Source organism: Ptychodera flava (assembly GCF_041260155.1).
Source record: "Ptychodera flava strain L36383 chromosome 3 unlocalized genomic scaffold, AS_Pfla_20210202 Scaffold_27__1_contigs__length_13241970_pilon, whole genome shotgun sequence".
NCBI classification, from domain to species: Eukaryota; Metazoa; Hemichordata; class Enteropneusta; family Ptychoderidae; genus Ptychodera; species Ptychodera flava.
Window position 1 is genome coordinate 9,486,458 of NW_027248281.1, and position 72,089 is coordinate 9,558,546.

A 72,089-nucleotide genomic window follows, 5' to 3' on the forward strand; every position below is an offset into this window, starting at 1 on the left:
ATACCAAACAGATTACAATTTCAATGGAAAACAAAAGGTTATCACACCCCATAGTCCTTTTACATACTAGAAACAAGGTAATCCCAGGAATCAGCAAAAGTTCCTCTTAAAATGGAAGATAATGACTCATTCAAAAAGTATTTGCAAGAAAAAGATTGTCCCCTAAGATACCAGAATGTACATGTTTAGTGAATCAACATTCCGGTGAAATTCCAAAATCAAATTTTTGCACACACATTCACTAGTAACCAGCTCAGTCTAATCAAGTGCATTAATATCAATAATTTAGCATCTATAAACACATAGATATAGCTAGTTTTGTATTAAATAAATCATGTTTTCCTCATAAAAAATAGTAAATCAACATTTTTGATATCATCCAAAAATTACATTTCTTGTTCACAGATTTATTTTACCTCCAAATTCCAAGTAAAAAAATTACATAAATTATTAAACATGGATAAATGTACATGTAATGAATGGGGAAAATTGTCAACATTTTGCCCAAGAGATTCCAATGTATTAGATTTAATATGTTTTGGTGAAGAACAGTATTGGCCACATCTTGTTTTCAAATAGTTGCGATAGTTGCACAAAAATGATACCCTGCCCAAAGGCATGCATGACGATTCAAAAATGCTCTCTTTTTTTAAAAAAATGACCCCAAAAAAGGCCTTAACCCCCTCTAATTTCTGTTCAGTCCCATGAAAAATAACCTAGAACACATGTTTGATACGCTGTATTGTTTATTTAACCTCTACTCACAATGACTGTGCATGAAGAATAATGATAAGATGATGAAGTGTTGCTTTTCTTATTTTCTTTTGAAACTGCAATCAGTTGAATATGTTAGTAAATTTTTGAATTCGATCCCACTTATCAAGGCTTATTCAAGCTCAAATTTATCCATGTACTATGGCTCAAGAAGAGAGTAGAGCCCCTTTTTACTAAAATTGTAAGAAACTATTTTCCTATAAACTTAAACTTATCCTATAATCCAGTGGGGACTGTCATCCGCGATGACTTCGAGATCAAACACGGACAGATTAACTCTTAATCCATATTATTACACCTCACTCATTCAGCGTGCACTGCCATTGGTTAAACACGACTCACGTGACATGTAAAAGAACGTGATGATGCCCTCTGCGAACGTGATGATGCCCTCTGCGAAAGTGATGATGCCCTCTGCATTTGATATTACATGGATGACGTCAGTTTACTTACTGCGCAACCTTTCTGCGCGTAACAAATTGTCGTTCGCTTGTAGGCCTACTTGCAGTCGGCAGCTATGGCTGCGAAACGTCATGCAGAGCTGTCACCGGCACAGTTAGACGATATTTTGATGCAATTAAACATCAAACGAACGAAATAGCAACACGGAATGCAATTTCTGTGTTCAGCGACTATGCAAGCAACAAATTTGGATACGCCACCGATGAGATCGGCAAACTTTCAGCGGCAACCTGAGACTTGGCACTGACAACATTTTACGCTGAGGTCCGGGCTCATGCAGAAAGGCGAACTGTACTCGAAGAAGTTTGTTCGGTGTAATAAAAATAATAACAGATGAGAGCGAGGGCAAGATCACAATTTTTGCCTGCCCTCGGGCTGGTGGTCATGATCGAAATATTGATGATGCCCTCGCCTACAGCTCGGGCATCATCAATATTTCGATCATGATCACCATCCCTTGGGCAGGCAATAAATCGTGATCTTGCCCTCGCTCTCATGTGTTATTATTTAACTATCACCCATACCCATTTAGTTCAGTCTTTGATTTGGGTGATTCCCCAGCGTGACATGCCCTCTTTTAGTTCAATATATGTATATGTTACAAGGCACTGTAGGTCAAAGCTGCATGATACAAAAATATTTCTTTCAGTACTCCATCCTAATTTGACAGTTGTAGTATTCTAACCTATAGGTCCTACTGTTTTAGTTCTCGACCAACGTACAAAGACTTGGTCTATTTGCTGAAGCACATAATTGATGATATGTTTTGCAAAATTAATATTGGAAGCAGGGCCATACTCCATGTGTCTAGGAGATACATAGATGTTACAGTCTCTCCTAACAAAAACAGGGATATTTAGTCAATAATATAGGCAATCAGTGAAAAACTTTTCGGTCTTCATATTTGTATATTTAGGCATAAACTTGTCAGTTTGATGTACAATATTAAATAGAAGACCAGTTTATTCAACAGGGGGCATTCAGTTATTACAGCTGGGAGTAAGCCGGGAAAATTTGGAGGGGGTTTCACCTTAAATTTGAAGATTGCAAAGAGGCCATGAATTTTTCAAACAGCATTGGGTCATTTAATTTTCTTAAGTATTTGTCCTGTTAAAAAGTAGTTTAAGTGTTCAAAATATTCTGGGAGATAAAGTGATTCGCTGCATTGGTAGCCATTTAACTGTAAATCTGAACAAAAGTATAATTATTTGTCACATAAACATCTTGCCTTGGCAACTCTGAGGCTTGTTTCATTGTAAATCTAGCTCACAGAGGGCAATGAACAATTTCTACTACTTATATATTAGAGATAGAGCAATTTTTGTCGGTGAAAATTTTTAACAGTGACCTGTGACCACTTGTACCATGAAAAGTGAAATAAGTTTAATTGAAATTCAAATATCATAAATGTTGTCCACATCTGAACCTTCAAACACCCTATTTGAATAAAGTACATTTGTACCAATTGTCAAGCACAGATTGTGTTTGTTAAGCATTGTAAAAAATTATTCATAGTTTTCTCATAGACTCCAATGTATAGTTAATCAACATTTCATTGAAATGCAGAAATCGAATTTCTCGCATACATATCAACTTTTAACCATTCTTGTCTAATGAAGTACTTTTAGATGAATTATCAAACGTATAAAAATACATTTAATCACAAATAAATAAAATGGATAATGTACAATTCTGGTGATTCATTCTGTGTATCATTATTTACAGAAATTGAAGGACGTAAACAGGGCTATCCAAGGACTAGCCTGAAGCTGAAGATATTTCGATAGTTGTGTGTGTGTTTCCTCTCAGGACAGCAAGCATTGCAGAAGTGGCAAGGGTGGTGCCTTTATCAGAAACTTTTGCCATTGGATAGAAAAAGAAGTGAAACTGCGTAATGGAAAAACACTTGCATCAAAGGAAATGCATATTGAGGCTACTTTGCATTGAGGGCCTGGCCTCAATCACACCAGAGCCTGAGGATGAGGATGATGTGCCATGAGCCGTTATACAGACACATGACAATATCAGCAGCGCTGACAACTCATTACGGGACAATGTTTAATGTATAAGCGTATGTTTTTGCATTTTCTTTATTCTGCTAAGAGCTCAGTTGTGTATTTTAGTTATGAAAAAAGATCACTCAACTTTTGAATTTTGTTGACAGATACAGGCTGTACTCATGAAAGTCCAGCTGGGAAAACTTTCTATATGTTATAACACCGACCGAGTCATAAAGATTTCTTAAGCTGACTACCCAAAGCTGTAAATGTGTGAATATGTGGACTGTACTCGACGGATTACTGGTTGAGTTATAAGACCAATAATTCTGTCTTAGTCTCTTCAGTAGCAATATTTGATATGTCATCAACAATGTGTTCAAAATGAGGTGTATTTTTGCAAACAAATTTTACAGATTGTGTACACCAACTGACTTACAGTTATTTTGGCAACACTGTAGCTTTATGTACATGTAATGAACTTGAATCTTACCCTAAATTTAGGTTGTAATCGAAATATTTTTATGGCAATTTTCGATGATATTGCAGAACTCATTGACATGTGTGATCTATAATAGATAAAGAGCAATGCAACATAAAACGTAGCTAGATGTGGAGCCTCATTTCTACTTACACATGCAAACACCCGGTATATCCAATTTGTTTTAAATCTTAGAGAACAATGAATTTGTTATTAGGGTTTCGAGACCATGGGTCCGAAACCCTCTAGTAATCGTTCCGTTTTTAGGGTTTCGAGACCATGGGTCCGAAACCCTCTAGTAATCGTTCCGTTTTTTATTATTAGGGTTTCGACACCATGGGTGCGAAACCCTCTTGTAATCGTTCTGTTTTTTATTAGGGTTTCGACACCATGGGTGCGAAACCCTATTGTAATCGTTCTGTTTTTTATTATTATTATTCTTCTTACGACGAGCTTTTGCAACTACCACGCGAACACCGTTGCACCTAGAGACTTCATATTTGGTACACAGGTACAACTCATCAAAAGTAATTTTTTTGTCACATGACCATAATCAGGGGTCACGTGACCTTTCGGCCATTTTGAAAATAAACTTTAAAATTGACTTCATTTGCATAAAAAATGATAAATCAAAATTCTGCTCAAGTCACTTTTTAGACCTTATAGCCTTGCTCCTTCATGCCAAATATCAAAGTCACAGGTCTTGCCAATTTTGAGAAGAAGATTTTTAAAGTATTATTTTTCTGATTTTTCTATGACCTTTGACCTCCCCTATACCTATGCAGCGAAGCTATGGCAATGGCTTATTCTGGCCTATGTTAAAGTCCGAGACAACCAGCGTCTGTTGGACAATGGCCAGTAGGGGACCTAATTGCACTCCAAGATTTTGGGAATTCCACTTGACCTTTGACCTTCGCATTTTCCTGCAACTCATTTATTATGTGCATTTCTAATTCTGAGCTACCCAATAGAGCTAGAGGTCTGATTTTTGGTATATAGGGATAACTTAGCAATACAATTTTTTTGACAAAATGTCATGTGACCTCGATGACCTTTGACCTCAAATATACATATATGGCCATAACTAAGTAACCACAAGTGCTACACCCTTCATATTTGGTATGATGGGAGACCTTATGACAACACATCCTGTACCTCATTAATTATGCGCATATCTAATTCTGAGCCAGCCAATAGAGCTAGAGGTCTGATTTTTGGTATATAGGGATAGCTTAACAATACAATTTTTTTGACAAAATGTCATGTGACCTCGATGACCTTTGACCTTAAATATGAGTATATGTCCCTAACTAAGTAACCACAAGTGCTACATCCGTAATATTTGGTATGATAGGAGACCATATGACACCACATCCTGTACTTCATTAATTATGTGCATAATCTAATCTTCTTTTGCTCTAATGCTGCCACTTGTGTCGAAACACGGTAATTGCTGCTTGCAGCTATATTTATTATTAGGGTTTCGAGACCACGGGTCCGAAACCCTCTAGTAATCGTTCCGTTTTTATTATTATTATTATTATTATTATTATTATTATTATTATTATTCTTTTTCTTCTTCTTCTTCTTCCGTCCTCTAAATGCAACTGCCACGCGAACACTGTTGCACCTAGAGACTTCAAATTTGGCACATAGGTAAAACTCCTCACAAGTAATTTTTTGATCACATGACCATAACAATGGGTCACGTGACCTGGCAGCCATATTGAAATTAAACTTTCAACTTGGCTTAATTTGCATAAAAATAAACCAATCGAAATTCTGTTAGATATTTTTGTAGACCATAGGGCTAGGCTTCTTCATGCCAAATTTCAAGGTCATAGGCCCTGCCAATTTGAGAAGAAGATTTTTAAAGTATTATTTTCACATTTTTCAGTGACCTTTGACCTCCCTATAGATTTACAAATGCCATTACAGGCTAGCCAATAGAGCTAGGAGTCTGGTTCTTTTTCGACATAGACGATCATTGGCTGTTAATGTTCACCGAAATATTTTGGGTCAGGTCACTTGACCTTGACCTCATTAATTATGCGCATATCTAATTCTAGGCTATCCAATAGGGCAAGAGATCCAAATTTTGGTACACAGGGACTACTATGGGATAGAAATCTATTGCAAATATGTCACGTGACCAGACCTCATTAATTATGTGCATATCTAATTCTAGGCTAACCAATAGGGCTAGAGATCCAAATTTTGGTAACACAGGGACTACTATGGGATAGAAATCTATTGCAAATATGTCAGGTGACCAGACCTCATTAATTATGTGCATATCTAATTCTAGGCTAACCAATAGGGCTAGAGATCCGAATTTTGGTACACAGGGACTACTATGGGATAGAAATCTATTGCAAATATGTCACGTGACCAGACCTCATTAATTATGCGCATATCTAATTCTAGGCTAACCAATAGGGCTAGAGATCTGAATTTTGGTACACAGGGACTACTATGGGATAGAAATCTATTGTCAATATGTCACGTGACCAGACCTCATTAATTATGCACATATCTAATTCTAGGCTAACCAATAGGACTAGAGATCCGAATTTTGGTACACAGATAGTAGTTTGGGATAGAAATCAATTGTCAATATGTCACATGACCAGACTCATTAATTATGTGCATATCTAATTCTGAGCTAACCAATAGGGCTAGAGATCAGAATTTTGGTACACAGGGACTACTACGGCATAGAAATCTACTGTCAGAATGTCACGTGACCAGACCTCATTAATTATGCACATATCTAATTCTAGGCTAACCAATGGGCTAGAAAACCGAATTTTGGTACACAGATAGTAGTATAGGATAGAAATCTATTGTCAATATGTCACGTGACCAGACCTCATTAATTATGCACATATCTAATTCTAGGCTAACCAATAGGGCTAGAGATCAGAATTTTGGTACACAGGGAGTACTATGGGATAGAAATCAATTGTCAATATGTCACATGACAAGACCTCATTAATTATGCACATGTCTAATTCTAGGCTAAGGTGATAGAGCTAGATGTCTGATTTTTGGTATAAAGGGATAACTATGATATTGAATTCTTTTAACAAAATGTCACATCACCTCGACTACTTTTGACCTTGATTTCACAAATACTACCATAGCCTCCCATCTTTTTGCATATGTATTTCTCTATTGCCCCTGTTGACCGAGATGTCTCGAAACCCGGTGATTGCTGCTTTGCAGCTATATTTAGGGTTTCGACACCATGGGTGCGAAACCCTCTTGTAATCGTTCTGTTTTTTATTATTATTATTATTATTCTTCTTCCGTCGCACTTCTGCAACTACCACGCAAACACCGTTGCACCTAGAGACTTCATATTTGGTACACAGGTACAACTCAGCAAAAGTAATTTTTTGGTCACATGACCATCACAAAAGGTCACGTGACCTTTCGGCCATTTTGAAAATAAACTTTAAAATTGACTTCATTTGCATAAAAATTAACCAATCAAAATTCTGTCCTATATTTTTGTAGACCATAGGATTGGGCTCCTTCATGCCAAATTTTAAGGTCATAGGCCCTGCCGATTTTGAGAAGAAGATTTTTAAAGTATTATTTTTCTGATTTTTCTATGACCTTTGACGTTCCTATACCTGTGCAGCTAAGCTATGGCAAAGGCTTTTTCTAGCCTATCTAAGGGTCCCAATAGGCAAGTGTGTCTTGAACAATGACCTTTTGGGAGACCACATTGAACACCGAAATTTTGGGGATGCCCCTTGACCTTTTGACCTTGGCATCATTTAGCACATTATTAAACATTCACGTATGCAATTCTGGAGTACCAGATACAGCAAGAGCTCTGAATTTAGCTATAAGGAGGCAAACAAAGTTTTTGAGGTCAAAGGTCATCCTGGTCACATGACATTTTGTCAACACACTTTGCTCCTATACTTCTCCCTGTGTACCAAAAATCAGATCCCTAGCTCTATCGGCTAGCCCGGAATTAGATATGCGCATAATTAATGAGCGAGGTGATGTGGTACCATATTGTCTTCCATCCCACCAAATATCAAGGCAGTAGCACTTGTGGTTACTGATTTACAAGCCTATTCGTGAAATCGAGGTCAAAGGTCATCCTGGCCACGTGACTTTTTGCCCAAGAACTTGGCTTCCACACGTCTCCCCATGTACCAAAAATCAGACCCCTAGCTCTATTGGCTTGCCCAGCATTGGCGTTAGCAGCCCCTGTGCAGTAATGCTGGCTGAACATATTCCCTATTCATAAGCTATAGGCTGGCCTCGTACGTAACTCAATGAGATGAACCCTCGCTGGCTTCACATTCTGCAAAAACTGATCTGATTTTGCAATGAATCTCATGTTGGCTCTAAAATCAACTAACAACCCATGCTCTATCTTTGTAAGCCACAAACTGAGTGCTGATCAGCTGCTATTCAAGCATAGAGACAGGCACTATTTTTTGAACCGGACTATCTTCGTGGGTAACGAATGACCTTTGACCTAGTAGCTCTACCTTTGACCTCAGCATCTCAACAGCATATCCCCGTGTATGTGTACCCTGGCCCATATGCCTACAGCTTTCCCCTATTGCTTTCATTGGGTTTTTCTTATTATTAGGGTTTCGACACCATGGGTGCGAAACCCTCTTGTAATCGTTCTGTTTTTTATTAGGGTTTCGACACCATTGGTGCGAAACCCTCTTGTAATCGTTCTGTTTTTTATTATTATTATTAGGGTTTCGACACCATGGGTGCGAAACCCTCTTGTAATCGTTCTGTTTTTTATTATTATTATTATTATTATTATTCTTCTTACGACGAGCTTTTGCAACTACCACGCAAACACCGTTGCACCTAGAGACTTCATATTTGGTACACAGGTACAACTCAGCAAAAGTAATTTTTTGGTCACATGACCATAACAAAAGGTCACGTGACCTTTCGGCCATTTTGAAAATAAACTTTAAAATTGACTTCATTTGCATAAAAATTAACCAATCAAAATTCTGTCCTATATTTTTGTAGACCATAGGATTGGGCTCCTTGATGCCAAATATCAAGGTCACAGGCCTGTCCGATTTTGAGAAGAAGATTTTTAAAGTATTATTTTCATATTTTTCAGTGACCTTTGACCTCCCTATAGATTTACAAATGCCCATTATAGGCTAGCCAATAGAGCTAGGAGTCTGGTTCTTTTTCGACATAGACGATCATTGGGTGTTAATGTTCACCGAAATATTTTGGGTCAAGTCACATGATTTTGACCTCATTAATTATGCGCATATCTAATTCTCGGCTAACAAATAGGGCTAGAGATCCGAATTTTGGTACACAGGGACTACTATGGGATAGAAATCTATTGCAAATATGTCACGTGACCAGACCTCATTAATTATGCGCATATCTAATTCTAGGCTAACCAATAGGGCTAGAGATCCGAATTTTGGTACACAGGGACTACTATGGGATAGAAATCTATTGCAAATATGTCATGTGACCAGACCTCATTAATTATGCGCATATCTAATTCTAGGCTAACCAATAGGGCTAGAGATCCGAATTTTGGTACACAGGGACTACTGTGGGATAGAAATATATTGCAAATATGTCACGTGACCAGACCTCATTAATTATGCGCATATCTAATTCTAGGCTAACCAATAGGGCTAGAGATCCGAATTTTGGTACACAGGGACTACTATGGGATAGAAATATATTGCAAATATGTCACGTGACCAGACCTCATTAATTATGCGCATATTTAATTCTGAGCCAGCCAATAGAGCTAGATGTCTGATTTTTTGTATATAGGGATAACTTAGCAATACAATTTTTTTGACAATATGTCATGTGACCTCGATGACCTTTGACCCTGAATATACATATATGGCCATAACTAAGTAACCACAAGTGCTACACCCTTCATATTTGGTATGATGGGAGACCTTATGACATCACATCCTGTACCTCATTAATTATGCGCATATCTAATTCTTAGCCAGCCAATAAAGCTAGAGGTCTGATTTTTGGTATATAGGGATAACTTAGCAATACAATTTTTTTGGCAAAATGTCATGTGACCTCGATGACCTTTGACCTCAAATATACATATATGTCCATAACTAAGTAACCCCAAGTGCTACACCCTTCATATTTGGTATGATGGGAGACCTTATGACACCACATCCTGTACCTCATTAATTATGCGCATATCTAATTCTGATCCAGCCAATAGAGCTACAGGTCTGATTTTTGGTATATAGGGATAACTTAGCAATACAATTTTTTTGACAAAATGTCATGTGACCTCGATGACCTTTGACCTCAAATATACGTATATGTCCATAACTTAGTAGCCACAAGTGCTACACCTTTCATATTTGGTATGATGGGAGACCTTATGACATCACATCGTGTACCTCATTAATTATGTGCATATCTAATTCTGACCCACTACATGGAGCTAGAGGTCTGATATTTGGTTCACTGACATAAGTATTTGATAGAAGTTTTATGCAAAACTACCAGGTTGAAAGGATGACTTTTAGTACCATTTAAACAAATGTGCCAATTATTCATTAGGTAGGTGCAGATTTAATTTTTCTTTTGATCTTATGCTGCCATTTGTGTCGAAACCCGGTCATCGCTGCTTGCAGCTATATTTATTATTATTATTCTTCTTCCGTCGCACTTCTGCGACTACCACGCAAACACCGTTGCACCTAGAGACTTCATATTTGGTACACAGGTACAACTCAGCAAAAGTAATTTTTTGGTCACATGACCATAACAAAAGGTCACGTGACCTTTCGGCCATTTTGAAAATAAAGTTTAAAATTGAGCTCATTTGCATAAAAATGTACCAATCGAAATTCTGTCCTAAATTTTTGTAGACAATAGGGTTAGGCTCCTTCATGCCAAATATCAAGGTCACAGGTGTTGCCAATTTTGAGAAGAAGATTTTTAAAGTATTATTTTTCATATTTTTCAGTGACCTTTGACCTCCCCTATAGATTTACAAATGCCCATTATAGGCTAGCCAATAGAGCTAGGAGTCTGGTTCTTTTTCGACATAGACGATCATTGGCTGTTAATGTTCACCGAAATATTTTGGGTCAGGTCATGTGACCTTGACCTCATTAATTATGCGCATATCTAATTCTAGGCTAACCAATAGGGCTAGAGATCCGAATTTTGGTACACAGGGACTACTATGGGATAGAAATCTATTGCAAATATGTCACGTGACCAGACCTCATTAATTATGCGCATATCTAATTCTAGGCTAACCAATAGGGCTAGAGATCCAAATTTTGGTACACAGGGACTACTATGGGATAGAAATCTATTGCAATTATGTCACGTGACCAGACCTCATTAATTATGCGCATATCTAATTCTAGGCTAACCAATAGGGCTAGAGATCCGAAATTTGGTACACAGGGACTACTATGGGATAGAAATATATTGCAAATATGTCACGTGACCAGACCTCATTAATTATACGCATATCTAATTCTAGGCTAACCAATTGGGCTAGAGATCCCAATTTTGGTACATAGGGACTACTATGGGATAGAAATTTATTGTAAATATGTCACGTGACCAGACCTCATTAGTTATGCGCATATCTAATTCTAGGCTAACCAATAGGGCTAGAGATCCAAATTTTGGTACACAGGGACTACTATGGGATAGAAATCTATTGCAAATATGTCACGTGACCAGACCTCATTAATTATGCGCATATCTAATTCTGAGCCAGCCAATAGAGCTAGAGGTCTGATTTTTGGTATATAGGGATAACTTAGCAACACAATTTTTTTGACAAAATGTCATGTGACCTCGATGACCTTTGACCTTGAATATACGTATATGTCCATAACTCAGTAACCACAAGTGCTACACCCTTCATATTTGGTATGATGGGAGACCTTATGACACCACATCCTGTACCTCATTAATTATGCGCATATCTAATTCTGAGTCAGCCAATAGAGCTAGATGTCTGATTTTTGGTATATAGGGATAACTTAGCAGTACAATTTTTTTGACAAAATGTCATGTGACCTCGATGACCTTTGACCTTATATATACATATATGGGCATAACTAAGTAACCCAGTGCTAGACTCTTCATATTTGGTATGATGGGAGACCTTATGACACCACATCCTGTACCTAGTTAATTATGCGCATATCTAATTCTGAGCCAGCCAATAGAGCTAGAGGTCTGATTTTTGGTATATAGGGATAGTTTAGCAATAAAATTTTTTGACAAAATGTCATGTGACCTCGATGACCTTTGACCTTAAATATACCTATATGTCCACAACTTGATAACCACAAGTGCTACAGACTTCATATGTGGTATGATGGGAGACCTAATGACACTGCATCCTGTACTTCATTAATTATGCGCCCAATCTAATTTTCTTTTGCTCTTAATGCTGCTACTTGTGTCGAAACCCGGTCATCGCTGCTTGCAGCTATATTTATTATTCTTCTTCTTCTTCTTCTTCTTCTTCTTCTTCTTCTTCCGCCTTGCTTTTGCAACTACCACGCGAACACCGTTGCACCTAGAGACTTCATATTTGGTACACAGGTACAAGTCAGCAAAAGTAAATTTTTGGTCACATGACCATAACAAAAGGTCATGTGACCTTTCGGCCATTTTGAAAATAAACTTTAAAATTGACTTCATTTGCATAAAAATTAACCAATCAAAATTCTGTCCTAAATTTTTGTAGACCATAGGGTTAGGCTCCTTCATGCCAAATATCAAGGTCACAGGTCTTGCCGATTTTGAGAAGAAGATTTTTAAAATATTATTTTTCTGATTTTTCTATGACCTTTGACCTCCCCTATACCTATGCAGCTAAGCTATGGCAATGGCTTATTCTGGCCTATGTTAAAGTCCAAGACAGCCAGTGTCCATTGGACAATGGCCAGTAGGGGACCAAATTGCACTCCACAATTTTGGGGATTCCACTTGACCTTTGACCTTGGCATCTTCCTGCAACTCATTTATTATGCGCATATCTAATTCTGAGCTAGCCAATAGAGCTAGAGGTCTGATTTTTGGTATATAGGGATAACTTAGCATTACAATTTTTTTGACAAAATGTCATGTGACCTCTATGACCTTTGACCTTGAATATATATATGTCGATAACTCAGTAACCACAAGTGCTACACGCTCGATATTTGGTATGATGGGAGACCTTATGACACCACATCCTGTACCTCATTAATTATGCGCATATCTAATTCTGAGCCAGCCAATAGAGCTACAGGTCTGATTTTTGGTATATTGGGATAACTTAGCATTACAATTTTGTTGACAAAATGTCATGTGACCTCGATGACCTTTGACCTTGAATATACATATATGTCGATAACTCAGTAACCACAAGTGCTACAGCCTTCATATTTGGTATGATGGGAGACCTTATGACACAACATCCTGAACCCAATTAATTATGCGCATATCTAATTCTGAGCCAGCTAATAGAGCTAGAGGTCTGATTTTTGGTATATAGCGACAACTTAGCAATACAATTTTTTTGACAAAATGTCATGTGACCTCGATGACCTTTGACCTTGAATATACGTATATGTCCATAACTCAGTAACCACAAGTGCTACACGCTTCATATTTCGTACGATGGGAGACCTTATGACATCACATCCTGTACCTCATTAATTATGCGCATATCTAATTCTGAGCCAGCCAATAGAGCTAGAGGTCTGATTTTTGGTATATAGGGATAACTTAGCAATACAATTTTTTTGACAAAATATCATGTGACCTCGATGACCTTTGACCTTAAATATGAGTATATGTCCATCACTTAGTAACCAGAAGGGCTACACCTTTCATATTTGGTATGATGGGAGACCTTATGACACCACATCCTGTACCTAATTAATTATGCGCATATCTAATTCTGAGCCAGCCAATAGAGCTACAGGTCTGATTTTTGGTATATAGGGATAACTTAGCATTACAATTTTTTTGACAAAATGTCATGTGACCTCGATGACCTTTGACCTTGAATATACATATATGTCCATAACTCAGTAACCACAAGTGCTACACGCTCCATATTTGGTATGATGGGAGACCTTATGACACCACATCCTGTACCTCATTAATTATTTGCATATCTAATTCTGAGCCAGCCAATAGAGCTACAGGTCTTATTTTGGGTATATAGTGATTACTTAGTAATACAATTTTTCTGACAAAATGTCATGTGACCTCGATGACCTTTGACCTTAAATATACGTATATGTCCATAACTAAGTAACCCCATGTGCTACACCCTAAATATTTGGTATTCTGGGAGACCTTATGACACCACATCCTGCACCTCATTAATTATGCGCATACCTTATTCTGAGCCAGCTAATAGATCTACATGTCTAATTTTTTGTATATAGGGATAACTTAGCAGTACAATTTTTTTGATAAAATGTCATGTGACCTCGATGACCTTTGACCTTGAATATACGTATATGTCCATAAATCAGTAACCACAAGTGCTACACGCTTCATATTTGGTATTGTGGGAGACCTTATGACACCACATCCTGTAGATCACTAATTATGCGCATATCTAATCTGAGCCAGCCAATAGAGCTAGAGGTCTGATTTTTGGTATATAAGGATAGCTTACCAATACAATATTTTTGACAAAATGGTCACATTACCTTAACAAAACGTCACGTGAACTGTAACCTCCACAAATGTAATAATCTCCACAAATGTAATATCAACCACAATTGTAATAAAATCAACCACAAATGTAATAAAATAGTCAACCATTAATGTAACAACCCGCAACCACAAATGTAATAAACAAATTAACCATAAATGTAATAAAACTCAACCATAAATGTAATAAACTTGAACTTGCATATGTGATCATTTGTTTATCAATGCCCTGAGTAAATAATAACTTTAATAAGACTAGTGTAATGTTATTGCATACTTTCCTGAAACTAGGTTTCCTTTCCGAAACACAGAATAGAATATTTTGAGAACGCTATCAGAAAACGGCGAGGTACTGATCAAACCGTTAGATAATGGAAGTGGACCAGCAGTTCTAGACACTGATAATTACATAATAAGGAAGCGTCAAAATAACTCGTCAACCAGTGATACCACACAAAGTTTACGACAGATGACTCAGAACAAATAACAGAGAAATATAAAACCTTATAACAGAAACTTACGACACAAAACATGTTGACGAGAACATATATTTCAATCTAGTAAAAAACAATACGAACACTACCTTGAACACAGTAGAACAAAATTAGACATCCTGGCATCCCTAGTGAACGAACAAACTTGAAGTGGGACAACATAGGAATACAGACAATCTATCGATTATTCCACACAATTTATCCACTGAAGACGAATTTGAGGAGATTGATTAAGAAAGTACGGCAATTTTCGAAAAAACGGCGTTAAAGGATCGTAGTGTTATACAGTCTTCCCCACTCTGGAGTAGAGACTGCACTGACACTCAGATTACAGCTGTGTCTAGCCATGGCCAGTCAGTTCTGTACACAAAACAGGGAAACGTAAATACACTTTCAAAACACACTAAACGCAAACAATTAAGAAATGAAAAATTGTGGAGTTGCTTTCCTTATTACATAGATCAATATTTAAGGCTAATTCCTCAATTGCAACGAGAAAATAGATTTATTACATTTATGGTTGACAAGTATTACATTTATGGGTGATTTTTTATTACATTTATGGTTACCATTTATTACATTTGTGGTTGGTGTTTTTATTACATTTATGGTTGATTTTTGTTACATTTATGGGCGATATTACATTTATGGGTGCATTTTATTACAATTGTGGTTGATATTACATTTGTGGAGATTATTACATTTGTGGAGGTTACATGAACTTTCAACCATTTTGAAAATAAACTGTAAACTTAAGTTCATTTGCATAAAAAGTGATAAATCAAAATTCTGCTCATGTCACTTTTTAGACTATATAGCCATGCTCCTTCATGGGAAATTTAAAACTCACAGACCTTGCCAATTTTGAGAGGAAGATTTTTTAAAGCATTATATTTCATATATTCCAGTGACCTTTGACCTGCCCTATTTCTATGCAGCTATGCTATTGCAAAGGCTATTTAAGTCCTTTTTAAGAGACCAAAGGGCCAAATGGGCTAGTGTCTGTTTAACTTTGACCTGTATGAGACCAAAGTGAAATCGAAAATTTTTGTGATTCCTCTTGATCTTTGACCTTAGCATCATCCCAATACCCGGCACATATTATACATAGCCAATACTGATGGACAAATTTTGAACACAGCACTTTATTCAAAGATATATAATCTTCAAGGATATATAAATTACATATTACAGTTAACTGGAAATACAGTTGCTATACAATCAAGGATATATAAATTACATACTACAGTTAACTTGAAATACAGTTGCTATACAATTGAGGATATATAAATTACATACTACAGTTAACTTGAAATACAGTTGCTATACAATTGAGGATATATAAATTACATACTACAGTTAACTGGAAATACAGTTGCTATACAATTGAGGATATATAAATTACATACTACAGTTAACTTGAAATACAGTTGCTATACAATCAAGGATATTACATACTACAGTTATCTGGAAATAGTACAGTATATTTTCAAAAACATCAAAAACAAAAAACAGACAAAATATTTTGAATCCTCACAACACATATCAAATCTGTAGGTACTGGTATTCTCAAAATATTCTCTAAGGACATTCAAAAATACATACATACATACATACATACATACATACATACATACTACATACATAAGTACATATGTAGACAGGTACATATGCACATACATGCATACATGTATACACATACATACATACGGTACATACATACATACATACATACATACATACATACATACATACATACATACATACGGTACGCACTGACGATGGATACCAGATAGATATTCATTCCAATAGTTTCTATAGACTATAGTCCCCCTGCTGGTACAGATGTTTTTGGATGCAGGTCAAATGATATGCTCTTTTTGAAATGAATTATTATGGACCTCATTGTTGTGTTGAAGAAATCAACAGCACATCTCATACATGGCCAATACAGGTGAATAATTCAGAAAAAGCATTTGCTTCAGCAATATATAAATTACATCCTACAGTTAACTAAAACTACAGTTGCTATAAAATCAAGGATATTTTCATTATATAATACAGTTAACTGTAAATAGCACAGTGGAGTGGAAATACAGTTGGATGTTGCATGAAATGAATATGACTATATCATAGTGACATTATAATCCATGCTCCAGCCACATCTCTTTGAAACACTTTTATGCACTTTTTCATAAATAGCCTTCTTGAATATCAAATCTGTGGTGATGAACCTCAATAAATAAAGAGCCTCACAGCTTATATTATTCAATGACAACTTTCCTTTAACAATATGTGCAATTTTACAAGAGTTGTCACTACCACAATGACTGAACTTGGACTGAAACACGGCAAATGTGTATGGACGTCACTTTGATGAATGCTACGGTGACATAGTACCATCCCACCTCACAGTGAGTCATGCAGAGCACAATATGCACCAACAGGACTAGTTTACATCATCATATTTAGCAAGTGTTCTGACATAATCAGGTTCTGTTCCTTCCATACGTATTGTCCCATTTCGAAAACACTCTCAATACTACAGCTTTGTCATGGGCTGTTATCATTTGCAGAAAATGCCCACATCTGACAATGCCCATAACCAAGGTGAGATCAATATTCTGCAGTTACCGAAATTAGAGGTATTGTCACATCTGTTCTATTCTATTTGGAAAACAATCTGAGTACTTCTTGTTTATTGTGCCTTGCCACCATCTGCAGACAGGGTCATACTCAGAAAGAGAATGACGCATTGTGTGTCATCTTCTATAGTCATAAAAGTTACAAGCAAAGGAACATTCTGTTGTTTTCCTTGCTTCACAGATCCGTGGGATGGCAATATTGTACAGTGACACTGGTACATTAGTGTAGAGAACATTTCCATACTCCACAGTGTTGTGAGATATTCAGAATATGTTATTCACATAAATGCATTCTCTCCTGTGGCAAGACACTTCAATGTCCAGACTTATCATCTGCTCTTATCATCTGCAGAAAATATCTTCCTGGCAATGAAAATAAATGACTTGAGTATCCTTCTGTTACAGTCATCCAAATTAGAATCATATGAACTCTCAGTTACTGTCCCGTGGCACTGTTGCACACTGATGTGAAAGTTGCTTTAATTTGAGAATGAAACATGCCTCTTTCATTGTGATTAGTCCATAGGTGACTTGATATTGCACCCTGAAAATGAAATCAGACAAAATACATATATTACTGATACTAAAATTTGTCAACTTGGTTTAGGTCTGTTATGCCATAATATGCCATTTTGATGAGGCCAGCATTAGCTTTTAATATTTTACATTTACTTCATTGCACTATCTTAATTTCCTATATGAACTTGTTATGAATGACACAGTCAAAGTCAACAACACCGAAATTTCTACTATGTCATGTTTTTCCTGGCACAAATCACCATTCACAAAACTAAAGGTTGCATTCACTGAATAAAAGTACAGAAGACAATTGAGTAATCCACTTGTGTATAGAGAACTGTTCAGAAATTCTTTCACACATATTACATGCTATTTTACATTGCAACTAAACAAGTCTGCTACTCGATAACAAATCTATTCTTAAAACATTCTCTTTTCCCAAAAATATTTACATAAGGTCATTTATTATTTCACATGTAATGCTATTACGAATGTTTCATTATTACTCTGCAGTGCGTACCTTTCAAGACAAACAACTTCAGTGACATACTATGGCCTTGGTTTCACTAAGCTCATTGGCTAGAATGTCAGCTATATTTTCAGGGTAGAACATCCCTATCTCCATAGAACAGATTTAAATGAATACAGATCACTTCAAGCGACTTCATTTCAGCAGCATTTGATAGTCCATTCCCTCAGTTCATTTGCAAGGCAGAAAGGGACATTTCTTGCTGAATCTCAAAATACATTGTTCAATGGTATATCATCTTTACTTTCTGCATCTGTTAAACTTCCATTCACCACTCCACATAATGAGTTTACAGTTTGTATTCTTTTTGTGTATCTGAGATCTATAATTTCACCTCTTTGCAGACCAACAACTTTAAATGTCAATTGCTAACAGAGTTAGTTACATTTTGCTTCTGAAGCAATTCAACAAACACATAGCTTTCAATCATTTCAAAGCCCACCTCCCACTGTGCATAACAGGGCCGTAACCTGACAGAACCTTGGGCTTGGGTAAATTACTAATTATTTTTCTCTCACTACACTCAAACACTACAACACTATGTCTGTGTGCACTGAATTTTTACAATTCAAATATAAATGTTCATTTTGTAGAATAAACATAGGATCATATGATCTTGTCTCTCCTTCTGGCTAACATTGAATATTTACAACATACAGACAGAGATGAAATATTCTGAACACTATGGTACATCACAGTTGTGTAAATGGTAATAACATGAAATTGTTAGTTTTAAAAATAGACATGTATAGCACCTCTGTTTGTCAGTAGAACATTTTTGTAGTGGTACGGTTCAACTTTAGCTATGCATCTATTAGTGGCTATTTTATTGTCTATCCATATATCCTTAAACATATGCAATTGTAATGATAGGCATGTCATTTACATCACTGGCTGATTGAGGAATTAATAGCCAGTCAGTCACTACACAAACCACAAATTGTGACCTAAAAGGTTGATACAACTAAATGTTTACATTAGTAATGCTAACTTCTACCCAAGTCACATTACACCTGCCTTCAAAGTTAATACCAGTGCTCATAACACTTTTGCAAGTACAATGGTAATTTTTCAGGAATGCTAAGCTCCTATATTACTTAATATTATTACATGTGAAAAATTCTAGGACAGTGTGCCCTGAAGCATACACCACGTGCAGTCAAAAGTTTTAGTTAAATAAGGATTCTATACCTTTACATCTCCTATGCATAATTTCCTTGCTTTACCTGTGACTTTGTTTGGAAAGTGGTGTTTCACATTGGCTAAGAGCGCACACTGTTCTTAGATTTTTTCCTGTACCCCTTTCAGGCTACGGCCCTGTATGCAAGCACACACACTCTCTCTCACACACACACACACACACACACACACACACATATACATATGGGGGCCCGTCACAATCAGCCCTCCCCATCTGTTTCTTCTTTCATCAGGACGGGATAACCTTTTGTGATTCCTTTTCCATAAACATGGTCAATGAAACAGCTTCAGAAGATGGTATATCTACACACACTTTAAAACCATATCTTGCATTATGTTCACAAGTGATGGTGATATCATTGGAATTATGAGTCACTTGACCATTTGCATATTTATCCTTTTTCACTACCATTCAAGGAAATGTTTCCCTGAAAACTTCTACTTTGTACAATACTAGTCTGTAAACTACTCACATACCACATACAGCATATGTAGCATCTAGCTCATCTTTCATCACAAAGGTAAACAGTTAACATGACACCTTTGCATGCATTCAAATCTTCAACAAAAGTGCATTGTGAAAACTAAAATAAGTTTGTATAACTTCGACACCTACACTGTCTACATTTTTCACATAAACATGGTCAATCAATGTTCCACTTTCTGTTGTTGCCTCTGAAACACACTGTGAGAAGCCTCTCTGCTCCATCAATTTCAGCAAACTTGAAGACACAAGTATGTTTTCATTGAAATCACCAATGATGATGTTGCCACCAGGGATCTTCTCAATCTCTATCACTAATTTCAACAGATTTTCTCTTGAACACATCAGCTTTATAAGACTTAGGTCTATATATAAACAGCTACTGTCAATCTTATCTTTTTAACATAGAATGCAAGATATTCCAGATTTGTTATACACAATTCCAAGATTTCAATACATTGATCCACACTTGAATAAATGCCTACTCCACCATGAGCTTGCTGCTTCAATTCAGATGTCACTGGGTCAGATGTATCGTAACAAAGTTCTCTTGGCTTGTGATAAAGTGCAAAACCAGTTAATTGCAAATCATTCTGCATATCTGAGGTTGGTAGCCAAGTTTCTGTCAAGCATATAAAATCAACTGTCATAAATCTATGGTCATTTCTCAGATCTTCAAAATGAGAGTGCAAACCCTCTATGTTATGCAGCATTATGGTACATGAACTATCTGCATTATAAGTTCCTTCTGACGATGTCATGAACTTTGGCATACAGGACAGGGCAGCATCAATTTTGTCATTGCAGTATATAGCTGATTCTTTGAAATCGGTTATAGTAAGTCCACTTAGAGACTTTACTCGACTTAGGGCTACATAAGCTTGTCCTGGTTGGAATATTCTGTCTAATGATACTACAGCTTCATCTACAGTTAATCCTTGCACTTTATGTACAGTACTAGCCCAGGCGAGCTTCAGTGGGAATTGACGCCGTATACTTCCACAGTTATTCACTTTGTCTTCCTCACACTTGATTGGCGTGCTTTTTTCTGGTATCATTGATAATGTCTCTGTGTGGCGGCGAAGTTTTGCACCAACCTTTTCATTGTCAAAACAAACATATATAGTAGATGGAAAACTCTCTCTGGATTCCACATGTATGTATGACACAATGCCAAAAACGCCATTCACTAAACCATCAGACACATCAATATTCTTCGTCAACATCACACGAGCACCAACTGCCAGAGTAACAGTTTTTGCCAAATTGGTATTGTACACTTTACGATGTTGCCCACTCACTTGACTAATTTCTTTGTTTTGGGATCTCTGTACAAATCCTGTGCATTAATACAAATTACATCTGAACTTAACGAGTGAAGTTTTCTAATGTTACATTCATCAACTTTTTGGTTGGTTGAAATATGAATTCCTTTACCCTCCTCACCAGTTTCACAATTTTGAAGCATAGTAACAACATGAGCATCTAAATCATCAGATTTCTGTCTTTTTCTGATTACGTTCAATGTTTCAGCAAATTCAGAGTCTTGCTGTCTCACTACTTCAGTCAGTTCAGCAATGGAAAAGTAATCATTCCAGAGATCAACTCCTTCACTGTTCACATACAATGCCTTTCCTTTCACTGGTGGTAATTGGTAAAAATCACCTACACCAATCACTGCTACACCACCAAATGGCAACTGATCACCAGTCTGTTTAATTTGTCTCAACCTTCCGTGAACATAGCCAAGTAGTTTCTTATCAACCATAGAAATTTCATCAATAATGAGAATTTGAAGACTGCTAAGCTTAGATCTCAATGTGTTAATCTTTTCTTCTCCGAGCGGTTGGTATGGCAGTTGTGCATCAATAGCTATTGAGAAGGTACTGTGTATGGTATTGGCATTTATATTAAACGCAGCTACACCAGTTGGTGCTGTTAACAAAACTGATACATCATCTGGATTTGGTAGAATACGAGCCAAAATTCGTGTAGCTTCATAGTACACTGCTTTGATTAAATGAGATTTTCCTGTGCCAGCACCTCCAGTTAGAAACATGTGAAAAGCTTCAACACTTTTTCCATTGACTTTGTTCAGACACCACTGCCGCACTTTGTAAAATATCTCTCTCTGTGTGCTATTTAAAGATCTTAGCAATATTACAGCTTCATTCCTTGACATTCCACACTGGTGATACACTTCTGAGGCTGACACTTTCTGTTTTTTTCTCCAGCAAGTCAGGTATAGATTCATCATTTTCTCCTTCATCTGACACATAATTGTCCTTCCTCTCTTGTAAACTTTCCAATCTATCTATTTCAGACTCTGGATGAATTTGAGCCCATGCATCTTCCAAGTTATCACTTGTTCGAAGGATCTCCTCTGCTGAATCTAGTACATCAGCTTCTTTTTCAAAGACTGCTCTATTCCTTTCAACTATAGCCTTCACTCTTTCTACAGCTTTGCTACCACACTTCACTGCACCAGTGTTATAGAATTCTTCATATGAATTAAAGTTGTCAGGTTTCAACTGAGCATCAAACTGATATGGCAAGAACAGTTGAAGAATGCTTTGATAATACTTCTCTGGCTGTTTCATTGCTGAAAAACCTTGCATATCTCACCACAGCTGGAGCAGTTCGAGTTCTTTTCTTCATATGACCAAAACCATTTTTCAGTTTAACTACATTCTTCTTTGAACATGTATTTGACACCTCTGATGACGACATTATTCTGTACTCAGATACAAAACTAGCAAGACACATTTCATCAAATATATCTCCATCTGGTCTGTTTTTATAACGATCTATGATGCTAGTCATCCACATTTCCTCCTCATTAAGATCACCTTCTTCACTTCCATTTGTAGAATTTCAAGAGGTAAACTCATTTTGATAGGGTTATCCCCTGTTGGGATAAAGTGTACTTTTCTCGATCCTTCTTTCAACCTCAAGTTGCACACTCTATACACAGCTTCTTGGGCACTCACTTCTCGATTATTAACATATAACAATCCCAATCGTCTAAGTGCTTTCTTGGCATCTGCATTATCCTCTTTAGAAGCTTCCTTTTGTGCATGATCCAACAGTAAGCCCATTTCTCTTTCAGCTTTGGATATGTAACTAATAATGTACACAATGCAACTATATGCATCAACAACAAATTGTATATCCATATTAGCATTCCAACATCGTAACAAGTCCTTGTTGTATTGGTTTACCCACACATCACTTGATTCTCTTTTCAAGACCACACTGGTTTTCTTAGTTAATACATTGCACGCTCTCTCAAACAAGTCTTGTGTAACTCCTATACTAGTAAACAGAGATTCAACTGTTGAGAAAGTCTTCTCAGAATCTGAAAGTGCAGTCCAGATTTTCGACAGAATTTTCTTGGCCTCACCTTTACTTAGGACTTTTGGTGCTTGATCTGATTCAACTTCGTTTACTTCATAGTATTCAACAGAACTTTCTGTACTATTGGAATTGATTCCACTGAGTGCTTTATCTAAATCACTAACAGCCTTTCTTATGACTTCAGGCAACTGAGCATCAGTGTCAGGTCGAGCAATAAATGTTTTTTTCAGAAGGTGGTCTGGGAAAGTTGAATCTACAATCAGTACCATGTTTTCTACAAGATTTTGAATGCCGTGTGCTGTGTTTTTGAACACTGTTTACAATTTCATGAAGTTCTTCATCATATTCTGAGCATGGCATTTCACAAGTCACATATTTGTCAACAAATGAAGTGACATCATCGTCATCATCTTTGTCTACTTTTGGTGCATCCTTCACCCAAAACAGACAATGTGTATGTGGTGAACCACGTTGCTGGAACTCAACTCGATAAAAGTAATCTTCAATTTTACCGATAGGTTCTGCTGGTGACATTATTACTTGAGTCAAAAAGTAATGAAATCTCTGATCAAACATTCGAGCAGCTGTTACAGGGTTATCTCTTAACACAGCACATTTCTCTGACCAGTCCAGCTCTTCTGCTTTGCGAATATCACCTTGTGCTTCAAGAATACTATCAACCATCTCAGGCCATCTCATATCAGCAGATGAAAATGAGCAAAACCACGTCGGAATACCTAGCTGCCTCACCATTGCAAACAGATCTTTCTGTGCACTTTGCCAATAAGGTGGTGTTCCTCGGATTGGTTTCAGAAATTTGTAACCTTTATCATAATTTAAAATTTTCTTTAGTGATTGTTCATCTGTCAAACTTGCAGCAGTTATATTTTCACGGCATGTTTTGCTAGACCCTTTCCGCATTGCTATAGACACATTTGACAACACTTGTTGCACCTCTGATAAACACTGAGCATAAAATATGAAGTCGGTGTTTCTCGCAAACCTGTTATCTAAATTCATCAAACGATTATGAAGATATCGTGCAAGTGTAATTCTCACTTCGCGACTGTCCAGAAAAGTTGGTGACCCAGTAGGGTACAATACAGGGAAAGACTTTGCTTCATTACTTTCATCACTTAACATTTCAACAGGATGATTTCTTTCTGCAGGAGCAACACAATAGATTTTGTCAAAATGCTGATCAAGAACTTCCTGAGCTATGTCAACAGGTTGAAGACATGTATCCATGAACATCCCTTGCTGTTCTTCACTATTCTTATCATCATCCTCTGCGTCTGCATTCCCTGAATTGTCCTGTGATTCTGTATTCTCAGCATTATCTCCTGATTTGCTATTTCCAGCATTATCCTGTGATTCAATATTTCTAGCATCATCCTGTGGTTCTGTCTTTTGTTTATCACTCTCATGTTTTGTACCATCTTCATCAGACATACCTTCATCTCCTTCATCAATTCTCGACAATGGATTCCTCCAATCTTTATTGAAAGAAATACCTCTGTACCACTTATTGTTCATTGTTAGGTAATGAAGTGCACTTTTGATCTTGAAATCATTCACATATTGATATTGGTAATGACCTTTATAGCTGAGTTTCCGTTTCAATTTCACCCTAATCATTTGATCATCTGACTCCTGTCGTGGCAAAACATAAGTACCTTTCTCTAGGCTAGAAGGAACACAAAGAACAGGTCCATGTACACCATTCTGACCACCTTTTGGTAGAGCTAACATTTTCATAAATGGAATATGCAAAGCAATCAAATGTTGCTCAAGAGAATTTAAGCATTTCAGTTCTTTTGGAATATTCATTACATGAAGATTATTAGCTGCAGCTTCTGCCGGCATATTCCCATTCAACATTTACGATGACAAGTATAACATATCCACATTAATTTCTGTTGTTTCTGTCTCCAATATAAACAGTCACTATCACATACATCTGTGCATTGGTGAAATTCAAGACACTTCTTTGCAATCTTTGCTACAAAGCCTCCTTTCTTCAAATATATTTCTCTTTTACACTGTATTACTTGATTTTTGAAAAGTTGTCGATAGCAAACTGAACATACATAATTGGGGCCATGAACTATTTCATTTCGAAACATAGTTATAACAGTTTCAATGTTCTTCTGTTTATTAGCTTTGGACTGTCGAGCGGCAAATACCCTACACTTAGTATCATCCCTGTAGCTTTCACTATCTTTATACTTTCTTCTGTATCTTGCTTTAACCAACTCCCTGTGACTCTCATTTTCCTGATATTTCTGGACACTTCTTGCCTTTACAGCTGCTCTATGACACTGATTCACTTCATACTTTTCAATACTTCTCGCTTTGACAGCTTCCCTGTGATACTGATTGTGTCTATACTTTTCAATACTTTGTGATTTCACATCTTCCCTATGACTTTCATTGTTTGCATATTTCTGAATACTTTGTGCCTTAACATCCTGCCAATGAGACTCATTGTTTGCATATTTCTCAATACTTTGTGCTCTCTTAGCTTGTCTATAACAGTCCTTGTCTGCATACATTTGTTTTGCTTGTGCTTTTTTAGCTTGCCTATAACACTCTTTGTTTTTATACATTTGTTTCCCTTTTCCTTTTTTAGCTTCCCTATAACACTCGTTGTCTGTATACATTTGTTTTGCTTGTGCTTTTTTAGCTTCCCTATAACACTCGTTGTCTGTATACATTTGTTTCCCTTTCCTTTTTTAGCTTCCCTATAACACTCGTTGTCTGTATACATTTGTTTGCTTGTGCTTTTTAGCTTCCCTATAAACTCGTTGTCTGTATACATTTCTTTTGCTTGTGCTTTTTTAGCTTGCCTATAACACTCTTTGTTTTTATACATTTGTTTCCCTTTTCCTTTTTTAGCTTCCCTATAACACTCGTTGTCTGTATACATTTGTTTTGCTTGTGCTTTTTTAGCTTCCCTATAACACTCGTTGTCTGTATACATTTGTTTTGCTCTTGCTTTCTTATTTACAGCATTATCTATGTAGTGCCTATTCACAGCACTTTTCCTTTTTGCACGGAATTCAAATTCTGTCCAATATCTCTGTTGATACTTTTCTCGTCTTTGTTTCTTAATCAAAGTACTTCGATCAGTAACTGTACATGGTCGTTTCCGTTTCAGGACTCGATGTGCTATTGATCTACAAATCTCATCAACAGATACTACATTCTCCTCATACTTCAGTTGTTTTCCAGCTGTTTTTCTCCCATCAACATGTTTTGGGTCCACTACTTCATTTACATCAGTTCCTAAACTCCTCTTAACTTTACGTTGTTGAACATTTCCCATGACTTTACTTGTATTCGTTGATGTATTCATCGCATTATGGCCACATTCATACACTAAAACACCTGGAGGCTTGACACATTCCACAAATTCATAGTGAACTTCCATACAGTGTTTCAGAAATATTGATTTACCGGTAATTTCACTGTTTTTGTTGATCTGAGTGCTAGAATATTTCAACCATTTACCTCTACTAAAAGTGACAACATCTGATTTCAAAAGGTTTGCAGTTGCTAGTATCTCTACTTCAGTTGCCCATGTTCCCAAATCTTGCATGTGAGATTTTACAAGGTAATCATCAACTGACTGATATCCAGATCTTAAATGACAATAGAATACTGCGGAGTTCTCTTTAAGATGCTTAACAATGGCCAATCGAATTATATCGTGATTATTCTCTGTACCACACAATGCATATGATACCGCTCTAAAGAAACAATTTCCATCCTCCTTGATTTTCTTTGTTCTACAAGGGTCACCCATTTCAACACGTGGACCACTGTATAAATGTGTAACATTTTCATTCTTAATGCTTAGTTCATTGCACAGCATTTCACACAACTCAAAATCCAAAGGGCAATATAACTGTGGTGTCTCTTCTATGCCTACAACAACTACTTCATCATCACTGTTACTGTCTCCATTACTTACATTGGCAACACACTCAGATTCAATATTCACAGTAATTCCAGTCACTTCAAACTGCTCATTTCTACCAATACCCATAGAAGTAGCTAAATTACAGCAATGTTTATACACTACCTCAATACTGTCCAATGGTATCAGTACACTTGTGCCATTTGGTGTAACCATGCCATTTGAGTCTCTTGAGTGACTGTCAAATGTATAGAAGATATTCTCTTTCTTCAATACGGCAAAAACAGCTGCTCCAAAATTAACAAAACATGCATCATATTGTGTTAATGTCACTACTAATGCATTGTACAAAGACATCACAAAACTATCTATATTGATATCTTCACCTATTAGACCTGTGACAGATTGTCCAAAACTTGACTTAAACCTTGTGTCAAACAACTCAATAGACTGTGGTAGTTCTGTGACTAAAAGATAAACATCCATCACTGATGGTGATTGCTGCACACAACCATACAATTCATTACCTGTTTGCAGTATTAAATCCATGTCGCATGTATTCCACATTTGCACATTTTTTATTTTACTGTACAGTACAGAAACATAGCTATTAGCAACACACTGCCTCCCACTGTTCTCACCAAATTGAGCATGACTTTGGTTAAAACTGCCCTGCACTAAGTTTGAGCATTTGATTTGTATCTTAACCTTCTCACTGTCAATCATTTTATCTACTTTAATGTCACTTTTATTCACTCTCACTTCATATTCAGTATTACTTGTAGTTTTCATTGCCATACTAGTCATGTCATGTTCTGATGTCTCATTTCCTTCCTTGTATGAAATAAATCTTTCCCTAGTACTTACATTGTCATTTGCCATGTCATTAGAGTCACGAAGCACTGCATTTCGGGTTTCATTTGCCATGTCCTTAGAGTCCCGAAGGACTGCATTTCGGGTTTCATTTGCCATGTCATCAGAGTCCCGAAGGACCACATTTCCAGATTCATTTGCCATGTCATTGGAGTCCCGAAGGACTACATTTTCAGATTCATTTGCCATGTCATTGGAGTCCCGAAGGACTACATTTTCAGATTCATTTGCCATGTCATTGGAGTCCCGAAGGACTACATTTCCAGATTCATTTGCCATGTCATTACAGTCCTGAAGGACCACATTTGCACATTCATTTGCCATGTCTTTACAGTCCCGAAGGACTACATTTCCATCTTTACAGTCCCGAAGGACTACATTTCCATCTTTACAGTCCCGAAGGACTACATTTCCATCTTTACAGTCCCGAAGGACTACATTTCCATCTTTACAGTCCCGAAGGACTACATTTCCATCTTTACAGTCCCGAAGGACAACATTTCCAGATTCATTTGCCATGTCATTACAGTCCCGAAGGACAACATTTCCAGATTCATTGGCCATGTCATTAGAGTCCCGAAGGACAACATTTTCCGATATATTTGCAATGTTATGACAGTCCTGAAGGACTCTATGCTCCAAATGGACAGTGGTTGATGGGACACGACCCAAACTCAACCTCTTCTTCAGCGCTGCACTACTCTTCCAATTCTTCTTGCGTGGCATCTGAAAGATATTGAGACATAATATTAACATCAAAGCATAACTTAACAGGCCATTTTCAATAACATGGTCCCCTGCAAATATACATATATTCATACATATACATATAAATACTGACATACATATAAATACTGACATACAGACACACACATATAGCAATATATATATATATATATTATATATATATATATATATATATATATATATATATATATATATATATATATATATATATATATATATATATATATATATATATATATATATACACCACTGTATTCCATTAAAAAATTGGTATGACGAGTCATTTTCAAATTACCACTGTTTGGCTTTGCATCATTCATTTGATTGATACTCATTACCATCAAAAGATTCCTAAGTATGACTTGTGTGCATGGCCCTGTAGAATCATGTGCGATCTTTAGGTTGAAAGGTTTGGTGATAAGTTTAGCAGCCTTACTCACTATCCACGCACAGCGAATGAAAAGTTCCATATAAGAGTCAGGACCGCCCACATTGAGCCAACTGATCCATTAGCTCAGTTGGTAGAGCATCCATAATGTATACAGGGGTGTGAGTTTAAATCCTGCATTGGTCACTTTTCATTCACCGCTGTATTTTATATATATATATATATATATATATATATATATATATATATATATATATATATATATATATATATATATATATATATATATATATATATATATATATATATATATATGCAAACAGATATGTGATAAGAACATACATACAGACAGACATACAGACATGTCAAGCATACATACCGTACTCGTCCAAGTATAAGCCCCCGGTTCGGCAACACTAAACAGCGGTAAAACTAGGGGAGGGGCTTATACTCGAGCAACCCCATGTTATCTGGCATGGACGCTTAATTTATGCTAATTTTATGCACGATTTTTTTCAACACCACTCGATCTTTCTATCGCTTTCAAAATCGACTTACACATCCAAAGAAATTGATTGTACAATCTCTGAATACAGAAGTGACATTTTGGTGAAATTTCAGCGTCGAAAAAAAACCAAACTTGAAACAAAGACGTCATGTATGCTGCTGATCAACAGTAATGTGATTGTGAACAGGCATGCATTGCCCACACGGAAAGGCAACTCAATATTCCAATATCAAACTGTCTACATCTTGTGAAAACAACAACATAGCAGTGAAAATTGTAATAGTCACCAGGAAAAGTCTTCACAAATGAAAGGATAATTGCTTCAAACAAAAGAAGCTGCATGTTTCAAGCACGAAAACATCGTGGCCGTGAATGAAAATAAACAATGGCGGACGTGAGTGAGACTATTCTATTTAGGCGACGGGGGTGAGTAGGGTCAAAGAATCAAGATAGTACTGGAAAAACGTGTCATTTTCCTTACGATATTGTCAAGGGAACTCCAGTTTCCCATTGTTTTAACATCTTTTAATGGTTTCTTTATTATCTAAAGTTAATTTTACCAAGTTAAATGACCAAATATACTCTCCTAACCTTTCTGTATTTGAGTTACACTAGGGTAGGGGCTTATACACGGATGTAATGCATTTTCTAAAATCCTCTAAAATCAGTAGGGGGCTTATACACGAGCAGGGGCTTATACTCGGACGAGTACGGTATATACATACAGACTACATATGTACACACAAAGAGAGATACATGTCTACAAAAACATACATACTACATATGTACACACAAGAGAGATACATGTCTACAAAAACATACATATCTATATAAATGCATAAACACACACATATATATTTGTTTTTGTATATACATATATCATACTCTCTTTGATGTGACGACTTGTTAAGATTTCAAGAATCACACATAGACACGCTGTAGTGTAAGCACACAAAATGTGTAATCCTGTCGCCAGCATGAATTTTAGTCCGGGCTTACAGTCATGTGTTTTACTTAATATAGCTTGACAAATTTTAATGTTTAAACATACTTTTAAAATTAGAATGAGAATAAATATTTGATATAAAGAACAAAGATACTGGAAAACTATCAAAAGAAAAAGCTGCTGTCCTTTTTAGAGAGACTTGGTTAGATTTTTCTTTGTTTCTCAGTTTATCTTTAAAATATTGCAGTTGCTGGCAATGTTCAAACCTTTTCAATTATTGTTTCTTTAATTTATTAAGTCTAGTTTTGAAAATGAAAGTCCTGCAGTATGACAGAAATAAAATACATTGTACTTAATATTGAAAACAACATACAATTGCAGGAAAACCTGAATAATTTGCTGTACATAAGTATTGTAGTCAACATGACTGAAGCCAAATGACTCATTATATATGCAAATTATGCATAAATATGCAAATTAGGCCTCACCTGACTCTAAAAACTTGATCAAATGAAATTTAAGCGTCACAGTATTATATTATGAAAGAAGCTCAAAAAGTGATTTTTTAGCCAAGAGGGCCCTTTTCTCATTCCATGGCTCAATTCAAATACACTCCCATTAAGAATATATGATCAATAAAAGTACAAGCATTGTAATCTCTTATCAAAACAACACATGACAGCAACACTTACCGTCAGAAATATTTGGTTACCAAAAACTGCAAAAAAATAAAGAGAACAGAATTATCAAATTGTCTATTTCAGTATATAGTACAATGTTCATTTTCATAGTTAACGCAACACACACAGACCACAACATCACCTCCATCATTCCAACTATTATACATACAATTCTTACACATACTCATACAGTCACTATAAAAGTCATAGTATAGCATATTCAACAACTTTGTAGCACCATAATATCTTATAAACATCAATCAGACACACAAATTGACAAACAAATTTATTTTAGGTTTTTCAAATTTTGTTGAAATATGCACAGTTGCAGGATTTTTTGTAAATGTTTGCTCTCTTTTGTCCATTCAATATTGTTGTCTACACTGGCTTGTCTGATTGCTTTGAAACTTGCTGTGGACCTTCCACAGTACAGTAATAATCTCAATGAACATAGCCCTTGATGCTGTTTTTTACTTTTACTTACACAGTTACTGAGTACATACAAAAGTCACATTGAAACTGTCTGTTGTCCCTAGCATTCATACATTCCTAACACTACAGTACACTACTTATTTTATGATAAGTGTACATTCAAGATCACTTTTTACACTGGAATGCTTTAGCATATATATCTTTTTCTACATAATTTCACAACAACAGTATTCATCACATTTACTGATTATTACTCTATGAAAACAACACCAGCTTCCTGCAAAAATTCATCAACATGTATATCTATTTGTCACTTTCTTTGTCTTTTATGTATCACATCTCTTCAAAATCTCCTTTAAATTCAGCATCACAGTAAAAGAATTGCTGCAAATCAACCATGTCTTCTTAACAGTGCAGAATTTACAAAGAAACACTAAATATTTATGATAACAATTCACAGCTTAACTGTTGACTAAATTCTCAGCAATTGTTTCTTCAGTCATGTGATGTGTACTGTCACTAAATTCTCAGAAACTGTTTCTTCAGTCATGTGATGTGTACAGTCACTAAATTCTCAGAAACTGTTTCTTCAGTCATGTGATGTGTACTGTCACTAAATTCTCAGAAACTGTTTCTTCAGTCATGTGATGTGTACAGTCACTAAATTCTCAGAAACTGTTTCTTCAGTCTTGTGATGTGTACAGTCACTAAATTCTCAGAAACTGTTTCTTCAGTCATGTGATGTGTACTGTCACTAAATTCCCAGGAACTGTTTCTTCAGTGTTGTGATGTGATTGTTTCCATCTGATACTTTATTCCACAGTAAATGAGCTGCTGATAGTGTTAAAAGTGATATTGCAGGGAGACTGAAATCTTGATTTAGCAATTAATATGTAAAGTAAAAACTAACTATGCTCGGCTTTACCCAAAGTTGAATCAAGTACTTTTCTGCTAGTATTTTACATGTTAAAGGTAGCACAAATATTGTAACAGTTGTGAATGTACTTTTAACATTGAATTGCATATGCACTGCATGTTATATCAACCTCACATGTAGTGCAGCTGAACTTGTACTACACACTAGAATACAAACAAAATGTACAGTAATCAAATGATATTTTACAATAGATCCTTTGCATTCATTATAATTATTTACAAATATAAAAACTAAGCCTTGAGTTTTTTATTGTTGTGCAAAGTATAATTAAATTTTACCAATTTTAGCATGAAAATCAGTTTGATTTGGCAAACAAACTGAAGTAGTGTATGTAAATTACCCATTGTCAAAAAAGTTACTTTCAATTGATATCATTGACACTTCAAGGAAAGAAAGTGGTGTTGTTGCTGTTGTTGCTCATTTACCAAATAGAATTTGACAACAGCAGTGACAAGTGTGATTTTATATGAAAATACAAGTTTGAATATAAATTTTAACTTTTACAGAAAATATCTTTAACATTGTCAGTTGTATTGTTGTAAAGGTATTACATATGTAAGAATTTTGATGTTTCAGGGAACTCCATTCTAATGTAAGAATTTTGATGTTTCATGGGACTCGATTGTAATAGTTCAGTTCAGTTTTGACTGACCGGTGGTATGTAAGTATTTTACACAAGGAAAAAATCAGCTCTGCTTCTCTGAAATATTTGATCATGTCAGCTGGACACATGATAAGGATGCCAACTCAAAAAAAGTAAAATAATTTGCTGTGCAACTTTTATTAAATGCCTTAACAGTTGGACACATGTGCAAGGAACATATCTTTGATAGTCATGAATTGTACCTTTCTGAAAAATACAGAACTCAAAACTTTTGCTTACAGAATGTAATTGCTTTGTATATAACATACAATAACAATACTAGTGTGAATAAATCTTTTCTAAATGAGATTGCTGTTAAGTTTTAATTCTTTATTTAGCAAATAATACAGAACAGTACACAAAACTATTTGAAAAATATATATTTTCATCAAAAGAAGATATATACGCTGCCACCATATTTGATCATGTGACCTGTCATGTGACTAAAATATTACCATGGCAACAATAATGCAGAGACAATTTTATGAGCCAACCAAAAATATATAGGTTTGTGGGTAAAGCACAACTTTCCCCCTATAATTAGAGCTATGGCCAGTAGTTGGTAAAATGCACGTTTCACATTGTTGAAGCTATCGTGCTATGGGCAATTGTATGCCATTGTACAGTATAGAACCCAAACGTGCAGGACAAACGTGCATAACTAAACACTGTAAAAGTCTGGACGTTAGACATTATAGACACTTTAGGTCCGTACACGTTAGGTTTGCACGATACACGATAGGTTAGCATGATTGGCATGGTAGATTTCGACCGATGTTGAAAACTAAAATGACATACACGTTAGACATTTTAGACACGTTAGGTCTGTACACATTAGGTTTGCACAATACACGATAGGTTTGCATGATTGGCATGATAGAAATTGGAGTCATGTGGAGAACCTGAAATGACATACACATTAGACATTTTACACACGTTAGGTCCGTACACGTTAGGTTTGCACGATACACGATAGGTTTGCACGATTGGCATGATAGAAATTGAGTCATGTTGAGAACCTAAAATGCCATACACATTAGATATTTTAGACACGTTAGGTGCGTACATGTTAGGTTTTCACGGTACACGATAGGTTTGCACGATTGGCATGGTAGATTGTGACTCATGTGGACAACCGAAAATGATATACACGTTAGACATTTTAGACACGTTAGGTCCGTACACGTTATGTTTTCACGATACACAATAGGTTTGCACGATTGGCATGGTAGATTTTGACTCATGTTGATAACCTAGAATGACATACACGTTAGACATATTAGACACGTTAGGTCCGTACACGTTAGGTGTGCACGATACACGATAGGTTTGCGCGATTGGCACGGTAGATTGTGACTCATGTGGAGAACCGAAAATGATATACACATTAGACATTTTAGACACGTTAGGTCCGTACACATTAGGTTTGCATGATAGGTTTGCACAATTGGCATGGTAGATTGTGACTCATGTGGAGAACTGAAAATGATATACTCGTTAGACATTTTAATCACGTTACGTTCGTACACGTTAGGTTTGCACGATACACGATAGGTATGCACGATTGGCATGGTAGATTGTGACTCATGTGTAGAAGCTAAGATGACATACACATTAGACATTTTAGGCACGTTAGGTCCGTACACGTTAGGTTTCCACGATACAAGATAGGTTTGCACGATTGGCATGTTAGATTTTGACTCATGGTGACAACCTAAAATGACATACACGTTAGACATTGTGTCTATAGACGTCAAAAGTGTACGTCATTTTAGGGTTCAAGATAAGTAGAATTCTATCATGGCAATCATGAGATATATTGTATAACGTGCCGACCTAACGTTGACAGAGCTAACGTGTCTAAAATGTCAAACGTGTATGTCCAATGAGGGTCTGAAAATGAGTCAAGAGCTATCATGGCAATCATGCAAACCTATCGTGTATCATGCATACCTACCGTGTACGGATCTAACGTGTCTAAAATGTGGAACATGTATGTCATTTTAGGGTCTCCAGATAAGTTGAATGGTACAGTCATGATATACATGTTACACATTTTACACACATTAGGTCCGTACGGGTTAGACGATAGGTTTGCACGATTGGCATGATAGATTGTGACCCATGTTGAGAACCTAAAATGACATGCACGTTACACATTTTAGACACATTAGGTCCGTACACTTTAGGTCTGCACGATACAAGATAGTTTTGCACGATTGGCATGATAGAGTTAGACCTTACCGTGTTTGTAGGCCATCACGTGAATCTTGACACATATCATATAAGGTGCCGACCTAAGATTTACGGAGCTAACGTGTCTAAAATGTCTAACGTGTATGTAATTTTAGGTTGTCCACGAGTCAAAATCTATCATGCCAATTGTGCAAACTTATCGTGTAAGTTGCTGACCCAACGTGTACGGATCTAACGTGTCTAAAATGTCTTCTGTGTATGTCCAGATCAGTCGAATGGTACCATATGTCAATCGTACAGTCATGATATACACGTTAGACACTTTAGACACAATAAGTGCATACATGTTGGGCATGCACAATACACGATAGGTTTGCACGATTGGCATGATAGAACTCTACTTACTTGTACGCCTTAAAATGCTATACATGTTAGATAGGTTCTTTAACATTAGGTCTGCATGATACACGATAGGTTTGCACGTTTGGCATTTTTGGCACATTAGTTCCGACCTGACATACACGTTACACATTTTAGAAACGATAGGTGCGGATATGTTGGGTCTGCACAATACACAATAGGTTTGAAAGTTTGGCTTTTTTTGGTCACGTTAGTTCCGACCTAACATGTCAAACATGCACTACTAAAATGTAAAAATGTCTAAAATGAAAAAATCCCGACTTCTGGCCATGGATGTATAATTAAAGAGTTATTGACATGAAGTATTTAGGTTGGAAATTGTATGTATCGCATTGCTGTAACGTAACATACTGTCAACATGTGTGAAGCAAAATAATGCTACTTGTATAAAGAAACGAAACTTTTTATTCTAAATGAGGTGGTTGTTGAGTTAGAATGCTTTCTTAAGCAAAAATTACAATTGCAGAACCATTCAACAGTTTTGAGTTATCCCTACGGACCTGTATACCAAATATCAAAGCTGTCTGACCAGCGGTTATATAGGAGATTTTTTACCAAAAACGCCTTTTTTGGCACTAATTTGCATATTTTCAACAAAATAAAAAAATCAAAAAACCACAATTATTTCAGGTCAGCCCAAAGTACTTACATACTAATTTTTCATGTAATCTGCTCAGTGGTTATTGAGATTTTCAATTTTGACTGTTTTTACATTTTTTCACTTAATTTGCATATTTTTGGCAATGCCAACTTCATTTGAATAAAATCTTATCTACAGCCCATCATCCATGTACACACCAAATATCAAGATGAAATGTGCAGCGGTTTTTGATTTTTTGATGTTGAGGGACATACATACAGACAGTTCCCTACCCTATAATAGCTTCCATTGCCATATATACATACGGCTATGGAAGCTAAAAATCATAGTATAGCATATTCAACTTTGTAGCACCATAATATCTTATAAACATCAATCAGACACACAAGTTGACAAACAAATTTAAGCTTATATTGGGTTTTTTAAACTTTGTTGAAATGTGCAGAGTTCCAGAATTTTTTGTAAATGTTTGCTCTTTTTTGTCCAATCAATATTTTTGTCTACACTGGCTTGTCTGATTGCTTTGAAAATTGCTGTGGACCTTCTGTAACACAGTAATAATCTCAATGAACATTGTCTTTGATGCTATTTTTTACATTTACTTACACAGTTACTGATTACATACAAAACCCACATTGAAACTACCATGTTGTCCCTAGCATTCATACATTCCTAATACTACAGTACACTAGTTACTTTATGATAAGTGTACATTCAAGATCACTTTTTACACTGGAATGCTTTAGCGTAAATATCTTTTCCTACATAATTTCACAACAACAGTATTCATCACATTTACTGATTATTACTCTCACTATGAAAACAACACCAGCTTCTTACAACAATTCATCAACATGTATAACTATTTATCACTTTCTTTGTCTTTTATGTATCACATCTCTTCAAAATATCCTTTAAATTCAGCATCATGGTAAAAGAATTGCTACAAATCAGCCATGTCTTCTTAACACTGCAGAATTTACAAGGAAGCACTTAGGATTTATGATAACATGTGCAGAGTTCCAGAATTTTTTGTAAATGTTTGCTCTTTTTTGTCCAATCAATATTTTTGTCTACACTGGCTTGTCTGATTGCTTTGAAAATTGCTGTGGACCTTCCGTAACACAGTAATAATCTCAAGAATGAACATTGTCCTTGATGCTATTTTTTACATTTACTTACACAGTTACTGATTACATACAAAACCCACATTGAAACTACCATGTTGTCCCTAGCATTCATACATTCCTAATACTACAGTACACTAGTTACTTTATGATAAGTGTACATTCAAGATCACTTTTTACACTGGAATGCTTTAGCGTAAATATCTTTTCCTACATAATTTCACAACAACAGTATTCATCACATTTACTGATTATTACTCTCACTATGAAAACACACACAGCTTCTTACAACAATTCATCAACATGTATAACTATTTGTCACTTTCTTTGTCTTTTATGTATCACATCTCTTCAAAATCTCCTTTAAACTCAGCATCATGGTAAAAGAATTGCTACAAATCAGCTATGTCTTCTTAACACTGCAGAATTTACAAGGAAGCACTTAGGATTTATGATAACAACGAATCTCAGCTTAACTTCAACAGCCAACACTGTCCTTTACATGATTTCTAACATTCCATAATGGCTGTTATACAAAACATTCTCTACTTACCTGAAATATTTGGTAAAAGGCATCGCATATTGCCAATGCACTGACATATAAAACCCCTCAATATTGAAACACACACACACACATATACTTCTACACTCCACATCAACACTCAGTCGACAGTCTAATAATTACTTAATCTAAGTACTATATTTGTGAACAATCACAAAAATCGCAATTTTCACATGTCACTAAGTCAGGCTACTAGCCTATATTTGTCGCTCTGATGGTTGCTATTTATTTACTAAAAAATACCACAACTTAAGACCAAATGTTCCGCCATTTATCACACAAGCCTATCGTTTTGCCACGGAATAGCTAACTGAGCAAATATGATATTTCCCTACTTTCCTCGTTCTGGACATATTCTGTCGTATCGACGCAAAATCAAGATGGTGCCAAGACAACAGTATCACTATCACCAGCACGAAATACTCGTCACTTTATATACGGCACATTTCCACGACTTATTGTTGACACCACTGAATGTAAAATACCCAGAAGGAAACAGATATATTTCACGATACAAACCTGCCAATCTCACTATCATTAACAAAGACTCATTACTTTGAACACATTTTTTTCACCGTCCATTTCTGCTGTCTTGGAATATTGCGCAATTGAAAACGCCATGTGACTAAACTCAAGACACCATATTGGAAGATCGCGAACCATTTTAATGTTTCAAAATCTCCTTCGGAATCAAAAATTTCCGCTATATAATTATTGTCGAGTGTTGTACGAACTCCCAACACACATCGACACATAGTCTAAACCTCATGCATAAGTTTCCTAAGGTTTAAAATTCGAATCGATCAGCAGTAAAAAATAGACATGTGAACATACTCACCTTGACTTGAACGTCATCTGAGAGATGTCGACTCGTTTTCAGATATTCGAGACATGTCTTCAGACGATTTTTAAAATATATAACGTGAATATCCTGCATATTTAGTGACACTTTACCGTTACACTTGTTTAATATGTTCAGTTTTTTACTGAAAAGCAATGTAAATAATGCTGCAACTTTAAAATCGGCTTCGGTTACCCGATTACTAAAAGTGTAATCCTAAACTGATTCAGAACCCGGCGCCTTTTTTAATGAACGCAATGCATTCCCAAAACATTCTCCATTCTGTCCCCTTGGTGGCGCCACCCTGGACTGAAATTTCAATAGTTAAACATACACTTTCAAAACAAAGTTGTACCCAATGTAAATTACAGGTCTGGTTTATGATTGACAGGCAAAAATATGGAGCTACAATTATATCTGTAATTGAACACGTGATGCACATATCCCACTCTTTAAAAATATAGGGATAACTATGGCATTCAATTCCTTCGACAAAACTGCTATTCTCTACATATTTGATAGGATATTAGACCTTAAAATATCATATCTTGTACCACAGGTCTGATTTTTAGTATATAGGGATAACTTGGTAATACAATTTTTTTTGACAAAATGTCATGTGACCTTCATGACCTTTGACCTTGAGTATACGTGTATGTCCATAACTCAGTAACCACAAGTGCTACAGACTTCATATGTGGTATGATGGGAGACCTTATGACACTGCAGCGTGTACTTCATTAATTATGCGCACAATCTAAATTTTCTTTTGCTCTAATGCGGCCACTTGTGTCGAAACCCGGTCATCGCTGATTGCAGTTATATTTAGGGTTTCAACACAATTGGTGCGAAAACTTATTGTAATCGTTCTGTTTGTTATTAGGGTTTTGACAGTATTGGTGCGAAATCCTATTGTAATCGTTATGTTTTTTATTATTATTATTATTATTATTATTAGGGTTTCGACACCATGGGTGCGAAACCCTATTGTAATCGTTCTGTTTTTTATTAGGGTTTCGACACCATGGGTGCGAAACCCTATTGTAATCGTTCTGTTTTTTATTATTATTATTATTATTATTATTCTTCTTCTTCTTGCGACGAGCCTTTGCAACTACCACGCGAACACCGCTGGACCTAGAGACTTCATATTTGGTACACAAGTACAACTCACCAAAAGTAATTTTTTGGTCACATGACCATGACAAAACGTCACGTGACCTTTCGGCCATTTTGAAAATAAACTTTAAAATTGACCTCATTTGCATAAAAATTAACCAATCAAAATTCTGTCCTAAATTTTTGTAGACCATAGGGTTAGGCCCCTTCATGCCAAATATCAAGGTCACAGGTCTTGCCGATTTTGAGAAGAAGATTTTTAAAGTATTATTTTTCATATTTTTCAGTGACCTTTGACCTCCCCTATAGATTTACAAATGCCCATTATAGTCTAACCAAAAGAGCTAGGAGTCTGGTTCTTTTTCGACATAGACGATCATTGGCTGTTAATGTTCACCGAAATATTTTGGGTCAGGTCACTTGACCTTGACCTCATTAATTATGCGCATATCTAATTCTAGGCTAACCAATAGGGCTAGAGATCCGAATTTTGGTACACAGGGACTACTATGGGATAGAAATCTATTGCAAAAATGTCACGTGACCAGACCTCATTAATTATGCGCATATCTAATTCTAGGCTAACCAATAGGGCTAGAGATCCGAATTTTGGTACACAGGGACTACTATGGGATAGAAATCTATTGCAAATATGTCACGTGACCAGACCTCATTAATTATGCGCATATCTAATTCTAGGCTAACCAATAGGGCTAGAGATCCGAATTTTGGTACATAGGGACTACTATGGGATAGAAATCTATTGCAAATATGTCACATGACCAGACCTCATTAATTATGCGCATATCTAATTCTAGGCTAACCAATAGGGCTAGAGATCCGAATTTTGGTACACAGGGACTACTATGGGATAGAAATCTATTGCAAATATGTCACGTGACCAGACCTCATTAATTATGCGCATATCTAATTCTGAGCCAGCCAATAGAGCTAGAGGTCTAATTTTTGGTATATAGGGATAACTTAGCATTACAATTTTTTTGAGAAAATGTCATATGACCTCGATGACCTTTGACCTTGAATATACGTATATGTCCATAACTCAGTAACCACAAGTGGTACACCCTTCATTTTTGGTATGATGGGAGACCTTATGACATCACATCCTGTACCTCATTAATTATGCGCATATCTAATTCTGAGCCAGCCAATAGAGCTAGAGGTCTGATTTTTGGTATATAGGGATAACTTAGCAGTACAATTTTTTTGACAAAATGTCATGTGACCTTCATGACCCTTGACCTTATATATACATATATGGGCATAACTAAGTAACCCCAAGTGCTAGACCCTTCATATTTGGTATGTTGGGAGACCTTATGACACAACATCCTGTACCTAATTAATTATGCGCATATCTAATTCTGAGCCAGCCAATAGAGCTAGAGGTCTGATTTTTGGTATATAGGAAAAGCTTAGCAATAAAAATTTTTTAACAAAATGTCATGTGACCTCGATGACCTTTGACCTTAAATATACCTATATGTCCACAACTTGATAACCACAAGTGCTACAGACTTCATATGTGGTATAACGGGAGACCTAATGACACTGCATCCTGTACTTCATTAATTATGCGCACAATCTAATTTTCTTTTGCTCTTAATGCTGCTACTTCATATGTGGTATAATGGGAGACCTAATGACACTGCATCCTGTACTTCATTAATTATGCGCACAATCTAATTTTTCTTTTGCTCTTAATGCTGCTACTTGTGTCGAAACCCGGTCATTGCTGCTTGCAGCTATATTTAGGGTTTCGACACCATGGGTGCGAAACCCTATTGTAATCGTTCCGTTTTTTATTAGGGTTTCGACACCATGGGTGCGAAACCCTATTGTAATCGTTCTGTTTTTTATTATTATTATTATTATTATTATTCTTCTTCTTCTTGCGACGAGCCTTTGCAACTACCACGCGAACACCGCTGGACCTAGAGACTTCATATTTGGTACACAAGTACAACTCACAAAAGTAATTTTTTGGTCACATGACCATGACAAAAGGTCACGTGACCTTTCGGCCATTTTGAAAATAAACTTTAAAATTGACCTCATTGCATAAAAATTAACCAATCAAAATTCTGTCCTAAATTTTTGTAGACCATAGGGTTAGGCCCCTTCATGCCAAATATCAAGGTCACAGGTCTTGCCGATTTTGAGAAGAAGATTTTTAAAGTATTATTTTTCATATTTTTCAGTGACCTTTGACCTCCCCTATAGATTTACAAATGCCCATTATAGTCTAACCAATAGAGCTAGGAGTCTGGTTCTTTTTCGACATAGACGATCATTGGCTGTTAATGTTCACCGAAATATTTTGGGTCAGGTCACTTGACCTTGACCTCATTAATTATGCGCATATCTAATTCTAGGCTAACCAATAGGGCTAGAGATCCGAATTTTGGTACACAGGGACTACTATGGGATAGAAATCTATTGCAAAAATGTCACGTGACCAGACCTCATTAATTATGCGCATATCTATTCTAGGCTAACCAATAGGGCTAGAGATCCGAATTTTGGTACACAGGGACTACTATGGGAGAGAAATCTATTGCAAATATGTCACGTGACCAGACCTCATTAATTATGCGCATATCTAATTCTAGGCTAACCAATAGGGCTAGAGATCCGAATTTTGGTACATAGGGACTACTATGGGATAGAAATCTATTGCAAATATGTCACATGACCAGACCTCATTAATTATGCGCATATCTAATTCTAGGCTAACCAATAGGGCTAGAGATCCGAATTTTGGTACACAGGGACTACTATGGGATAGAAATCTATTGCAAATATGTCACGTGGCCAGACCTCATTAATTATGCGCATATCTAATTCTGAGCCAGCCAATAGAGCTAGAGGTCTGATTTTTGGTATATAGGGATAACTTAGCATTACAATTTTTTTGACAAAATGTCATGTGACCTCGATGACCTTTGACCTTGAATATACGTATATGTCCATAACTCAGTAACCACAAGTGGTACACCCTTCATTTTTGGTATGATGGGAGACCTTATGACATCACATCCTGTACCTCATTAATTATGCGCATATCTAATTCTGAGCCAGCCAATAGAGCTAGAGGTCTGATTTTTGGTATATAGGGATAACTAAGCAGTACAATTTTTTTGACAAAATGTCATGTGACCTTCATGACCCTTGACCTTATATATACATATATGGGCATAACTAAGTAACCCCAAGTGCTAGACCCTTCATATTTGGTATGTTGGGAGACCTTATGACACAACATCCTGTACCTAATTAATTATGCGCATATCTAATTCTGAGCCAGCCAATAGAGCTAGAGGTCTGATTTTTGGTATATAGGAATAGCTTAGCAATAAAAATTTTTTGACAAAATGTCATGTGACCTCGATGACCTTTGACCTTAAATATAACTATATGTCCACAACTTGATAACCACAAGTGCTACAGACTTCATATGTGGTATAATGGGAGACCTAATGACACTGCATCCTGTACTTCATTAATTATGCGCACAATCTAATTTTTCTTTTGCTCTTAATGCTGCTACTTGTGTCGAAACCCGGTCATTGCTGCTTGCAGCTATATTTATTATTATTATTATTATTATTATTATTCTTCTTCTTGCGACGAGCTTCTGCAACTACCACGCGAACACCGTTGCACCTAGAGACTTCATATTTGGTACACAGGTACAACTCACCAAAAGTAATTTTTTTGTCACATGACCATAACAAAAGGTCACGTGACCTTTCGGCCATTTTGAAAATAAACTTTAAAATTGACCTCATTTGCATAAAAATTAACCAATCAAAATTCTGTCCTAAATTTTTGTAGACCATAGGGTTAGGCCCCTTCATGCCAAATATCAAGGTCACAGGTCTTGCCGATTTTGAGAAGAAGATTTTTAAAGTATTATTTTTCATATTTTTCAGTGACCTTTGACCTCCCTATAGATTTACAAATGCCCATTATAGGCTAGCCAATAGAGCTAGGAGTCTGGTTCTTTTTCGACATAGACCATCATTGGCTGTTAATGTTCACCGAAATATTTTGGGTCAGGTCAAGTGACCTTGACCTCATTAATTATGCGCATATCTAATTCTAGGCTAACCAATAGGGCTAGAGATCCGAATTTTGGTACACAGGGACTACTATGGGATAGTAATCTATTGCAAATATGTCAGGTGACCAGACCTCATTAATTATGCGCATATCTAATTCTAGGCTAACCAATAGGGCTAGAGATCCCAATTTTGGTACACAGGGACTACTATGGGATAGAAATCTATTGCAAATATGTCATGTGACCAGACCTCATTAATTATGCGCATATCTAATTCTAGGCTAACCAATAGGGCTAGAGATCAGAATTTTGGTACACAGGGACTACTATGGGATAGAAATCTATTGCAAATATGTCACGTGACCAGACCTCATTAATTATGCGCATATCTAATTCTAGGCTAACCAATAGGGCTAGAGATCCAAATTTGGTACACAGGGACTACTATGGGATAGAAATCTATTGCAAATATGTCACGTGACCAGACCTCATTAATTATGCGCATATCTAATTCTAGGCTAACCAATAGGGCTAGAGATCCCAATTTTGGTACATAGGGACTACTATGGGATAGAAATCTATTGCAAATATGTCACGTGACCAGACCTCATTAATTATGCGCATATCTAATTCTAGCTAACCAATAGGGCTAGAGATCCGAATTTTGCTACACAGGGACTACTATGGGATAGAAATCTATTGCAAATATGTCACGTGACCAGACCTCATTAATTATGCGCATATCTAATTCTAGACAAACCAATAGGGCTAGAGATCCCAATTTTGGTACACAGGGACTACTATGGGATAGAAATCTATTGCAAATATGTCACGGGACCAGACCTCATTTATTATGCGTATATCTAATTCTAGGCTAACCAATAGGGCTAGAGGTCCGAATTTTGGTACACAGGGACTACTATGCGATAGAAATCTATTGCAAATATGTCACGTGACCAGACGTCATTAATTATGCGCATATCTAATTCTATTCTAATTAATAGGGTTAGAGATCCAAATTTTGGTACACAGGGACTACTATGGGATAGAAATCTATTGCAAATATGTCACGTGACCAGACCTCATTAATTATGCGCATATCTAATTCTGAGCCAGCCAATAGAGCTAGAGGTCTGATTTTTGGTATATAGGGGTAACTAAGCATTACAATTTTTTTAACAAAATGTCATGTGACCTCGATGACCTTTGACCTTGAATATACGTATAGTCCATAACTCAGTAACCACAAGTGTTACACCTTCATGTTTGGTATGATGGGAGACCTTATGACATCACATCCTCTACCTCATTAATTATGCGCATATCTAATTCTGAGCCAGCCAATAGAGCTAGAGGTCTGATTTTTGGTATATAGGGATAACTTAGCAGTACAATTTTTTTGACAAAATGACATGTGACCTTCATGACCTTTGATCTTATATATTACATATATGGGAATAACTAAGTAACCCCAAGTGCTAGACCCTTTATATTTCGTATGATGGGAGACCTTATGACACCACATCCTGTACCTAATTAATTATGCGCATATCTAATTCTGAGCCAGTCTATAGGGCTAGAGGTCTGATTTTGGTATATAGGGATAGCTTAGCAATAAAAAATTTTTGACAAAATGTCATGTGACCTCGATGACCTTTGACCTTGAATATACCTATATGTCCACAACTGATAACCACAAGTGCTACAGAATTCATATGTGGTATGAGGGAGACCTAATGACACTGCATCCTGTACTTCATTAATTATGCGCACAATCTAATTTTTCTTTTGCTCTTAATGCTGCTACTTGTGTCGAAACCCGGTCATCGCTGCTTGCAGCTATATTTATTATTATTATTCTTCTTCTTCTTCTTCTTCCGCCTTTCTTTTGCAACTACCACGCGAACACCGTTGCACCTAGAGACTTCATATTTGGTACACAGGTACAACTCACCAAAAGTAATTTTTTGGTCACATGACCATAACAAAAGGTCACGTGACCTTTCGGCCATTTTGAAAATAAACTTTAAAATTGACCTCATTTGCATAAAATTAACCAATCAAAATTCTGTCCTATATTTTTGTAGACCATAGGGTTAGGCCCCTTCATGCCAAATATCAAGGTCACAGGTGTTGCCGATTTTAGAAGAAGATTTTTAAAGTATTATTTTAATATTTTTTTTTTTTTCAGTGACCTTTGACCTCCCCTATAGATTTACAAATGCCCATTATAGGCTAGCCAATAGAGCTAGGAGTCTGGTTCTTTTTTGACATAGACGATCATTGGCTGTTAATGTTCACCGAAATATTTTGGGTCAGGTCACGTGACCTTGACCTCATTAATTATGCGCATATCTAATTCTAGGCTAACCAATAGGGCTAGAGATCCAAATTTTGGTACACAGGGACTACTATGGGAAAGAAATCTATAGCAAATATGTCACGTGACCAGACCTCATTAATTATGCGCATATCTAATTCTGAGCTAACCAATAGGGCTAGAGATCCGAATTTTGGTACACAGGGACTACTATGGGATAGAAATCTATTGCAAATATGTCACGTGACCATACCTCATTAATTATGCGCATATCTAATTCTAGGCTAACCAATAGGGCTAGAGATCCAAATTTTGGTACACAGGGACTACTATGGGATAGAAATCTATTGCAAATATGTCACGTGACCAGACCTCATTAATTATGCGCATATCTAATTCTAGGCTAACCAATAGGGCTAGAGATCCAAATTTTGGTACACAGGGACTACTATGGGATAGAAATCTGTTGCAAATATGTCACGTGACCAGACCTCATTAATTATGCGCATATCTAATTCTGAGCCATCCAATAGAGCTAGAGGTCTGATTTTTGGTATATAGGGATAACTTAGCATTACAATTTTTTTCACAAAATGTCATGTGACCTCGATGACCTTTGACCTTATATATACATATATGGGCATAACTAAGTAACCACAAGTGCTAGACCCTTCATATTTGGTATGATGGGAGACCTTATGACACCACATCCTGTACCTACTTAATTATGCGCATATCTAATTCTGAGCCAGTCTATAGGGCTAGAGGTCTGATTTTTGGTATATAGGGATAGCTTAGCAATAAAAATTTTTTGACAAAATGTCATGTGACCTCGATGACCTTTCACCTTGAATATACCTATATGTCCACAACTTGATAACCACAGGTGCTACAGAATTCATATGTTGTATGATGGGAGACCTAATGACACTGCATCCTGTACTTCATTAATTATGCGCACAATCTAATTTTTCTTTTGCTCTTAATGCTGCTACTTGTGTCGAAACCCGGTCATCGCTGCTTGCAGCTATATTTATTATTATTATTCTTCTTCTGTCGCGCTTCTGCAACTACCACGCGAACACTGTTGCACCTAGAGACTTCATATTTGGTACACAGGTACAACTCACCAAAAGTAATTTTTTTGTCACATGACCATAACAAAAGGTCACGTGACCTTTCGGCCATTTTGAAAATAAACTTTAAAATTGACCTCATTTGCATAAAAATTAACCAATCAAAATTCTGTCCTAAATTTTTGTAGACCATAGGGTTAGGCCCCTTCATGCCAAATATCAAGGTCACAGGTCTTGCCGATTTTGAGAAGCCGATTTTGAGAAGAGATTTTTAAAGTATTATTTTTCATATTTTTCAGTGACCTTTGACCTCCCCTATAGATTTACAAATGCCCATTATAGGCTAGCCAATAGAGCTAGGAGTCTGGTTCTTTTTCGACATAGACTATTAATGTTCACCAAAATATTTTGGGTCAGGTCACGTGACCTTGACCTCATTAATTATGCGCATATCTAATTCTAGGCTAACCAATAGGGCTAGAGATCCGAATTTTGGTACACAGGGACTACTATGGGATAGAAATCTATTGCAAATATGTCACGTGACCAGACCTCATTAATTATGCGCATATCTAATTCTAGGCTAACCAATAGGGCTAGAGATCCGAATTTTGGTACACAGGGACTACTATTGGATAGAAATCTATTGCAAATATGTCACGTGACCAGACCTCATTAATTATGCGCATATCTAATTCTGAGCCAGCCAATAGAGCTAGAGGTCTGATTTTTGGTATATAGGGATAACTTAGTATGACAATTTTTTTGACAAAATGTCATGTGACCTCGATGACCTTTGACCTTGAATATACGTATATGTCCATAACTCAGTAACCACAAGTGGTACACCCTTCATTTTTGGTATGATGGGAGACCTTATGACATCACATCCTGTACCTCATTAATTATGTGCATATCTAATTCTGAGCCAGCCAACAAAGCTAGAGGTCTGATTTTTGGTATATAGGGATAACTTAGCAGTACAATTTTTTTGACAAAATGTCATGTGACCTTCATGACCTTTGACCTTATATATACATATACTGGCATAACTAAGTAACCCCAAGTGCTACACCCTTCATATTTTTTATGATGGGAGACCTTATGACACCACATCCTCTACCTAATTAATTATGCGCATATCTAATTCTGAGCCAGCAAATAGAGCTAGAGGTCTGATTTTTGGTATATAGGGATAAGTTAGCAATACAATTTTTTTGACAAAATGTCATGTGACCTCGATGACCTTTGACCTCAAATATACGTATATGGCCATAACTAAGTAACCAGAAGTGCTACAGATTTCATATGTGGTATGATGGGAGACCTTATGACGCTGCATCCTGTACTTCATTAATTATGCGCACAATCTAATTTTTCTTTTGCTCTTATGCTGCCACTTGTGTCGAAACCCGGTCATCGCTGCTTGCAGCTATATTTATTATTATTATTCTTCTTCCGTCGCGCTTTTGCAACTACCACGCAAACACCGTTGCAGCTAGAGACTTCATATTTGGTACACAGGTACAACTCACCAAAAGTAATTTTTTTGTCACATGACCATAACAAAAGGTCACGTGACCTTTCGGCCATTTTGAAAATAAACTTTAAAATTGACCTCATTTGCATAAAAATTAACCAATCAAAATTCTGTCCTAAATTTTTGTAGACCATAGGGTTAGGCCCCTTCATGCCAAATATCAAGGTCACAGGTCTTGCCGATTTTGAGAAGAAGATTTTTAAAGTATTATTTTCATATTTTTCAGCGACCTTTGACCTCCCATATAGATTTACAAATGCCCATTATAGGCTAGCCAATAGAGCTAGGAGTATGGTTCTTTTTCGACATAGACGATCATTGGCTGTTAATGTTCACCGAAATATTTTGGGTCAGGTCACGTGACCTTGACCTCATTAATTATGCGCATATCTAATTCTAGGCTAATCAATAGGGCTAGAGATCCGAATTTTGGTACACAGGGACTACTATGGGATAGAAATCTATTGCAAATATGTCACGTGACCAGACCTCATTAATTATGCGCATATCTAATTCTAGGCTAACCAATAGGGCTAGAGATCCAAATTTTGGTACACAGGGACTACTATGGGATAGAAATCTATTGCAAATATGTCACGTGACCAGAACTCATTAATTATGCGCATATCTAATTCTGAGCTAACCAATAGGGCTAGAGATCCGAATTTTGGTACACAGGGACTACTATGGGATAGAAATCTATTGCAAATATGTCACGTGACCAGAACTCATTAATTATGCGCATATCTAATTCTAGGCTTACCAATAGGGGTAGTGATCCGAATTTTGATACACAGGGACTACTATGGGATAGAAATCTATTGCAAATATGTCACGTGACCAGACCTCATTAATTATGCGCATATCTAATTCTAGGCTAACCAATAGGGCTAGAGATCCAAATTTTGGTACACAGGGACTACTATGGGATAGAAATCTATTGCAAATATGTCACATAACCAGACCTCATTAATTATGCGCATATCTAATTCTGAGCCAGCCAATAGAGCTAGAGGTCTGATTTTTGGTATATAGGGATAACTTAGCATTACAATTTTTTTGACAAAATGTCATGTGACCTCGATGACCTTTGACCTTGAATATACGTATATGTCCATAACTCAGTAACCACAAGTGGTACACCCTTCATTTTTGGTATGATGGGAGACCTTATGACATCACATCCTGTACCTCATTAATTATGCGCATATCTAATTTTGAGACAGCCAATAGAGCTAGAGGTCTGATTTTTGGTATATAGGGATAACTTAGCAGTACAATTTTTTTGACAAAATGTCATGTGACCTTCATGACCTTTGACATTATATATACATATATGGGCATAACTAAGTGACCCCAAGTGCTAGACCCTTCATATTTGGTATGATGGGAGACCTTATGACACCACATCCTGTACCTAATTAATTATGTGCATATCTAATTCTGAGCCAGCCAATAGAGCTAGAGGTCTGATTTTTGGTATATAGGGATAGCTTAGCAATAAAAATTTTTTGACAAAATGTCATGTGACCTCGATGACCTTTTACCTTGAATATACCTATATGTCCACAACTTTATAACCACAAGTGCTACAGACTTCATATGTGGTATGATGGGAAACCTAATGACACTGCATCCTGTACTTCATTAATTATGCGCCCAATCTAATTTTTCTTTTGCTCTTAATGCTGCTACTTGTGTCGAAACCCGGTCATCGCTGCTTGCAGCTATATTTAGGGTTTCGACACCATGGGTGCGAAACCCTATTGTAATCGTTCTGTTTTTTATTATTATTATTCTTCTTACGACGAGCTTTTGCAGCTACAACGCGAACACCGTTGCACCTAGAGATTATATATTTGGTACACAGGTACAACTCACCAAAAGTAATTTTTTGGTCACATGACCATAACAAAAGGTCACGTGACCTTTCGGCCATTTTGAAAATAAACTTTAAAATTGACTTCATTTGCATAAAAATTAACCAATCAAAATTCTGTCCTTAATTTTTGTAGACCGTAGAGTTGGCCTCCTTCATGCCAAATTTCAAGGTCATAGGCCCTGCCGATTTTGAGAAGAAGATTTTTAAAGTATTATTTTTCTGATTTTTCATTGACCTTTGACCTCCCCTATACCTATGCAGCTAAGCTATGGCAATGGCTTATTCTGGCCTATGTTAAAGTCCAAGACAGCCAGCGTCTATTGGACAATGGCCAGTAGGGGACCAAATTGCACTCCACAATTTGGGGTTCCACTTGACCTTTGACCTTGGCATCTTCCTGCAACTCATTTATTATGCGCATATCTAATTCTTAGCCAGCTAATAGAGCTAGAGGTCTGATTTTTGGTATATAGGGATAACTTAGCAATACAATTTTTTTGACAAAATGTCATGTGACCTCGATGACCTTTGACCTTGAATATACTTATATGTCAATATCTAAGTAACCACAAGTGCTATATCCTTCATATTCGGTATGGTGGGAAACCTTATGACACTACATACTGTACCTCATTAATTATGCACATATCTAATTCTGAGCCAGCCAATAGAGCTAGAGGTCTGATTTTTGGTATATAGGGATAACTTAGCAATACAATTTTTTTGACAAAATGTCATGTGACCTCGATGACCTTTAACCTCAAATATACATATATGGCCATAACTAAGTAACCCCAAGTGCGAGACCGTTCATATTTGGTATGATGGGAGACCTTATGACACCACATCCTGTACCTCATTAATTATGTGCATATCTAATTCTGAGCCAGCCATTAGAGCTAGAGGTCTGATTTTTGGTATATAGGGATAACTTAGCAATACAATTTTTTGACAAAATGTCATGTGACCTCGATGACCTTTGACCTCGAATATACATATATGTCCATATCTAAGTAACCACAAGTGCTACATCCTTCATATTTGGTATGGTGGGAGACCTAATGACACCACATACTGTACCTCATTAATTATGCACATATCTAATTCTGAGCCAGCCAATAGAGCTAGAGGTCTGATTTTTTGTATATAGCATTACAATTTTTTGACAAAATGTCATGTGACCTCGATGACCTTTGACCTCAAATATACATATATGGCCATAACTAAGTAACCTCAAGTGCGAGACCTTTCATATTTGGTATGATGGGAGACCAATTCTGAGCCAGCCAATAGAGCTAGAGGTCTGATTTTTGGTATATAGGGATAACTTAGCAATACAATTTTTTTTGACAAAATGTCATGTGACCTCGATGACCTTTGACCTTGAATATGAGTATATGTCCATAACTAAGTAACCACAAGTGCTAGACCCTTCATAGTTGGTATGATGGGAGACCTTATGACACGCATCCTGTACTTCATTAATTATGCACATATCTAATTCTTCTTTTGCGCTTATGCTGCCACTTGTGTCGAAACCCGGTCATCGCTGCTTGCAGCTATATTTATTATTATTATTATTCTTTTTCTTCTTCCACCCTCTAAATGCAAATGCCACGCGAACACCGTTGCACCTAGAGACTTCAAATTTGGCACATAGGTAAAACTCCTCACAAGTAATTTTTTGATCACATGACCATAACAATGGGTCACGTGACCTGGCGGCCATATTGAAAACAAATTTTCAAATTGACCTCATTTGCATAAAAATTAATCAATCACAATTCTGTCCTAAATTTTTGTAGACGATAGGGTTAGGCTCCTTCATGCCAAATTTCAAGGTCACAGGCCTGGCCGATTTTGAGAAGAAGATTTTTAAAGTATTATTTTTCATATTTTTCAGTGACCTTTGACCTCCCCTGTAGATTTACAAATTATTATTATTATTATTATTATTAGCCTTTATTTAAACTCGATAAACTGTTGAGCCAATGGCTCTTCTTACACAGTGTCGAGCAATAAAAATAATTTACACTATGTACATTAAAAATGCAGGAAAAAATAAAGTGACAACAGCTAAAATACAAAAAAAAACCACTTAAAGCAAATAACAGCGAAAATTCAAACATTAATTGTTAAAAAGATGGCGCTTGCAATTTGTTTTAAAAGATTGGAGGGAAGAGCTAGATTTAATCTCTCCAGGTAAAATGTTCCAAGCTTTAACCCCATTATACATAAAACTTCTTTTAAAAAGCTGGGTTCTATGCCTTGGTATATACAAATCCTCTCTGTTTGCAGACCTGGTATTACGTTTGTGGATCTGCTGAACGCCTTTAAAGACATTCAGATAATTCGGGGCAAGATTGTTGATGACTTTGTACATTAAAACCGATTCGTTATATGAAATTCTTTTGCAAATTGGTAACCAGCTTAAAGATTTAAATAAAATAGTGCTTGGGGTATTAAAATCCTGATTTAAAATTACTCTAGCTACAGCTTTCTGCTGTCTTTCAACACGAGATAAAAGAGTGGCAGAACAATGACCCCATATGTTTGAACAAAAATCAAAATGAGGTAAAATAAAACAATTATAAAAGGTCAACATTGCTTTCTTCGTTAAGAGTGGCCGTATACGTCTTAACTGGTGGAGCTTAAATGCAACTTTACTGCACAAATTACTGACGTGTTTATCCCAGGCCAAAGTATCATCAATTGTAAGACCTAAAAGCTTTTCATGCTCAACACATTCAAGTTGCTTCTTATCACAAACAATATTTATGCATTTGTCTGCTCTAGATTTTTTTTGAGAGGTTCCAATAACCATAACCTTTGTCTTTTCTGAATTTATACACATATTGTTATTTTCACACCAGCTCAAAATGGACGTCACGTCGTCATTGAGCTTAGTTTCAAGTTCCCGTATATTAGGACCGACTACCTGTGCCGTAGTGTCATCGGCATACATATACATCTTAGAATTTTCTGAAGCCAGGGGAAGATCATTAATAAAAAGTAGGAAGAAAAGAGGGCCTAGAATTGAGCCCTGAGGGACACCAACACTAATTGGTAGAGCATCACTCAGGGTCCCATTAAAATGCCCATTACAGGCTAGCCAATAGAGCTAGGAGTCTGGTTCTTTTTCGACATAGACCATCATTGGTTCTTAATGTTCATAGAAATATTTTGGGTCAGGTCACGTGACCTTGACCTCATTAATTATGCGCATATCTAATTCTAGGCTAACCAATAGGGCTAGAGAGCCGAATTTTGGTACACAGGGAGTAGTATAGGATAGAAATCTATTGTCAATATGTCACATGACCAGACTTCATTAATTATGCGCATATCTAATTCTAGGCTATCCAATAGGGCTAGAGATCCGAATTTTGGTAAAAAGGGACTACTATGGGATAGAAATCTATTGCAAATATGTCACGTGACCAGACCTCTTTAATTATGCACATATCTAATACTAGGCTAACCAATAGGGCTAGAGATCCGAATTTTGGTACACAGGGACTACTATGGGATAGAAATCTATTGCAAATATGTCACGTGATCAGACCTCATTAATTATGCGCATATCTAATTCTAGGCTAACCAATAGGGCTAGAGATCCGAATTTTGGTACACAGGGACTACTATGGGATAGAAATCTATTGCAAATATGTCACGTGACCAGACCTCATTAATTATGCGCATATCTAATTCTAGGCTAACCAATAGGGCTAGAGATCCGAATTTTGGTACACAGGGACTACTATGGGATAGAAATCTATAGAAATATGTCACGTGACCAGACCTCATTAATTATGCGCATATCTGATTCCAGGCTAACCAGTAGGGCCAGAGATCCGAATTTTGGTACACAGGGACTAATCTATTGCAAATATGTCACGTGACCAGACCTCATTAATTATGCGCGTATCTAATTCTAGGCTAACCAATAGGGCTAGAGATCCGAATTTCGGTACACAGGGACTACTATGGGATAGAAATCTATTGCAAATATGTCACGTGACCAGACCTCATGAATTATGCGCATATCAAATTCTAGGCTAACCAGTAGGGCTAGAGATCCGAATTTTGGTACACAGGGACTACTATGGGATAGAAATCTATTGCAAATATGTCACGTGACAAGACCTCATTAATTATGCGCATATCTATTTCTAGGCTAAGGTGATAGAGCTAGAGGTCTGATTTTTGGTATAAAGGGATAACTATGATATTGAATTCTTTAAACAAAATGTCACATCACCTCTACTACTTTTAACCTCGATTTCACAAATACTACCATGGCCTCCCATCTTTTTGCATATGTATTTCTCTATTGCCCCTGTTGACCGAGATGTCTCGAAACCCGGTCATTGCTGCTTTGCAGCTATATTTATTATTAGGGTTTCGACACTATGGGTGCGAAACCCTATTGTAATCGTTATGTTTTTTATTATTAGGGTTTCGACACCATGGGTGCGAAACCCTCTTGTAATCGTTCTGTTTTTTATTATTATTATTATTATTTTTCTTCCGCCTCCTAAATGCGCTTGCCATTCGAACACTGTTGCACCTAGAGTCTCCAAATTTGGCATGTAGATAAAACACCTGGCAAGTAATTTTTTGATCTCATTACCATAACAATGGGTCACGTGACATTTCGGCCATTTTGAAAATAAACTTTAAAATTGAGCTCATTTGCATAAAAAGTGATAAATCACAATTCTGCTCAAGTCACTTTTTAGACCATATAGCCCTGCTCCATCGTGCACAATTTCAAGGTCACAGGACTAGGCAATTTGAGAAGAAGATTTTTAAAGTTTTCAATGACCTTTGACCTCCCCTATACCTCTGCAGCTAAGCTATGGCAATGGCTTATTCTGGCCTATGTTAAAGTCCAAGACAGCCAGCGTCTATTGGACCATGGCCAGTAGGGGATCAAATTGGACTCCATAATTTTGGGGATTCCACTTGACCTTTGACCTTGGCCTCTTCCTGCAACTTATTTATTATGTGCATATCTAATTCTGAGCCAGCTAATAGAGCTACAGGTCTGATTTTTGGTATATAGGGATAACTTAGCAATACAATTTTTTTGACAAAATGTCATGTGACCTCGATGACCTTTGACCTCAAATATACATATATGGCCATAACTAAGTAACCACAAGTGCTACACCCTTCATATTTGGTATGATGGGAGACCTTATGACACCACATCCTGTACCTCATTAATTATGTGCATATCTAATTCTGAGCCAGCCAATAGAGCTAGAGCTCTGATTTTTGGTATATAGGGATAACTTAGCAATACAATTTTTTTGACAAAATATCATGTGACCTTGATGACCTTTGACCTCAAATATGAGTATATGTCCATAACTAAGTAACCAGAAGGGCTACACCTTCATATTTGGTAAGATGGGAGACCTTATGACACCACATCCTGTACCTCATTAATAATGCGCATATCTAATTCTGAGCCAGCCAATAGAGCTAGATGTCTGATTTTTGGTATATACCAATAACTTAGCAATACAATTTTTTGACATAATGTCATGTGACCTCGATAACCTTTGACCTTAAATATACCTATGTGTCCACAACTTGGTATCCACAAGTGCTACAGACTTCATATGTGGTATGATGGGCGACCTAATGACACTGCATCCTGTACTTCATTAATTATGCGCACAATCTAAATTTTCTTTTCCTCTAATGTGGCTACTTGTGTCGAAACCCGGTCATCGCTGCTTGCAGCTATATTTATTATTATTCTTCTTATTCTTCTTCTGTCGCACGTTTGGAACTCTGGAGCAAAAACCGCTGGACCTAGAGTCTTCAAATTTGGCATATAGGTAGAAGTCTGCAAAAGTAAATTTTTGATCACATGACCATAATCAGGGTCACGTGACCTTTTTGCTATTTTGAAAATAAACTTTAAAATTGATTTCATTTGCATAAAAAATGATAAATCAAAATTCTGCTCAAGTCACTTTTTAGACCTTATAGTCTTGCTCCTTCATGCCAAATATCAAAGTCACAGGTCTTGCCAATTTTGAGAAGAAGATTTTTAAAGTATTATTTTTCTGATTTTTCTATGACCTTTGACCTCCCCTATACCTATGCAGCTAAGCTATGGCAATGGCTTATTCTGGCCTATGTTAAAGTCCAAGACAGCCAGCGTCTATTGGACAATGGCCAGTAGGGGACCAAATTGCACTCCACAATTTTGGGGATTCCACTTGACCTTTGACCTTCGCATCTTCCTGCAACTCATTTATTATGCGCATTTCTAATTCTGAGCTAGCCAATAGAGCTAGAGGTCTGATTTTTGGTATATAGGGATAACTTAGCAATACAATTTTTTTGACAAAATGTCATGTGACCTCGATGACCTTTGACCTCAAATATACATATATGGCCATAACTAAGTAACCACAAGTGCTACACCCTTCATATTTGTTATGATGAGAGACATTATGACATCACATCCTGTACCTCATTAATTATGCGCATATCTAATTCTGAGCCAGCCAATAGAGCTAGAGGTCTGATTTTTGGTAAATAGGGATAACTTAGCAATACAATTTTTTTGACAAAATGTCATGTGACCTCGATGACCTTTGACCTCAGATATACATATATGGCCATAACTCAGTAACCACAAGTGCTACACCCTTCATATTTGGTATGATGAGAGACCTTATGACATCACATAATGTACCTCATTAATTATGCGCATATCTAATTCTGAGCCAGCCAATAGAGCTAGAGGTCTGATTTTTGGTATATAGGGATAACTTAGCAATACAATTTTTGGACAAAATGTCATGTGACCCCGATGACCTTTGACCTCAAATATACATATATGGCCATAACTAAGTAACCACAAGTGCTACACCCTTCATATTTGGTATGATGGGAGACCTTATGACATCACATCCTGTACCTCATTAATTATGCGCATATCTAATTCTGAGCCAGCCAATAGAGCTAGAGGTCTGATTTTTGGTATATAGGGATAACTTAGCAATACAATTTTTTTGACACAATGTCATGTGACCTCGATGACCTTTGACCTTAAATATACCTATATTACCACAACTTGGTAACCACAAGTACTACAGACTTCATATGTGGTATGATTGGAGACCTTATGACACAGCATCCTGTACTTCATTAATTATGCGCACAATCTAATTTTTCTTTGCTCTAATGCTGCCACTTGTGTCGAAACCCGGTCATCGCTGCTTGCAGCTATATTTATTATTATTATTATTATTATTCTTTTTCTTCTTCTTCTTCTTCTTCCGTCCTCTAAATGCAACTGCCACGCGAACACTGTTGCACCTAGAGACTTCAAATTTGGCACATAGGTAAAACTCCTCACAAGTAATTTTTTGATCACATGACCATAACAATGGGTCACGTGACCTGGCAGCCATATTGAAATTAAACTTTCAACTTGGCTTAATTTGCATAAAAATAAACCAATCAAAATTCTGTTAGATATTTTTGTAGACCATAGGGCTAGGCTCCTTCATGCCAAATTTCAAGGTCATAGGCCCTGCCGATTTTGAGAAGAAGATTTTAAAGTATTATTTTTCACATTTTCAGTGACCTTTGACCTCCCCTTTAGATTTACAAATGCCCATTACAGGCTAGCCAATAGAGCTAGGAGTCTGGTTCTTTTTCGACATAGACGATCATTGGCTGTTAATGTTCACCAAAATATTTTGGGTCAGGTCACGTGACCTTGACCTCATTAATTATGCACATATCTAATTCTAGGCTAACCAATAGGGCTAGAGATCCGAATTTTGGTACACATGGACTACTATGGGATAGAAATCTATTGCAAATATGTCACGTGACCAGACCTCATTAATTATGCACATATCTAATTCTAGGCTAACCAATAGGGCTAGAGATCCGAATTTTGGTACACAGGGACTACTATGGGATAGAAATCTATTGCAAATATGTCACGTGACCAGACCTCATTAATTATGCACATATCTAATTCTAGGCTAACCAATAGGGCTAGAGATCCGAATTTTGGTACACAGGGACTACTATGGGATAGAAATCTATTGCAAATATGTCATGTGACCAGACCTCATTAATTATGCACATATCTAATTCTAGGCTAACCAATAGGGCTAGAGATCCGAATTTTGGTACACAGGGACTACTATGAGATAGAAATCTATTGCAAATATGTCACGTGACCAGACCTCATTAATTATGCGCATATCTAATTCTAGGCTTACCAATAGGGCTAGAGATCCGAATTTTGGTACACAGGGACTACTATGGGATAGAAATCTATTGTCAATATGTCACATGACCAGACCTCATTAATTATGCACATATCTAGTTTTGGGCAAACCAATAGAGCTAGAGGTCTGATTTTTGTTATATAGGGATAACTATGGGATTCAATTCTTTTAACTAAATGTAACATCATTTAGATGACCTTTGACGTTGATTTCACAAATACTACCATAGCCTTCCATGTTTTTGCATATGTATTTCTCTATTGGTCCTGTGCACCGAAATGTCTCGAAACCCGTTATCGCTGCTTTGCAGCTATATTTTATTTGATATCACTAAAGCCATAATTGCTGTGTAAAGTGAGTGAAGTTAAATCAGTTCTCAGATACTTGATCGAGATTTAAATTTTGCATCTGCAACAAAACGGTGAGTGGATTTTTTGTTTTCACATAAAGTGTATTGCTTGTATTTTTGAGGAAGGTTTTAAGGAATTCACTCTGTATTTTTTGTCTAATTTATTTCCTATTTAACTTTTTAAATAAACAATTAAAACCGACACCTGTATTATGATCTTGCTTATGTAAATGTGTGTGCTAGATCGGTTAAATTTGGAAAGTAGTTAGTACAATAATTGGCACCATTTTACAAGTGGTATAGCCACAAACTGATGACGTCAAAGATGTGCGTACTTGTGGAAATGAGGTCAAAGGTTACGTTCTAAAAGGGGTGATAAATTATTTTGGGGGTAAGAGTTAGGAATGGGGGCTTGGAAACTTAGGGGGAAATGATTGAAAAGAAGGGTCCCAATTTTTTACTATTTTCACTCCTTTCCCTCATTTTGTAGTATCCTATTACTCTATCCATGTCTTTTGAGCCAGCCTGATACCTGTGATTTTGTGCGCCCCGTTGGACCTGCATTCGAAGGCTACGCTGCTAAAACGTGCTTCCAGACACAGCGACTGTCGGTTCTTGCAAGGACATGAATATTCATAAGGGTAGTGCAATAAAAATAAAAATACATCTAATACTTTGCGGAGAGAATATTATATAAGTAGCCAGTAGACTTATATAGGCAATATGTTTTTATTTGTCATTTTTAATTGTATTTGACTATGGCACTTGTCATTTGTTTTTGGTTGACGGAAGCATTGAGTTCTATAAAGTACCTGGATCAGGCAGATATCCGACCGTTCGCTTGCAAGAATGTCCAGACCCTGGGATTCGCGTCGTGTCTTTGAAGGGCGCGCGCCACGCCTGATCAAACCTTTTGACAGGGAGGAACGCAAATACCAGGGTATCTGCCAGACTACCTGCTAGCATACGACACCCGTCAAGGTTAAACTAAAATGAAAAAGTAATTCAGCTTGCTACCAAGCTACTGTTGTGATTCAAAGCCAGGAATAAAGTCTCGTATAATCCGACTAAACGATTTGTCATATTTAGGTATACGATCTCAATATCTACATAGACCTGCTGAAATGATCAAGCATTTTGAAGAAGAATTAACGTAGTAGATGAGGTAGAATTTTACTAAATGAATAGGGTAAACGGTCGGTTGGCTTGGGCCTATGAAAATGTAAATCAATCTACAATGAATAGAATTTCTTGTATAAGGTATATACTTGTATACATATGGTCAAACTTAAGTTCCACTGACGCAATTAAGAAATTGGCATTATAACAGCAAGGAGACTGACCAGTGATGCTATTAGTGCAGGATGCGAGGTATAATGATATTCAAATATGCAGATTACATTAATGAGCGTCGTTTCGGTATTAAAATTTTATGCTAATGACCCTTAATCAATGTGGAATATTCATGTACCTCAGGTCTTGCATTGTATACAATGATGATATCAGCATATTTGTGTGCCAATTTGAAAGTATAATAGATGAAATTCTGATCGCTTATGATTTACGTAAACATTTTGTACTGTCGTTGTTGTTGTATTGTTGTTGTTGTATTTCATTTATTAACGTTTCCTACGTGGGCTTAAAGTTTACATTTGCTCACATGTGTAGTACAATATCTGTTAGAACTTGCCACATCCAGCCCCTTGGGCTTATAAGACACAGAAAACCAATTTCAAAAAGAAATAAATAAATAGAAAAAGTAACAGTATTCTGAGTGAGAGGAGTTTATCTTTCTAAATTATACATTGTCTCCTTTCTCATATTATAAGCATCAAAGATATAGTTTGCCAACAAGTCAGGTGTTTTAAGCATCAGTAGTTCAACCTTATCAGTAATATGAAGAGCACTGAATTCTGGATATAAAGCACACACTTTTCCAAATAATGTATCTCTTAGGGAATCATACAGACAGCAATCAAAAAGAAAGTGTTTCTCATCTTCAATTTCAGTCCCTGGACAAAAATTACAGATTCTATCCTCCAGTGGTAATTGCTGAAATCTGCCTATTTTTACTTTTAAAGTTAAAATACCAGTTCTGAATTGTGCAAGAATTGAGTGTTCGGTCTTGACAATGGTTGCAGTAAATAATTTTCTGTTTTATATTTTTTCTTAAAAGTTACATATGTTCTTAACTTGGGTTTTCTACTCACATCTGTACACCACTTTCTTTCAAAAATATCTTTTACTTACAAGAGGCAAAGTTTCAAGATTTAAAAACTTATTACGTAAATTAATATCTCTAAATAAATTAGCTATATCATAGACCAAATCTTGATTCGATCTCTTAGATTGTAATCCCATAGAAAAACAACTTTTATGATTCTGTCATGTGACATATTAACAACTCTGTTTCAAAACCTTAGGATATTCAGTTTATTGTCTCACATTCGGTGGAGTCCAACCCATACCACCATTTATAGCAAGTTTTCTTTCAAATTTATGGACCCCAAAAGTATCTTATTGCCGTATTTTGTAAAGAATCACATTTCATATTATCAACATAACCCAATATCCCAGAACAGTAATCCGCAATTGTGTGTATTTGTGTATTCTTGAGATTACAGCCCCTGGTGCCCTACCAGCTGCATCACTTAGTGTACCTACTGTGACTGGTCAAGATAAAATGGAGGCATGGTAACAGGAATACTGGGGATTTTAATAGCAAGAAGTTGTCTACTATAATCAAGTTTGCGGACGCGCCTAAAGTAATAATCAGTGAATGAGAATGAAGGGTGATCTAGACCTGAATACAAATATCTTTGTATATATTGTAAGCAGAATGCCTTTGCACGTGCAGGAAAGACATGAAAATGTGCTGCTGGTGGTATATTACGAGTTTAATGACATCATGTGTAAATGCGGCGTTTATTTCAAGTACTGTGGAGATATTACAGAACATGTTAGGTTCCTGCTACGGTATGCTATGGCGCAATTTTAAAATTTGATTTCGAGTTCCCGAGCATCCTCCTATTCAGTCAAGACATCGTTTATGCTAACGAATACAACGTGATAGTGTCTCTTCAATTTATTGTGTTAATTAGACTGTAATTTGAATTGCAGCTATGACGGATTGGCTTCAAGTTTGTATCGAACCTTTTGACATCATCTTGCGAAACGTCTGATATTCTCAACCTTCTCGCCTCTAAGATCGCGCATGCATCTATTTTCCTTAAATTTTCCTTGTGCTACGGTTGACCAATGTCTGCTTCATTGCAGAAAGTTGCCCCACCTATATCACTATGTAGGGGATCGTTGTGAAATGCACGTCGGAAAATCAAAGAGAACTTGAAAATTATATAATCCTTTGTATCATCGTGCTTTTACTTCATCTTATATCAAATAATACTAAACTTGAAAGTAAAATGTATTTACAAAGAGAAAGAAAGAGTGTTATTGTGCTGGTTTGGATATACATGTAAGATGGTTAAGTCTTGGTAAGGCTGTTACTGTGTCAGATGCTATGATTCCTGTTTTGTATTTTTCTGGTGAATCCAAATCTTGGAAGACCATACTGCAATGGGACACCTTTCAGTCATAACTGCTTACACGTGAAATACTGCTTTTTATTATGTAAACATGTAAAGTATAGTGTCGTCTATTCAAATTACTTTTGAGTAGTCATAAAAACCTTTTGATGGAAAGAACATGTTACCCAGTAAATGGTTATACACTGAGAAAGTAGGTTGCTGTAGGTACCAGCCTAATCTACATCGAATCACTGCTAAAATTTGCATACTATTTCTCTCTAGGGTTTGCTTGAAACTTTTCTTTCTTAAAGACTCGTTATCCAAACTTAACAACCTCAACAAGACGCTGCAGGAAAGAAATATAAGGCCATCTGATACTTGGAGAAGTGTGAAGCTTACCGTTGATAGCTTAAGAGAATACTACCTGACTGATGATGACATCACCTGGGGCCCCGGGCTTCCTGATCTGACAGAACTACAAGTACTAACGCAAGAGATTGTTCACATCCGATATCAAAAACATTTGGTATGTATTGTATACTTTTTTCTACCGATTAGTGAAATGTGTATCATGTATTGATTTGACTTGCCATTGTTACTTCTTTCTCTTCCTGTTTTATCTTTCAGGTCAGTGAACTGCACGATAATTTGCACGATAGATTTCCTGATACTGCGTTTGTTACCAACTTTAAAATATTTTTTTTTGCGCTGTGTCATGAAGAGAGGTCAGTCATGTATGGAGTGGACCAGATAGAGGCCCTGTATTCGAGGTATAGAACACTCCTACAAGCAGAATATTTGGAAACCATTTCTGATAAATGAGATGAACTGAAACACTGCATGAAGAAATTCTATCTGAACTGCTATCAAGAAGTAGTAAGTATGATCACTGAAAGAAATTGGTATAATTAGTGTTCTACATTTTTGGCGATGAAAAAGAAATGAATTGCTCTTTCTCTCTTATCATTTTCCTTCCTCCCTCCAAGTGTTGTTTGGATTTAAAATGGATCCAGTAAAGAGACAGCAGTATCCTAATACTGCTACCTAGCTGAAATGTGTCTGGCTATGGCTGTCAGCAGTGCTGAGGTAGAGAGGGGGTTCAGCCAAACAATCTCGATTACAACTAAGCAAAAAAAAATAGACTTACTGCTAAACACCTAGATATGCTTCTGCCCGTAAAACTTTTCTATTCAGGACTGGATCACGCGATTCTATCAAAGCGCACTACAGCTGGCTGCAGGCCAAGAGGAGAAGACTGGTTTTTGATGATGCACACTCCAGTGACTCAGAGTCAGATCTGGTCTGTTAAGCCTGCATATGAGCAATGTGCACTGTTATTGTGTTTGTCTGCAGCATTTTGAAATTGAAAAAAAGTGATATTAAAGGGACAGCACGTTGCTGTAACTTTTGATAATATTTTAATCGTTTTTCGTCTATGTATCAACAACAGTTTCTTCTCAAGCATGTTGAAAACACTCAATATTCAGCCTGAATATATGTCAAGTGCATTGTTAACATTGTTGTATACAACTAAACTTAAATCCAGAATATATGTCAAGTGCATTGTTAACATTGTTGTAGACAACTTAACTTAAATCCAGTCTTAAATTCAGTTTGGCTGCATATTGTGCATTTCAACTGCTATAGGAAGTAGTCGAGGTTCATACACAGCAAATATATGAAAAGATTATAAAAAGTTACAGCTACTGTCTCTTTAAAGTGATATAAGTAATAAACAGAAGGTTGTGAACAGTGTCATTTCCTTTCTCCAAAAGCAACTGAAAAGTGTTTAAATCAAAGCAGTCACAAATGTAGCTGTATTGAAACATTGGCCCTAGGATTATACTGCATTTAAGTACAACTTTTAGAAATTAGCTTTTCTTGACACCATTATACATCTTAAATTGGGCATTTTTTGATGCAATTGTTAAAATCTCCCAAGGTGCAAGACGGTATTATTAATACCGTGACACTAAACCTAGCACCCTATAGAAAGTTAGAAGCCAGAATCAAAAGTTATCCACATTGCGACAGCAGCTCAGTCGCTTTATATAAAATGACTGCTTATTGGGGCGTTCATGATCGTCACACAGTGGTGCAATAACCACTCTCTATACCAGCTCGTCACTATGGCTACCACGTGACGATAACTGTCGGTAATCGAATACACAACATGATAAACAACACTTTAGACAATTTTCACTGACGGGAAACAAGAAAATGTAATCACAGGACGGCGACAAATATGCGATGCTGTAAGAATTACAATAATAGCCTTGAGTGTATCACAGCGTAAATCATGTTATTGCAAGACATGCGTAGACCCCAGTTTGATGTAAATGAGACACAGTAGGCTGCACTTCACTCCATCTCAATCGAGGTGATTGTTCGGCTTTAGCAGGAGGACTTTTTATGACCAAATAATGACTATGTACTGTAAACGGTCGGATTTCCCAATATTAGGGCTTTCAGAAAATATATACTTTATTGGGGTTTGGGACTTCCATAACTGAGAAAAAATAAAAATCTGAATGTGTCTATAAGGCACCTAGCTACCTTAAAATTCATTCATTTTCATCAAAATTAAATGAGCGAGGATGAAAGGGAAACGACCAAAGCGTCATTAATTGTCTTCTTGATTCATTCGTTTCTTTCCCTCCATGTATTTTGTATGAACACGGAACATTCTCAGAGGTAGACTGATTGTTAATATCGTATTGAAATCATATCACCGAAACACTAACAGAATTAGTGCCGTACCAAGCGTGTCTAGATAAACATTTAAAGTTACACGAAGACTCGTATTAGTAATGTGACCAGGATGCAAAATGTCACCCTTTCAAAAAGAATCTCTTAAATCGGTACTAGGTTTTATATCGCGCTTAACGATGCGATTGTTGATGAAAGTAAAACTCGCTGGTAGGATCGCGATCGGCTCACCTTATGAAGACGGTTATCCTCACACTTCGGGATCGGTTAAATCTTGATAGATAATGCGATGCCTTCAACGCCCATTCCGTTAATGATGAGGACGAGTTTGAATTACTACCCTGCGCAGGAACTTGTTTCTGTCAAAAATAGTGTTTTGAATGCGTTGAGCGACACAGTCGTCGGTTACCAGGGAAGTGACGTATTCTGCTCAAAGGGTCAGGCGTCGAGCTTCGATCTGTCAAGCTACTTCGCAGGTCCTGACACATGCATGTGAATGCAACAAGAATATAATAAAAGAATAGCCAAGCCCATAACACCATTGACTCTTCAACGATCATGAAATTTAAAATACAGCAATACACATCAAAGGGACTATTTAAAAAATAACACATGAGAGCGAGGGCAATATCACGATTTATTGCCTGCCCAAGGGATGGTGGTCATGATCGAAATACTGATGATGCCCGAGCCGTAGGCGAGGGCATCATCAGTATTTCGATCATGACCACCAGCCCGAGGGCAGGCAAAAAATCGTGATATTGCCCAAGCTCTCATGTGTTATTATTTTTATTACACCGAACAAGCAAACATGCAAAGAAACAAAAACACAAAGACTTCTTCGAGTACAGTTCGCCTTCTGAGTCCGGACCTCAGCATAAAATGTTGTCAGTGCCGAGTCTAGGGTTGCCGCTAAAGTTTGCCGATTTCGTCGGTGGCTTATCCAAATTTGTTGCTTGCATACGCTGAACACAGAAATTGCATTCATTATTGCCATGTTCGTTCGTTTGCTGTTTACTTGCATCAAAATATCGTCTAACTGTGCCGGTGACAGCTCTGCATGCTGCATGACGTTTCGAAGCCATAAGTTGCCGACTGCAAAGTACAACAAGCGAACGACAATTTGTTTTGCGCAGAAAGGATGCGCAGTAAGTAAAATGACGTCATCCATGTAATATCAAATGCAGAGGGCATCATCACGTTCGCAGAGGGCATCATCACATTCGCAGAGGGCATCATCACGTTCTTTTACATGTCACGTGAGTCGTGTTTAACCAATGGCAGTGCACGCTGAATGAGTGAGGTGTAATAATCAAAGATCTTAGTCGGACACTGCTGCACAGCATGTGTCTTCCCTGGGAAGGATTTTTCATTCGTTTGTTCAGATTTCTGTAGACACAGGATAAAGAAAAAGAAAAAAGTTATCTTTGCAAGCGTTCATTGAGTGACAGGATACGGAAGGACATGTTGATGATGCCTATATAGATACATACATAGATAGATACATAGATACACACCATTAGGGGAAGGCTCCATTAACTTTGATGGTACCTGAAACCCGAGTTGCTGCCTGCCAACTCGGGTGACAAACAGAAGACTTTTAATCCCCAAGGTGTTAATTTTCCATTGTTGCGATTATCTTATCGAGCTGGTGCTATGATAGGAACGTCAGGGCTGTAACGACTCACTCAGTACCACGGGCACACACATATGCTTGCACATGGAACTATGTTGACAGGAAAAAGTGAACTGCCCTTTTTTCAATGCAAGTAATCTAGTTTATTCTTTAATTTAGGCTCTAAACTAAGTTTTAGAAATATTGAGAAACAAAATATCGTTCTTCGTTCACTTTCATTCAAGTTTGCTATTTTCGGACGCTTCACTTCAGTAACGCGCATTGATCGTATGTGCAAATGTTATCAGAACAGCACGGAACGTTCTTTCCACGAGATTTTTCTTGCACTTGCAAACAACGTAATGACTGAGCATGGAGGTAGTAGCTACCTCCATGGACTGAGTAAGGACTCCAAGAGCTGCGCGTATCCTGTGACGTTACATCTCCTATAGAGCGAATTTAAGTCAATGAATTGCTAGCCGGATCCGTCTGTAAACAGTATGGCCACTCGTATATATTATAAGAAAGGAGATATGGTAGAGGCAATTAACGAGGCCGGTCGGCGGACGGCACAATTTTCAGTGATTTAATTCACGGTATTAATTTCACAATAAATCAAATTCGCGAGCTTACCATTGATTTTGGTAATGTTGAATATAATTGAAAAAGAGAGCTAAATTCCAGTGTTCATGTTTGATAAAATTCCAAATTGACGACACCCAACGTCAACCTGTACGACACCGTATGTGTACAACACAACCTGCAGTCGACTAGTCGATTGTGACACAGTAAGCTTACACATAATGCAATATCGGTCGACCCACAGTCCCTCTATCCATGCATTTCTGCAGTTGTCTTTCCTATTCTGCTCAGTTAACAGACATGATTTCACAGAATATTACACAGAAAACATATTTAGATCATATTTGGAGGCACTGAATATTAGCATTGCAAAAGAAAGCGACGACAAATTTTCCGGTGTGATTCCAGCCGTTGCTTGTGCTACTTCAACCATGGATGTAAAAAATATACATCCATGCATCAACACACTCGCAGCGATCAACCCAGAAATTATCGCACATTATCATCATTTACGATGGGAGAAGGATCACGAAAAACAAACACCGGTTTCAGGATATGATAATTTCTGTCTTCGTGTCGTAGATAGACGCAGAGAACACTTAAGAGAGCCAAAAACAGCGAAAATTCGAGAAAAGCGTACGCACAATCGGGGACTGTGGCATGCAGGACAAACCCAAGCTACGCATTATCACGTGACTGCCCCTCGTATTGCGATTTGGCTGTGCGATCCAGGTGATTGTCACCTTTTACAATAGGCGTTTCCAGACCATTGGATAGAGGGACTGTGGTCGACCTGAAAGTTTACACTGTGATCGACGTAGCGTTTCAAAAGTACGAAAAATGAGACCAAGTAATTGTTTGTTTATTTAGATTTGATCTAAAACCTCCGGCAACCAACAGACAAAGTCCTACTCTTACGCAGAAAATCAAAGTTTTCAAGCGTAGACTCCCGCGTAGACTTTCCCTTCCGCTTAACCACGGCCCCTCCACAAAACGCGATGTAGATCTATGATCGACTATGGATGGATTGACGTGGCGTTTCAACAGTATGACAAATGAGACTCAGTAACTTTTGGTCGCTTTACATTTGATCAAAACCCTACCCATCAGACAAGGCCCTACTCTTACGTAGAAAACAAAAGCTCTGAAGCGTCGTACTTTCTCTTCCGCGTTTGAGACTTTCTTCTCTTTCGCGTTTGAGAGAAAAAACGTCGGCTTTATTCGGAAATGGCCGGCTATTGGTGGGCGTAACGTCAGTCCAATGGTAAGCTGCACCCGATGTGAACGTCGGAATAATTCGGGCTGTAGTCGGGAAAGCAAGGATGACCTCGAGAGCGATTCCAGTACAGTACACGTTCGCAGATCGCGGTACTACAACCTGATACTAGATAGCAACAAGTTCACCGCGTAAATTGCTAGATTACATATAGCCACATAGGCACTCTGAAATGTTATCTCCGGCTTGCAAGACAACAAATATCAAAATATTATTATCAAAACCAGAATTTCGGGGCTAGAGAGCGAAACATTGCTGAGAAGTAGCCGGCCAAAATACGGAAGTAGCCGGTCAATTTGGCCGGCATCCGGCTAAAAAATGAACACGCGGATTCAAACAGAGAGGCTTGTTGCGATGGACAAGTAGCCTTTGGCTTTTGACCAGAAAAATAAGTGAGTGTTCATTGATAATTCAAAGACTGGATCCGTTGACACCAAAGTTTGCTCGTGACTTTCATTACATTGCATGCACCTTTCCGCAATGTGAGTCTGAACTGAAATTGAAAGAGTACGTTTTAGTAAAAGTCCTGTTTTGTTGTGCTGAAGTCCTGTTTTGTTGTGCTGACTTTCGCTACCGTACTCTCTCATACAAAAATAGCTTTTCGAATGCAAAAGCAGCGAACGTTAATTAACTGCTAGTATTGTTTAAGCAGCATTTTATTTGAAAGGGATTCTATAGTACCATCGTTTTTGTAAACTCTTCATGCAATTTTATGAACTAAATGATGAACTCAAAGTAACAGCAAGTGCTGGACGGCACTTTTAACGCTGGTCGGAAATCATGAGTGCCGGACAAGAGCCGTCACGGCAAGGGCCATGCTAAAAGTAGTTCCGGCAGTGCTAATGTTTTGTTTACACTAAAAGATAATCTGTTCGCATATGTTGACATAGAGATTAATCCTCTGATAACCAACTCGGGTTTTTTGGGTACGTACAAGTTAATGGAGCGTTCCCCTCATGCATAGATACATAGATACGTAGATTCATAAATACATACATACATACATACATACATACGTACATACTCGAAAGCAAAAGACTTCAAATATAGCTATTTCTCTAAAACTTTTCCAAAATAAACTTAAAGCATCTTCATAACAAGAATACTATCAGGATGACCGTGCAAGGTTTTGTTACTTTAAAAAATTACAACTGTTGGCTGGGATTTTTTTCGTAAATCTTCCAGTCCCCTAAGATATCAAATGGTTCACCCCAAATAGAGATTCATGTGTTACCGTGTCTGTTTCTTAGGCAGTGTGAAATCCGTTAAAAATTGAATTTTTCTCATATTGTACTTACTGTTTGTCTTGTTCAGTGTTATGTAAATAACAATATGTACGGTAGTCACTTATGTTTTCAATTTATTCCCTTGTTAAACAATGTGTCCCGCTATAATCTGAATTATGTCCGCGGTATCTCAAATACGACATCTAGTTGTTTGTACTATTGAACACCATGCATTCTCTGCACACAATGTGTGTTCACCAGACACCCAAATGGTGAGGCCAACTGGATCGGGCGTAATGAATGTTAGCACATCTTAAGTTACAATAGGCGAAAGTTCAGACACCAAATGAAGCAACAAAGATCAAAGTGCTTTGCCCTCGGACACCCCTCATCGACAATGAGTCGTACAAAGACGTCCGTTACTAAAGGACCAGCGTCACGATAGTCTTTTCGACTGCACGTCAGCGTCACAGTGTGTAATATATAACAGTGCCTACATAGTAGTTTAATTCGTGTAATTGCACCACAGAATCTGTGTGAGTCCTAATGACATTTCATCCAGCAAGAAACAGCACCTTAAATGTAAGAAATTACAGCCAAATTAATGTCCAATGAGGAGGCAGCCTCGACCCTTAGCTAACCACTACGCCCTTCCACGTCTTTGTACATCTGAATGCAATCGACCTGAAATCACTTTTCGGTGACAATATAACGTTAGCGATTGATGACACACACATGTGATAGTACAACGACACCGTCTCAATCTTTCAAGGGAAGCAGTTAAGTTTCTTGGCCTGTATTGTCAAGTTATTATCGTCAGTAGAGATACGCAGGGCTGTGTACGACAAACGTCTTTGATGTCGGCTACATAGGTTCCTTGCATGGTGTATTGTGTCAAAGCTGCAAGGACTCATGTGTCTTGACAAAAACGCTGTCACCACGACAACGACGAATCGAACGAATGTCTACGCATGTCAAATCGTCTTTTGAAATCGAGTGCCTTTCCTTG

The 72,089-nt window shown here is 36.9% G+C and overlaps 3 protein-coding genes across 3 annotated transcripts; all 3 read right to left on the reverse strand.

Moving 5' to 3' along the window:
- Positions 1-16,052: 16,052 nt before the first annotated feature.
- LOC139126423 (uncharacterized) lies at positions 16,053-39,551 on the reverse strand. Its single transcript, XM_070692484.1, has 5 exons — positions 39,488-39,551; positions 31,744-31,769; positions 28,457-29,188; positions 27,755-27,876; positions 16,053-18,122 (listed from the first exon to the last, which is right to left on the reverse strand). Exons 3-4 carry the CDS (start codon positions 29,186-29,188, stop codon positions 27,859-27,861), a joined length of 750 nt encoding a protein of 249 aa, XP_070548585.1. The 5' UTR covers positions 31,744-31,769; positions 39,488-39,551; the 3' UTR covers positions 16,053-18,122; positions 27,755-27,858.
- LOC139126231 (uncharacterized) lies at positions 21,608-22,369 on the reverse strand. The gene has a single exon (XM_070692279.1). It carries the CDS (start codon positions 22,367-22,369, stop codon positions 21,608-21,610), a length of 762 nt encoding a protein of 253 aa, XP_070548380.1.
- Positions 22,479-25,533, reverse strand: LOC139126233 (uncharacterized). Its single transcript, XM_070692280.1, has 3 exons — positions 23,989-25,533; positions 23,160-23,855; positions 22,479-22,853 (listed from the first exon to the last, which is right to left on the reverse strand). Exons 1-3 carry the CDS (start codon positions 25,531-25,533, stop codon positions 22,479-22,481), a joined length of 2,616 nt encoding a protein of 871 aa, XP_070548381.1.
- Positions 39,552-72,089: the final 32,538 nt, after the last annotated feature.

Bases quoted from the DNA above. Each gene is read 5' to 3' on its own strand.
- LOC139126233 (XM_070692280.1), bottom strand. From the start codon at position 25,533: ATGCCGGCAGAAGCTGCAGCTAATAATCTTCATGTAATGAATATTCCA. The intron at 23,856-23,988 runs GTAAACAGTGTT...ACTGATGCTCAG, and splicing joins ATGAAGAACTTCATGAAATT to TTGCCTGAAGTCATAAGAAA. The intron at 22,854-23,159 runs GTGATCTTAATG...TTGCCATATCAG, and splicing joins TACAAATGGAAGTGAAGAAG to TTTGATGCTCAGTTGAAACC.
- LOC139126231 (XM_070692279.1), bottom strand. From the start codon at position 22,369: ATGTTTCTAACTGGAGGTGCTGGCACAGGAAAATCTCATTTAATCAAA.
- LOC139126423 (XM_070692484.1), bottom strand. From the start codon at position 29,188: ATGCCACGCAAGAAGAATTGGAAGAGTAGTGCAGCGCTGAAGAAGAGG.